This window comes from Diplodia corticola (assembly GCF_001883845.1).
Source record: "Diplodia corticola strain CBS 112549 chromosome Unknown scaffold79, whole genome shotgun sequence".
Taxonomy (NCBI): Eukaryota; Fungi; Ascomycota; class Dothideomycetes; order Botryosphaeriales; family Botryosphaeriaceae; genus Diplodia; species Diplodia corticola.
In genome coordinates, this window is record NW_017971558.1 from 21920 (window position 1) to 88353 (window position 66434).

General features: G+C 57.4%; 18 protein-coding genes across 18 annotated transcripts; 12 read left to right on the top strand and 6 right to left on the bottom strand.

The window, feature by feature from the left end:
* Positions 1-3219: 3219 nt before the first annotated feature.
* BKCO1_790006 (g1 s-specific cyclin cln1) lies at positions 3220-4496 on the bottom strand (the record flags this gene model as incomplete). The annotated part of the gene is made up of 2 exons (XM_020279140.1): positions 3220-4227; positions 4287-4496. 2 exons carry the CDS (start codon positions 4494-4496, stop codon positions 3220-3222), a joined length of 1218 nt encoding a protein of 405 aa, XP_020125749.1.
* Positions 4497-10316: 5820 nt separating this feature from the next.
* On the top strand, positions 10317-13168 carry BKCO1_790007 (small nucleolar ribonucleoprotein complex; the record flags this gene model as incomplete). Its single annotated transcript, XM_020279141.1, has 2 exons — positions 10317-11343; positions 11394-13168. The coding sequence occupies 2 exons, from the start codon at positions 10317-10319 to the stop codon at positions 13166-13168; spliced, it is 2802 nt and encodes a 933-aa protein (XP_020125750.1).
* A 2202-nt stretch (positions 13169-15370) lies between these two features.
* BKCO1_790008 (protein png1) lies at positions 15371-16724 on the top strand (the record flags this gene model as incomplete). Its single annotated transcript, XM_020279142.1, has 2 exons — positions 15371-16235; positions 16291-16724. The coding sequence occupies 2 exons, from the start codon at positions 15371-15373 to the stop codon at positions 16722-16724; spliced, it is 1299 nt and encodes a 432-aa protein (XP_020125756.1).
* A 2782-nt stretch (positions 16725-19506) lies between these two features.
* On the top strand, positions 19507-20611 carry BKCO1_790009 (uncharacterized protein; the record flags this gene model as incomplete). The annotated part of the gene is made up of 3 exons (XM_020279143.1): positions 19507-19644; positions 19703-20131; positions 20198-20611. 3 exons carry the CDS (start codon positions 19507-19509, stop codon positions 20609-20611), a joined length of 981 nt encoding a protein of 326 aa, XP_020125757.1.
* Positions 20612-25402: 4791 nt separating this feature from the next.
* Positions 25403-26294, bottom strand: BKCO1_7900010 (gtp-binding protein ypt5; the record flags this gene model as incomplete). The annotated part of the gene is made up of 5 exons (XM_020279106.1): positions 25403-25750; positions 25813-26004; positions 26060-26086; positions 26142-26161; positions 26222-26294. The coding sequence occupies 5 exons, from the start codon at positions 26292-26294 to the stop codon at positions 25403-25405; spliced, it is 660 nt and encodes a 219-aa protein (XP_020125772.1).
* A 439-nt stretch (positions 26295-26733) lies between these two features.
* On the top strand, positions 26734-29131 carry BKCO1_7900011 (phosphoinositide phosphatase; the record flags this gene model as incomplete). Its single annotated transcript, XM_020279107.1, has 3 exons — positions 26734-26938; positions 27176-28908; positions 28958-29131. 3 exons carry the CDS (start codon positions 26734-26736, stop codon positions 29129-29131), a joined length of 2112 nt encoding a protein of 703 aa, XP_020125758.1.
* Positions 29132-29532: 401 nt separating this feature from the next.
* Positions 29533-31657, top strand: BKCO1_7900012 (mitochondrion protein; the record flags this gene model as incomplete). Its single annotated transcript, XM_020279108.1, has 3 exons — positions 29533-29646; positions 29713-31521; positions 31613-31657. The coding sequence occupies 3 exons, from the start codon at positions 29533-29535 to the stop codon at positions 31655-31657; spliced, it is 1968 nt and encodes a 655-aa protein (XP_020125743.1).
* Positions 31658-33034: 1377 nt separating this feature from the next.
* BKCO1_7900013 (atpase aaa) lies at positions 33035-37382 on the bottom strand (the record flags this gene model as incomplete). The annotated part of the gene is made up of 7 exons (XM_020279109.1): positions 33035-33666; positions 33719-33871; positions 33937-34044; positions 34098-34280; positions 34331-36315; positions 36365-37067; positions 37121-37382. The coding sequence occupies 7 exons, from the start codon at positions 37380-37382 to the stop codon at positions 33035-33037; spliced, it is 4026 nt and encodes a 1341-aa protein (XP_020125744.1).
* A 187-nt stretch (positions 37383-37569) lies between these two features.
* Positions 37570-39393, top strand: BKCO1_7900014 (pfs domain-containing protein; the record flags this gene model as incomplete). The annotated part of the gene is made up of 2 exons (XM_020279110.1): positions 37570-37959; positions 38020-39393. The coding sequence occupies 2 exons, from the start codon at positions 37570-37572 to the stop codon at positions 39391-39393; spliced, it is 1764 nt and encodes a 587-aa protein (XP_020125745.1).
* A 1886-nt stretch (positions 39394-41279) lies between these two features.
* BKCO1_7900015 (pap2 domain protein) lies at positions 41280-43040 on the top strand (the record flags this gene model as incomplete). Its single annotated transcript, XM_020279111.1, has 5 exons — positions 41280-41347; positions 41396-41422; positions 41513-41844; positions 41895-42068; positions 42118-43040. 5 exons carry the CDS (start codon positions 41280-41282, stop codon positions 43038-43040), a joined length of 1524 nt encoding a protein of 507 aa, XP_020125746.1.
* Positions 43041-45689: 2649 nt separating this feature from the next.
* BKCO1_7900016 (at dna binding protein) lies at positions 45690-49184 on the top strand (the record flags this gene model as incomplete). Its single annotated transcript, XM_020279112.1, has 1 exon — positions 45690-49184. One exon carries the CDS (start codon positions 45690-45692, stop codon positions 49182-49184), a length of 3495 nt encoding a protein of 1164 aa, XP_020125747.1.
* A 584-nt stretch (positions 49185-49768) lies between these two features.
* Positions 49769-50820, top strand: BKCO1_7900017 (mannose-p-dolichol utilization defect 1 protein; the record flags this gene model as incomplete). Its single annotated transcript, XM_020279113.1, has 2 exons — positions 49769-50380; positions 50518-50820. 2 exons carry the CDS (start codon positions 49769-49771, stop codon positions 50818-50820), a joined length of 915 nt encoding a protein of 304 aa, XP_020125748.1.
* Positions 50821-52565: 1745 nt separating this feature from the next.
* Positions 52566-54495, bottom strand: BKCO1_7900018 (polyamine transporter; the record flags this gene model as incomplete). The annotated part of the gene is made up of 5 exons (XM_020279114.1): positions 52566-52602; positions 52698-53324; positions 53401-53594; positions 53651-54131; positions 54191-54495. 5 exons carry the CDS (start codon positions 54493-54495, stop codon positions 52566-52568), a joined length of 1644 nt encoding a protein of 547 aa, XP_020125780.1.
* Positions 54496-55426: 931 nt separating this feature from the next.
* On the bottom strand, positions 55427-57234 carry BKCO1_7900019 (threonine ammonia-biosynthetic; the record flags this gene model as incomplete). The annotated part of the gene is made up of 3 exons (XM_020279115.1): positions 55427-56730; positions 56785-57001; positions 57052-57234. 3 exons carry the CDS (start codon positions 57232-57234, stop codon positions 55427-55429), a joined length of 1704 nt encoding a protein of 567 aa, XP_020125771.1.
* A 320-nt stretch (positions 57235-57554) lies between these two features.
* On the top strand, positions 57555-58280 carry BKCO1_7900020 (rna polymerase ii mediator complex component med8; the record flags this gene model as incomplete). Its single annotated transcript, XM_020279117.1, has 1 exon — positions 57555-58280. The coding sequence occupies one exon, from the start codon at positions 57555-57557 to the stop codon at positions 58278-58280; it is 726 nt and encodes a 241-aa protein (XP_020125768.1).
* Positions 58281-59935: 1655 nt separating this feature from the next.
* On the top strand, positions 59936-60997 carry BKCO1_7900021 (autophagy protein; the record flags this gene model as incomplete). The annotated part of the gene is made up of 1 exon (XM_020279118.1): positions 59936-60997. One exon carries the CDS (start codon positions 59936-59938, stop codon positions 60995-60997), a length of 1062 nt encoding a protein of 353 aa, XP_020125773.1.
* A 210-nt stretch (positions 60998-61207) lies between these two features.
* On the bottom strand, positions 61208-62424 carry BKCO1_7900022 (ribonuclease t2; the record flags this gene model as incomplete). The annotated part of the gene is made up of 4 exons (XM_020279119.1): positions 61208-61727; positions 61806-61893; positions 61979-62248; positions 62307-62424. The coding sequence occupies 4 exons, from the start codon at positions 62422-62424 to the stop codon at positions 61208-61210; spliced, it is 996 nt and encodes a 331-aa protein (XP_020125769.1).
* A 1477-nt stretch (positions 62425-63901) lies between these two features.
* Positions 63902-66216, top strand: BKCO1_7900023 (uncharacterized protein; the record flags this gene model as incomplete). Its single annotated transcript, XM_020279120.1, has 3 exons — positions 63902-64109; positions 64162-64349; positions 64399-66216. 3 exons carry the CDS (start codon positions 63902-63904, stop codon positions 66214-66216), a joined length of 2214 nt encoding a protein of 737 aa, XP_020125774.1.
* Between the last annotated feature and the right edge of the window lie 218 nt (positions 66217-66434).

Genomic DNA, 66434 nt, shown 5'->3' on the forward strand with positions numbered 1-66434 from the left:
GTGGTACGGTACGGGGATATTTGAATGTCCCCGACGGGCCTAAGGCGTGTCTCTAGGCGTTCGGGCGTGGCGCTCACGGCGTACAATAGCGGGTGGCAGACGGCAGAGATGTGCGAAAGCGGGATGAGGTAGAAACCATTGCTTGGAGCAGCAGGGCCGATGACGTGGTCTGGCCGCCGCGGGCGGAAGCACGGAGTACGGGCGGAAGTACGGGCGGCAAAGGCAAGGGAAAGGGAAGATAAGCGCTCGTCGAGGCGCTTGGTGGTGCCACAGTGCCACCGTCAGAGCTGGGAAGTCACCAGCAGGGCTGAGGAAAGCACGACTCAAACCTAGCCTCGCAGTCTCGCACCCTCGCTCGCCCGAGCCAACCATGGCCCGCCGGCATGGCCGAGCCAACACCCGCTGTGCGCAACGACATACGGCAATAGTACACCCCTCGAACGATAGCCCGCCCAGCTTATTATTAGCCCGGCCAACCAGCGCGGCGCCGTCCCCTGCCGCGCGCAACCCTGCTGCTGCTGCTTCCCACCGTGCCGTCCAGAGCCGTCCAGCCCAGCCCGTCCCTGACCACCACCGACACCGACACCAACGCGCGCGCCTGACTCACACGCTGCCGAGACGCGAAAGCCAAAAGAAAGTGGCAGCCTGATGACTTCTGCCGTGGGCTCCATCTCGACCCCAGGCCCGAAAAAGCAGAACACGTAGTCCCGCCCGCAAATCCATCCCATTCTTACGGTCCCGCCTCCGTCGCGTGCCTCCGGACCAGGTATGCAAAAGTGTCCCAGTCGCGCGTCGATCCCACGCGACACGCATACCTACCTACACTACCGCGTCTCGCGCCCACCCGACCGGCGGGCACAGACACATGCATCCTTGCTAGAATAGCTGCCGTGGCCTGCAACCACTTCCCACCCTCCCTTTGGACAGCGAACCCCGGTCTCTGCCTGTCTTTTTACTCATCGCCAACCAAAGAAGGCCATTAATGAGCACAGGGGCGTCGCGGCAACAGCTGGTCGAACCCGCGGCTTAACACCGCACAAACCTCCTTATTCCTCTTCCCCCGCCCACCCATGCCATGCACAACTCAGCAGCAACCCGCCCGCCTGCGCCCAAAGTAAACCCTTCCCGCGCCTCCCCCTCTTTGGACGCGACGCTGCATAAGCGGACCGTCCAAACATCAAGGGGGAGAAGAAGAGACGGGACTTTTTTTTTCTTGTCCTCTCCGTGCACTGGACGGCTGTTGTGAGACCCTTTTTCTTTCGCGCCATGCCGCCGCATGTGCGTGCACGTCCATACAGTCAAACATGCTGCGGCGCGAGCGCAAGCGCAAGTACATATATGTACGTACATACATGCGTACATGCATGCATGCACGATCCCAAACCCCCCCCAACCCTTCCTTCCCTTCCTCCTTCCCACATCAGGGTCCTCCGAAACAATATGTACGTTTTGCCACTTTTCTGCCCCCACCCCTCCCCCAATCGCCATCATCCGGTTTGATCCTCTCGAAACTTGAAACTTCGCCTCCCCTCCTCCCTCCGCCCCCCCTTTTCGCCATTCTCCGAACACCTTTTTGGCGCATGTGAGCGTGTGTTTTTTTCGGCAGAAATGGTGGCGGAGATTTGCTGAACCATAAAAACGACTCGAGAGCTAGTGAGGCCACCACCACCCCCCGGCGGCTAATTATGTTCATCTACCTACCTACCACTACTGCTTCGTGCTTGTGATGCGCCATTGCTGAGGTCGCCCCGCCGCGCCACGCTACGCCGCACCACGCCGCGCCGGGGTGGTGACGCGAGATTAAACTTGTGTGAGATATACAACCAAACAAACGACATTTCCCATCCCCGCCTCTCGCTACCGAGTCGTCGTCTTCGTCGGAGTCGTCACACTGTCGGGTTGCTGCAAGCTGTGCTGCAAGGGACGGACGGAAAGAGTATAGGCAGGCAGCTGTAAATAGAAACGGAAAGGAGTTCGAAACAGGAAATAGATAAGGATAACGGCATAGGTATCCTGAGAAAAAAAAACAAATTAAGCCTCCAATCGATGCTGCAGTTGGAAATGATAATGGTATAATGACGTGCCCCCAAAAATAGGGGGGAATGATGATGGAGCGAAGATCATGCCGTCACTACATCTAACGGTCTCTCTCTCTCTCTCTCTTTCTTGGATGTCATGTTCTCATCATGCTCCCGGTAGAAAGCAAAAAAGAAAAAAGAAGTAATAATAGGAACGAGCCGCGCAAATACGTGGGGAGCGAAAAAGATTGATGAGCATTATATGTTTTCTACGGGTTTATGACGTTTTTTTCTTGATTTGTTGGTTGGGGGGGTTAAGTTGGTGTTTCTCTGTCGCCAGCCAAAGCCCAAACAAAAGATTTGCGGAAAGATAGAGTAGACAGATAGCAAGCATGAATGGAAAGAAGGAAAAAAAAGAAGGAAAAGGGATGATAATGCTCAGTCTCGGATGTTGCTCAAGCCCTGCCTGTTCAATCTGATGTATGAGCCAAACTTTTCCCCCCTTTTTTTTTTTGGTTTCCTTTCTTGGTTCTTGTCTGAGCTGTGCCGTGTGGTGGAAAAAACAAACAGTCTGACATCAAGTACCTTCTGCTTTTGTCGTATGCGTGTAGCAGTGACCGACCTTTCCCATCGCGTGAAAAAAGATATCAGCAAGCAAAAAAGGAAAATCCAGAAAAAGATGAGAAACAAGAAGGGTATCTCTACGACCACCGGGATGGAGAGGATCTTCTGCGTGCCTTCTCGAGCTCGCCCACAGAATCGCAATTTCAATCCTCCACGGGACAAAAAGGAACATCTCACAGACGGGCCCCAAGATTGAATCCAACCCTTTTGAATTTCTAATCCAAAAGGGATGGACTGAGTCTAGGAAACCGCCGACCATATCCATCCCCAAGACTATTCATCGACTGGTGCTTTTACCACTTCCGCCGCCCTTTGCCCCCTGAAGCTGTTCCATCTCGAAGTGTCCCAAGAACAAAAGAAATGCTGAAGATCAAGAGCAAAACTACTAGAATGACGAAAGACAAGATGACGCTTGCAATGCAATAGTTAAACGGAGCAAGGGTAAAAGGGCAACGCTATGACGCTCATACATAGGTCTTTGGTACAAGAAAGAGAAGAGATGCGACAGGTCGGGACAGAAATGCGTCTATGATGTCGCCATCTTTCCGTCATCGATCCTGGCAACGCTATCAGTCAGCTATTGAACTAACCGCGGCTGGAGATATTGCTGGTAGCCGTACTGGGGTTGGTTCTGTTGCTGCTGAGGAGCTTCTTGCGGCGCCGACGTCGGGGTAACGGGGTACAGTCTCGGAAGCACGTTCTTCGCGTAGTTGGGACCGAACTCGTTATCAGGGGTGATTGGCGGCGTCAGGCAACCGTGCTGCATGACAGCATCGTAGTGGCTCTTCTGAGGCGTCGACGGGGTGAGGTAGCCGTCCGCATCGGGCTTCTGGTTCTCAAGCGCAGGCGGCGTGGGAGGCGTGATGTTGCGGCGGGCGATCTGTGCTTGACGTTGAAGGAATTCCTCGACAGTAGTAGACACCGCAGACAGGTGCATCGACGCATACTTCCTTGACAGAACCTGCGAAGGCTGGTAAAGGTGGTTTGACAGGTTGAGGACGACAACAGGATCGTAGGTGCCCGCCCATTCGGATTGACGGGCCTGAGAACGGCCGAGCACGCACCTGGCCAGGGCCAGAGCGGAACGGGCGAGAACGGAGGGGCGAACCGACACGAACTCCTTGTGGAAGAGGGCGATCTCACTGATGTACCAAGCCATGTGCTCAACTTCGGCATCGTAGGTGACCTCGGACAGAGCAAGCTGCAGGAACGAGTCCACCGTGGGGTGACCAATGACCCAGTTGAGGGTCTGAAGAACGTGCCACTCCATCTGCGTGAACATTTCATCGTCATATAGCGAACAGCACATCGACTTCAGCTCCCGGACGGTGGGCACACGTTCCTTGCGGTCACCGTACTTGGCGGCGATGAGGAGGGCGGCGCAACCGACAAGTTGGTAGTGGCGCTTGTAGACGACGCGACGGGAGCAGTAGCGGTCGAGGAGGTTGACGGCCAGGAACAGGGTCTCGGGGAGAAGCTGGAAGGCGGCGTGGGCCTCGACGAGGAAATCGAGGAGGTAAGGCCTCATGAACCACTGGATCTCGGTCTGGATGTCGATGGAGTTGACGTCAGGCATCGTCTCGGCCTGAAAGGGTGAACTAAGTCAGCAGCGATTCAAACTGCGGTGAGGTGAAGATTCCTCACCTCCATGTGCTCCATGTGGTCCAGGATATCCTCTTGGTATTCCTCTGCCGTCATCCTCGAAAGCTCATCAGCCAGAGCGCGCTGCTGCATCCTAGCCACTGCCCGAGCACGTTCCCTTGCCTCGGCACGCATAGCATATAATCCATCATCCTCCTCGACGAAGTAGCTGTCGCAGTTGCCGTAGCGGTGGGACGATTGGTTGTAAGCCATGGTGAGCTGAGGTTGCGATGGTGTGGAAAGAGTGGACGTCTGTTCTCCTGGATAGACTGGGTGACCGTGCACGCAACTGGCGGTGACGGTAGGGAGGGTAAAGTCCGGGAAGAGACTGGGATTAGAGAGTGGCTGCCTTGGCGTAGGCGTGGTAGTGAATGAAATTAGTTGGTGTACGGCGAGGGAAGGTGTCCAGAGTTCCGGTCGGAGTCTGTGGAGAGACCTTAGAGCGCGGATATAGGAGGGGGTTCCTTCAAATGACGCCTGGAACGTGCGGGGCGATCGGTTAGCGATGCGACAGGTTATGTAAGGCCGAGATTGTCCATACCTTGTGGATTAGATTATTAGTTTAAGGAGTGTACTGTAGTGACTAGAAGAAATGAAGACGCGATGGTTAAAAGACCAGCAACGATCGAGTCCCTTGCAAGTGGCATTCAGTGTCGGAATGAGAAGGCGATCAGATCTTTGTCTCTCAAAGGGCCAAGCTCGCCACAGGGGTATTCTCAGGAGGCAGAACACGAATTAACGAGTCCGCCGAAGGGTGGGGGGGATCTGGCACGCTCGTCAAGGAGTCTGGGGAATGTGGAAAATTCCCGTCGAACAGCCCACGAGTCTAGAGCAAGGAGCACCAGTCAGCGACGCTGTTTTTTTTTCTTTTCTTTTCGCCAATAATTCACGGCAGCCGCTGGAAGACGAACCGTTCAATGCTTCGACCGGAGGAGCAGTCGATGCTTTGGGGGTCGGGAGCCTGCCTTGCTGGGCTGGGAGCCGCGGGCAAAGGACAGATCAAGAGAGGAGGGTTGGTTGAGGTTCTGTTGGATGAAACGGTCAGTCCCATGTCTCGCTCGTGCAAAATCAAATGTGGATGGGATGACGCGTGTGGCCGGCGCGGTCGGCGGTGCCGTCGTTCCTCTGCGGGCGATCCTAAGCGTGGGAAAGCTTAAGCTTCGCAGGGAGACGAAATTCGGCCGCACCTGGTTCTTGGACCGAGGGTTACGCAGGAATGACCGAGGCGAACGAGACCACTTCCAAGACAAGTCAAGCCAGGGAAACGCATAAGAAGCCGCCACGGCGCCCTCAAGAAATTCTTGAACACAGGGCCGTGAGATTCCTGGACGCGCCGGCAGGGGTCGTGTCGAGATGAAAACCTGCGCCAATGCTGAGACACGCCCGACGCCCAGCCTTGTGTGGATTCCGAGTGCCCATTCAGCATGACTTTCTTTGACACTTCGCCAACGCTCGATCTCTAACACCCGACCGGCCGCTCTCCGGGCCGGAAGCTCGCCAGCCTGCACGGATTTCCAACTCGCTCCACGTGCGGCTCTCCGCCTCCACGGCTTGTCTCTCAGTGTCTCAGGCGTGTCTGAACCGCGGCTCTGAAGCGGAATGGCGGCATCGCGAGTGGCTGCAGGCGCCGTGGTTGGGTTTCGGGTCCGGCAGTGGGCGGGCAAGGTCCTCGGTAGTGGGGGGATCCGGGCGGGCAGCAGACGAGGGGAGAGGGGCAGCGCAGCGGACAGCACTTACCAATGCACACACAGTACAGTATATGCACAGCCGACGGAGGTCCAGTGAAGAGGGCGGAGGCTGGCTTCAATCGTGACGATTGAGGGTGTCCGGCTCTGCAGTCCACGGGCGGTTAGGGGCTGCGTCGACGGTGCGAGGGTGACGGCTTGGGCGGGCGGGGCAGACGGTGGTGTGAGGTGGTGATGCAGTGAGGAGGAGAGAGGATGGGCTTTGGGTGCGGTCGGGGAGTAGGCAGAGCAGAGGCCGGCTGCGCAGAGGCCCGGTGGACGCCAGCCGGTGAGGTCTTATGGAAGGATGATGTGCAGGCAGGGAAGAGAATTGTGCACGTACGTACCCCGTTCACTAAGACTTTGGCCGCTGAAGAGCCGACGGATGAATGACGGCGGAGGGAAGGGGGAAGGAGAGGTGAGGTGGAGGTGGAGGAGGAGAGGCTGAGGGCGCTCGCGTCGCCTGGCGGAAGGCCAAGGTTAGAGATGGGTACGGCGAGCTTACTTGCACTCGTATGGGGCTCGCGGCCAGCGCTCGGTGCAGGCTAAACTGCTTCGACGCCGCTGTTCCTTGCTCTCCGCCAGCATCGCGCGACAGCCAATCCCCGCACGCTGCCAGCGCTGCACAAAACGCCATGCTTTTCGCCTGGCAGTGGGCCCGCGGTTGTCTGCTTCGGGCGGCGCGCACGCCAGCCCGCCCAGTGCAGCAACGCGTCCCAGCGTCCCAGCGTGCCACGGCCAGCGATTGCTGCGGCAGCCGGGCGTCTGCGTGCACAACGCAGGCGCACGCATAGGGGCGGCGAGCCCTCATCTCCGCCGCCGCTCACGGTCCAGCAGGCAGACAGCCCACGGCCGCCGGCGCCAGCGATGCTCAACGCGTTCCTCTCCGCCGCCCCCCGGCCCATATGACACGACACCACGGCCGCGGGCTGCGCTCAATCAGCGCCCGGCGTCGCGCTGCACGCTGCCACACGCCCGCGAACCCCAGATCTAACGGGGCGCGTCTGCCCAATCTCGCAGCCGGCACGGCCTGAGAGCAGCCCTGTCCGCGGCACGCCAGCGCTGCGAGCGGTAAGGCTCCTCAGCCCAGCAGCCTGCGCCGCCACGCCTTCCCTGCACCTCCCCTGCGCGCCTCTGCCCAGGTTTCCACCGTTCGCGGAGCAGCATAGCGCGCAGCACGCTGGCACCACCACCGCGCATCGCCTTGGCGCCCTCTCGTCCCTGCCGCTGTGGCAGCCCAATCGATTTCTGTTTGCCTTCGCTCGCCGCCGCTGCCCTCGCCCAAGGGCGTGTCACATGCGGCTCGACGAGTTTCAGCGCCGTCTCCGCAACGCTTGCGAGACCTCAATCCGGCCGCCCGTGATTCGCGCGGCAGGGTTGCTGCGTTGACGAAAACGTGTGCTTGCAGATCGATGCGGTGAAAGCATCACCAGGCCCGCCAGTGCACCGTCCGCTCTCCATTTGAACGGCTAGGCCGCGCCCTTGCTTGGCCCTCTCTTCACGCTGAACATTCAACCCGTCTGATGTCACATCCGCGCCGCCGTCTCCTGAGCACGACGTCCGTCGCGGCTGAGCCGTCCGCCAGGCGCGTTCCTTCATTTCCTGCCCGACTCCGCGCCGCCGCCGCACATCGTGGGGTTGCGGCAGATGTGCGTAGCCTAGGCATTAAGCTGTATAGTTAGTGCATGTGTCGTGTCTGCATAATGGCGCGGGCAGGCGGTGACGGCCGGTGGGCCTCCAGCAATGGCAAGGCGAGGATCCGCACGCTGGTGGATAAGAATCACCTGCTCCGCTCCGCCGCCGCCGCTTGCCTGCAGAGAATTTTCGCTCAACGCCTTGGGCTTCTTACCGCCTTTTACGGCAAACAAGCTTTATTCGTGAGCCATTAAAGAACATGTCCGGACGCAGATGGTTGGATTTATCATGACATTTCTTCGTGAGTGGTCGAAGAAGATGTCCTGGCATAAGTGTTTCAGTTTAACACTTGGCAGTTGAAGAAGACGCCCGAACGCAAATGTGGACTCAAACAGCCTCTCTCCGTGGGTAGCTAAATGAAATGTCCGGACGTAGACGCGCGTGTTGAAGCCGTACAATCGCATCCGGATTTGAGATTCCACTACCCACGTGAGATAGATGTATGTACATACGCTGCGGGCTGTTCTGGCGGTTTCTCTGGCAGCGGATGCCCCACTCGCGCCGTGAGAATTTGCACCCGACGGGAGGCTAGATACGGCATCACGGATTATCCCCTCCATTTCCTCGCGTAATCCTTACGAGTGAAGACCGAGAGCAGCCATCCAAGCTAAGCCCGACGCCCGATGGAAGCATGTCAGAAGGTTGGCTCGTGCCAAGCAAGCGCGTTCGGACAAGATGCATCATTTCCGTGGCATGAAACATCTGCATTGTAGATAGAGCAGCAGCCGAGCCTTCGAAATGATGCACATCTCGCTCCGCCTCGCCAAAGCCTCCGCATGAGAATGCGCGCCGTTGGCTGCCCACAGACGAGATGAGATCGGTGACGCATTCGATGCCGGCCCGCCGGCTAGGATAAGGGCATAAGAGAGTATGTGCTCAGGACAGAAGGTGGTCGCTCTGGGTCCGTGGCTGAAATGGCGCCGAACGCGCGACCACCAACGCGTGAGCAGCAGCCGTTCAACCCTAAGTCCGGTCATATGCAATGCAAAGCTCAGACTTTTCATCAAACCTGGCATCGCCGGGCCGCCACTGGGCTAAAGCCTCGGATAGACGGAGCCACACGGCTTTTTGCAGCGTCACTCTGACTCCGCTGTGCATCCTGCCTGCCTTGCCCTCGGCGCGTCAAACAGAAATTTCTGCCAATACTGGGCGCATGTCTCAACCGCCATGCTTATTATTGAAACGCAAGATAACACGCCATTTTACTGCGCCAATCGCTGCACTCTAGCTACACCACACCTCGTTTCTAGAAAAGCTAGTTCTCCGCAGATCATCCTCGACTACCAAGAGCGATGATCTCTCCACATCAACCACGACGATCCCGCCCGTCACGCAACCGTGGCCCAGCCACACCGCTGGGCGCCTCGGCGCCGGCACCCACTAGCCTCGCCTCCTATCAAAATCCAGTATAACCACTGTCTGCGACTGCTCTCAGCCGCACCAAGTAAGGATTCAAGGCGAGACGTCGTAACACATGAGACGCGTGGTGAAGCAAGCAATGCCGACTTCACGCAGAGGCGGAGACATTTCCTCCCCTTCCTGGTCTGCAGTACCCACAGTAGAGAGGGCAGGCAGGCGCACACTGACAGTATATGTCTGGACCTGCATAGGCGAAGGAATGACTATACTAGGGACGGGTACACAAGGCTTTAGATCGTCACTTCAGCAAGCCTCATCCGTGCTCTCCACGCTAGCAGCGCTTCCTTGCGGCAAAATGCAGACCAATAAGATACGAGGTCGGTTTCCTGGGTGACACAACAGTGAGGGTGACTTGTTAGAGCGTGTATCTGTAAGTGAACTGCACAAAATGTCCATGAACAAAGGCATCATCCGGACAAGAGCTTCGACCACCTCGGTCTTGTTGCAATACCACGCAAGCCGGACTCGTTCATAGCCGTTGCACCATGACGCAATAGATGGCTTGGGTGTCGGATGCATCGAGGACGTGACACAGCTGTATGCGAACGTCCACGGCGACACGGAAACACGGCTGGCCCGTCAGAGTTCCGGTTCATAGGATGCCACGGATGCCTTCACAGGTGTCCCAGCATATCCGTTTAAGCCCTTGCGACGGCTGCTCTCGACGAAGCTGCGTCCCGCCCATGTCGAAGTTATAAACCGGATGGAGGGTCATGGGCTGCGCCCGATGGCTGCATTCTCGTCTGCGTTGGGACAAGCGTCCGGTTGGGGAAAGGTTTGTCGCCGACGAAGTGCCGTCACACGTGGTATGGAGTCATTCTGCAAGGCATAGAGGCTTTCCGGAACAACGAACAAGAGGTACTGCCATCTGGCTGATATTGTGATGATGTCGTGCTGCATCGGCGCCGGACGAGGGTGAGGGGTGAAGACTTGACGTCGCATTAGAATCGCGGCTCGCTTACTAGCGCGGTCAATGACCGAGACCCTCGGAGGAAAAAACGCCGATGGTCAAGGAAATTTTTGGAACGTCGTTCCCGCGCTCGAACTTGCGAAGTCTGCGCGCCGCCGGAACATTCGTACGCCGTGTCCCTGGGTCCCTAACGAATCCAACGCTTCACCAAGAAGCTCGCCTGCGGTCGACACACGGTGCGCCTTTCCTGTCACCTTTCTCGCGCCGTTGCGCGCCTCAAACGCCATGGATATCCATCGTTCGCGCTTCGTTCCTTACCCGGCGGCCGCTATCAACACCCTTGCCTTCTCCCACTCCGACTCAAAAGACACCGGTAAAGGCGCTGGTAACGTTAGGCTTGCGATCGGCCGTGCCAACGGCAATATCGAAGTTTGGAACCCCGGCAAGGACGCAGAATGGATCCATGAGATCACACTTAGCGGCGGCAAGGATCGCAGCGTCGAGGGGCTGGCATGGACACAAGAGCCGGATGAGGAGAGCGAGGGCTTCACCTCGGTCGGTCGCTTGCGCCTGTTCAGCATTGGCTACTCAAGCACCGTAACGGAGTGGGACCTGGTTACCGGGCTGCCTTTGCGCAACTCAAGTGGCAACCACAGTGAGATCTGGTGCCTTGCAGCACAGCCGCGGTGGAAGGCCGGACAGAAGGCTGTGAGGGAGGGAGAGTTCCGCGGGCAGAACCTGGTGGTTGGATGCGCTGACGGCTCGCTTGCCGTCCTGTCGACCGACGAGAACGACCTCAGATTCTCGCGCTTCCTCTCGCGACCGACGGCGAAGAAGGCGCGCGTCCTTAGCGTCACCTACCAGAGCCGCGACATCGTGGTCGCAGGTTTCGCCGATAGTGCGATCAGAATCTTTGATTCGAGGAACGGCCAACTCCTGCGGAAAATCACGCTCGGTGCGCCGTCCGTTGCAGGGCCAAGGGAGATCCTGGTTTGGGCTGTCAAATGCTTGCCCAATGGCGATATTGTTTCTGGGGATTGTTCTGGTGAGGTCCGGTTCTACGACGGCAAGAACTATTCGCTTCTGCAGAGAATTTCCTCACATAAGGAAGATGTATTGGCCCTTGCAGTCAGTAGGGATGGGAAGACCGTGTTCAGCGGTGGCATGGACCAACGTACCACCGTATACACCCTGTCTGGCAACGGTCCGGAAAAGAGATGGTTGGAGAGCGGTCACCGGAAATTCCACGAGCACGATCTGAAGACCATGGCAACATACGAGAGCAAAGGCCTGAGCATTTTGGTTTCTGGAGGTACGATATGCAAGGCCCGCTGTTCATCATCATGCTAATCAAGCGAACAGGCCTCGACACTCATCCCGTCCTTGTCCCGATCCGCTCCTTCAGCACAGAGCACTCCCGCAAACTGTCTGCCTTGCCTCAAAGTCCCCCAGTTACGAGCGCACCCCGTGCGCGTCTCCTTGTCAGCTGGTGGGATCGCGAGGTACGAATCTGGCGTGTCAAGAAACGTGACACCAGCGGTGAGCTGCCCAAACTAGTAGCCCGCTTGGCACTGAAGGGAGATGAAAACATAACTTCTGCGTCGATCTCGGAGGACGGCAGTATTCTGGCCATCTCGACTGTCGCGGAAATTAAGGTTTTCCACCTGTCGTTGCGCAAGGGCGAGACGGACAGGAGCCTCCGCGTGAGGAAACTCGACAGCCCCCCGCTGCCCCAGGAGGGCGGTGCGCGGTTGGTGCAACTGAGCCCAAACGGCAGGTGGCTGGCAATCATCACGCACGAAAACGAAATCTTCTTGGCCCGCCTGACGAACGACGAGGATGAGCCCAGTAGGTGGAGAATCGTCCCTCGCGTCGTGGAGCTCCAGCGGTTACACAGAAAACTCGAGTACCAAAATTCGCTCAACGGTTATTGGGGCAGCTACGACAGAATCATCACCCGCGTTGCACTATCCAACGAGGTGCTTGTCGTCAGCGACCTTGCAGGGTACCTTGACAGCTGGGTAGTCGAAGGAAACGAAGACATAACGGCACCTGAAGTAGACTTGCCTGAAAAGGACAAGGCCTCCAAAGATGCGTCGTCTGACGATGATGACGACGACGAAGACGAGGGTGCCAGCCGTCCAGTCATCTTCTTCGGCCAACACTGGGTACGCAATCCCGCTGGCCACCTCCTACCGAAACTCGAGTCCGCAGCGCTAGTGCTCTCTTTCCGTCCAACGAAGGATTCTGAGTCTCAGCCGAACGGCAACCCCGCGGTTCATCCGACGAGGCACAACCCACACCCTCGCTCGCACACGCTGCCAGGCGGCCAACATCAGCTGCTCGCGGTCACCGCTTATCACCAGGTCTACGAATTTGACGTCCTTGACGGGAAGATGACGGACTGGTCCAGGCGCAATCCTACCTCGGATTTCCCTGCAGAGTTCAGGGGCCAACGAGACCGGGCAATGGGTTGCTTGTGGGACATCAATGACACGCGACAGCGGTTGTGGTTGTACGGCAGCAACTGGTTGTTCATGTTCGACCTTGCAACCGATTTTTCGGACGGATCATCGGGCTCCGACGGTGCCACAAACGGCGGCGCGGAGTCCCCGCTGAAGAAGCGCAAGCGAGGTCCGGAGGACGCGCTGCTGCTCAGGAAGCACAGCGGCGCAGGCAGCAGGAAGCCGGCGCGGGAAATTGAGGGAGCGGGGCGGAAGTACCGCAAGATCATCGGGGCCGACGCGGCCTCCTGGGTCGACTTGCAGCAAGGGCAAGAGGCCTCCGACGACGACGACGACGAGGCTGACTCCGCAGAGGCCGTTCAATACGAGGGCTCGAGTGCTCTCGCGACCTTGCGGCGCGGCGTGTCTGAGGGCGGTGACCAGACGAATGACGAGGCAGACGAGAGTCAGTCTGCCTTGCAGCAGCAGCGCAAGAGCCACTGGCACACGTTCAAGTACCGACCGATTCTGGGGCTGGTCCCCATCAGCCACGATGGCGGTGAGGGCGCTGCAGCCAAGAGCGGGAAGGCGAAGTCGGCCGCAGCAGCCGCTCCGCTGGAAGTGGTGCTGGTGGAGAGGCCAACGTGGGATCTGGACTTGCCGCCGAAATTTGTCGGCGTGCACGAGAGATAGCCGCAACTGCCGGTCAGAGGGGGGTAGTCCTGCCGACGGGTAGCAATCAGGTGTGTCAGTGCAACGTGGACAGGCGGGGTGGATGACCTCAATGTCTCGGGTATGTGAAGACGGGCGATGTATCAAGGTGCGGCCACTGCAGATCTTGTCACGAGGCGCAAGTGCCTCAGATGGGAGACGTAGGTGTTTTGGATAAGATAAGCATTTTTAGACTAGGCGTAATTAGGGGTAAACCGAAAAATGGGATTGTAAGAGGTTGGGTCACAGCATGTGACAGAAGTCTTGAGCCTTGAGCCCCGCTGAGGACGCTCCAATCGCTGCGCAGGCAGTCGAATCCAATAGCTAGGTGCAGTAATGTAGGAAGAGCGTGAATAATGCCGACAAACGCGTCCAGCTATTGGATTCAACTCCCCACCAGAGTATGGTGCAGTCGGCTCGATGCCGACCAATTCGAAGCCACGTTCTGGAAGCTGTGTTTCTTGTACGGATTGCAGTACACACTATTAGCGAGCCAACGCTAAAGCACCCAATATTGCGGCTGGCTGGAACGCGGCTAGGTAAGCGACCTTTACCTGCCCGCGGAACAAGGCGGCACCTGCCGCGCGGCGCGCGGGTGTTGAGCAACAGCAATTCCACAACACGAAGCTGGAGAGCTGGCTTTGGCCAAGTGGTGGAGGGGATCAGACCAGCTGCTTGGTCACGCAATGACGCTGTCGTTCGTTGGTCCGCAGAGCGGGAGCCGGCCGCGTCAGCGTTGCGGGGGGCGGAAGAGGCTCTGAGGGCATCCCTGTGCGCAGCGAAGAGAGCAAAAAAGAAGGAAAAATTAGAGGGATCTTCCGCTGGGATATGTGTCCGCGTGCACTCGGCCAAGTCCGTACCTGCTGCTTATTCAGAGCCGAATACGCAGAGCAGACCGACGTCGGCCGCGTCGTCGGTTTGAGCAGTCCCGGTGCGGGCGAGCAGATGAGGATGCGCGGGCTTGGCGGCGGCGGGAGCCTGGGGGCCAGGTGGCAGCGCAGGCTGGAGATCATGGTGGCTGACGTGCTTCGCCAGAGAGGCACTGCTGGGAGGAGCCATGGAAAGTGGAACGCTGCGCGCCAAGCCCCGTGCTGCGCAATCGTCCGTCGCAACAGGGCGAAAGTCGCCGGCGGGGCCCGCCAAGCCGAGCGGTCGCAATGCTTGGGCAGACTGGCTTTCGCTCGTCAGCCGCAAGCTTCACGAGCGTCGCGTCCGTACTGTGCAGAGGCAGCAGCACGCGTCAGAGGGAGCGTCAGTGGGCGTGCGAGTCGCGCTGTATTCATATTCGAGCGGGCCCGAGTCAGCGCGGCCGGGTTGGGGCGTGACGCGTCCGCGCCGGGCTGGTGGCTTGCGGATTGCGTGGTCCTGCCCTCCGCCCCAGAGGCCCCAGAGGCGAGGCCCCAACCCACGAATAGCCGCGGCGGCATTGGCGACGGGCGCTCCGCCGCGCCTCATGGCCGTCAGCAGCGTCCATGGAGCGCGACAGGGTCGACGTCGCCGGCTGCACGCTCTGCCGTCGCTCGCGAGGGACTGCGCGCGGCCGCAACCTGTCGCAGGCTGGCCGCGTTGCTGCCGCGGTTAGTCATCGCATCCGGGACGTCGCTTCCCACGCTCAGGCTTGGCACGCGCTGTGTAATTAAGGAGTCCGCACGACGCTGGGCTGGCAAAGAAGTGCACTCGGATCCAGAAGGGCTCTAACTAACATTCAATCATCCCCCGGCTGACGCGCGAGCAAAGTTCCCGTTGCGAACTAGTCCGCCGTCGACGGCGCTGATTGGCTGCGCAGCTCAAGCCCTACGGACGAGGACGCGCAAGCCGGACTGCGTACGCGCATCCCGCCCTTGAACACCTCATCGCTGCCGCACTGTTCCTTCCGCTCCTCCTCCACCAGGACCTATACTTTGCTCCCCCGTGCCCACCAACCTGCGCAGTCTGTTTCGACCTCTCCGTCGCCCTGTCTGCCTGGATCTGGATGAAGAGGGCCCTGCTTCCCAAGGCACTCACCACCAAACCCTCCCTCGCGCACTGACCCTGTGGCGGCATTTCTCGCCGAGGGCTGTGCAGCTGCTGCGGTCGCAACCTGCCGCAAGCCATTCATACCCGCCCACACCCCAACCTCACACCTACCGACACCAAACACCACCTCAGGACGGCCGCTCCCCTCCCTCCACCGCACACTTCGCAATGGTCGACTCGCACCACCCACGCCGGGGGGCCGCCTTGGACGAGCGGAAGGCAAAGGAGTTGACGGAGCGCTTCCGTCAGGTCCTCAGCACAAAGCGCATGAACGAACTGAGCGGCCGCTCGCGCTCAGCCTCGCCTGCACCCTTCAACGCAGCCCTCCCTCCGACCACGGCACCACCGCCCTCGTACAGCACATGCATCAAGAACATCCCTTTGCTGCCTCGCGAGCCTCGCGACGCCCGCTCGCTCCGTTTCAAGAACATGCTGAACTCGCTGTCCAACATGCCCGTTAAGTGGGAGAACCCCGGCCTTCTCGACGAGGCGCTGCGCTCGATACCGCTGGACCAGATCTACGGCGAAGCCGAGGAGGAGAGCCAGATCTTCCTGGCCGAGGCCCAGAGCCTCGGTGCGGGCAAGAAGCCCGCCTGGGGCTACCAGGACTGCGTCGTCCGCGCATTGCTCCGGTGGTTCAAGCGCTCCTTCTTTTCGTGGGTCAACAACCCGATCTGCAGGACCTGTGGCTCGCCCACCATCGCCGTCGGAATGGCCGCACCCCTCCCGGATGAGGCGGCACGAGGAGCTAACCAGGTGGAACTGTACCGCTGCTCGCTGGATCACTGCGGCTCCTACGAGAGATTTCCCCGCTACAACGACGCTTTCGTCCTTCTGCAGACCCGGAAAGGAAGATGTGGCGAGTGGGCAAACTGCTTCAGCATGCTTTGCAGGGCTGTGGGATCACGCGTGCGCTGGGTGTGGAACTCCGAGGACCACGTATGGACTGAAGTGTACTCCGTGCACCGGAAGAGATGGGTTCACGTGGATGCCTGCGAAGAGGCATGGGACAAGCCCCGGCTTTACACCGAAGGTATGTGGATATCGGCGCTTAGCTTTTGATGAGGCCGTCGCTAATTAATCTAAAGGCTGGGGTAAGAAGCTCGCTTATTGCATTGCCTTCTCTGCCGACGGAGCTATGGACGTTACCAGGAGATATGTCCGTTCCAGCCGCTACGCTCTGGAGCGTAAACGGGCATCCGAGTCCGAACTGCTTTACATCATGAACGAGCTCCGTGCCAACAGGAGAGACAAGAACTCGAAGCACGACAAGTTTCGTCTAGAGGGCGAGGACATGGCCGAGGACCGTGAGCTGCGGCGTTACGTCGCCCAGCAGATTGCCTACGAAATCTGCAAGATCAACCCCAAGGATATCCTCCGTGGAGGCCAGGCACCTCGGTCGCGTCCCGACCCTGACGCACAAAAGGCTGCCGAGGGTCGCTCCAGCGGCTCTACCGAATGGATTCGGGCAAGGGGTGAAGGCGGTGCACACAACCCTCAGAACCAGCCTCCCAGGAGATGAATACCCATCCGGAGCCGGGCTATTCAGCATCACCCATCCTAATCATCCGCGACATCTTCGTCATTCTCATTTCTCCGGTCTGCTCGGCGATCCATCTTACGTGGGTAGTGGAAATCTCAAGTCTGGATGCGATTGTACGGATTCAACACTCGCATCCACGTCTGGATATCTTCTGCAACCGCCTGTGAGGGCAAAAAGGTTGTTTGAACCTACCTCTACGTTGGGACATATGCTTCAACTGCCCGCGTAGAACGGATCGCCGGAGGCCAATTTGTTTCACCATGTCAGGCGGACCCTGACAGTTTTCTCAAACCTTCCACCTTTGGATTCAGATCCGCACACAGACGACAAGGTTCGTCGCTAGGGGTTTCATTTGTGTTTGGCGTTGTGAGCGAAAGTGCCGGTTTCATTCCCAGCAGCGCGGACGGTGTTCACGGCGAAAAAGGAAACGGTCGCATATACTCAGGCAAAGGGGTTCCAAATGTCAAAGGGGATTCTCGTGTTTTAATTGGGGCTTGTTTCTGCTGCATTTCCTTTTTTGCGCGCTTCTCGATTATTCCCAGTTTCTGTTGCCTGCGCTTCGGAGGTTTCTCATGTTTTGGAAAAATTTCACGGAACGACGGCATGTGGTCTTGACAGCGTGTCTGTTCTTGGTGTTTCTATTATTGCAGGAGGTGGAGGATTTTCGCCTGTGGGGATGCTTAGAGAGGGTTGGAATGGTTGCGCACATGCGCACGGCTGGGAGTTTCCCTTTCGATTGTTGTTCCCTGCGCCTTTCGGCGAGGGCTGGTCCATAGCAGCAGGAGGCCGAGCGGTAGAATGGGCAGAGGGCGAAGACGATGAAGAAATTCAAAGCCGATGAAGCAAGCACCTGAAACACATGCCATATGGTGATACGCCGGGAAGGTGAATCTGGGCTGCACGCAATTCCACTTGCCGCCTCATAGCAAATGCCGCAAGCGGCATCAGGCTCCGCCCCCTGCAGCGGGAGTGCGTAATCCGGCGCTGACCGCCTCCGGATGGAGCGTGGCGCGCTTCTAAATATAAGCAGACAGTTCAGGATGACGAGTCGCCAGGCCTTGGCCGGTCTTGGCTTCTTGCGCGCGACCCTATGGTGGTGCCTCCCTCGCCGACGCTGCACCGGCGTCGCTGATTGTGCGGAGGTCTGGACAAGCTGATGAACATCGCCGCGCCTCTCATGTTGATCCCGCTGACAATTCTTCGTTTTCGAAGACGCATGTGCTGAGCGACGTGCGGCCTGCGTCTTGACCGGCCGTCTCCTCGTCCGTTTCACTTGCACCGCGCGCACCGCGGGTTGCAAAAGAGTTGACGAGCCGCTGCCTGGAGATGGGCTTTTCTTCGCGGACATTTGAAGCACATGCGAGCCCTGAAGCCATATATCCACGTCCAGATATAGATCCACGCAGGTATCACTATCAGCTGCGAGAACACGGGTGAGCTCAATTCTATCGCAGTTGCAGCTGCTTGCTTTGCGCGCGACCCAAGCCGCTGCTGATCAGGTGCCTGCTGCCTATTAATCACCGCGTCGTCGCGTTACGCATCACCACTCTGCTGATCGCTGATTGTCGCTGATCGCGTGCTCGCTCGGGCTGGCGGCCGCGTCGTCATCATCAGCAATCGGACCCTCCATTTATCTCGCTCTCGCTCTCTCACCCTTATTGCTCCCTTTCGATGAATGCGACCCTAGCCTATCGCGCGCACACCGGAGCCTTTCGGCAGGTGCCCGACTTTGCTGACTTGGGCCCGTCCTAGGTCGACCCTCCGCTGCTTCGCTCGGCTGAACGGCACGCCTTACACGACTATATATCGGCCCAGCCGTGGAACCCGTGCGTAGGTCGGCGTTCTGCTCTCCCTTCGTATCTGGAAATCTTCTTTTTGTTTCCCGTGATGGTTCCGCGCCACTATACGCTACAGTTACGTACGCTATCTTGCCCTGCGCCAACGGCCGCGCGGTACCTAGGGATAGCAGGGCTCTCCACCCGGGTTAGCCGCAGGGTGGCCATCCCCGGAATGATCGACAAGGGAGCCACCGAAGCCGGAGCCAATAATTGAGGGTTGGGCGTTTTAGCGATTTACAACGGCGAGGAATTAAATTTTTTTCTAGACGGGCGATCCAGGACGATGGCTCTGCACGGCACCGTGGCACGCGTTGGTGTCAGCAGCGGGGTTGGGAGAGCCACGCGCCGCTGGGCAGTCGTCATATGGCGGAGAAAGGCAGGGACAGGTGCTGCTGGCGAGCTGAGGCGACGAGAAACCGGTGCAGCGGTGTTGCGCACGCTTGGGCGCGGCAAAAGAGCGTGCGCGGAGGGTGCTGCTCAGCCTTGTGGCTGGCGCTGCTACAGCTAGATTGAAAGCGGCAAGACGCCTGGGCGCTCCGGCAACCAGACGCCCCCGGCCAGCCTCTCCGCCATCCCATCCTGCATTTACGCGGGCCGGCACCCTGCACCGCCCCATTTGTTTGCTGTTGATGCTGCTGCTGCGCACCACACGCTACTCAGCTGCGCCCGCATCTGCCCTCCCTCACCGCACTGGGCGCCGTAAGCCGACTCAGTGTGCAATATAAGGCCCTCTGGCCCCCGCTACCGTGCAGCCCATTCCAACGTGTCCCGCCTTTTCGCTCCTCGCCTGTCGCTGCTCGACTCCCACCGGCCGGTGACGTTACCGCCCGTTCTCCCTCGCTTCGCCCCCCATCGTCCGCCGTTCGCTCGAGCAACCAGCTCCATCAACAAACACCGCACATCTCATTCAACTCACCGCAACCATGGGCAAAATCGGACGTATCGCGTGCGTTGCCACGCCTATGGCGCTGTCGCTGGCATCCTTCATCTGCCTGATTCTCGTTTTCCTGGGCAATTGGACCAAGAGTGACGGCAACCTGACCTCCATCTACTTCATGAAGGTGCGCATATCCGAAGCAGAGCTCCGAAATCCTTTGCATCAACTGACAGATTTTCAAGGCCGACATGTCCGAGTTCAGAAGCAACATATCCTCGTCCTCCTCTATAGATATACCCTTCACCGACGCAGACGACAAGTTTCTCGCTGCACTGACCACCACCGCCAACGACAACCTGAGCGACATCTACACCGTCGGCCTTTGGAACTACTGCAGCGGTGACAAGAACTCGACTGGCATCGACTACTGCAGCGGCCGTAAGGCTTCCTACTGGTTCAACCCCGTCGAGGTCTGGGGACTTAACAACACCGCTGCCGAGGACGCCATCCCCGACAAGCTGGAGAGTGGCCTCAAGATCTACAAGAAGATTGCCAGCTGGATGTTCGCTGCCTACACCATCGCTTTCTTCGCCACGCTCGCCACGCTCCTTCTCGGCGTCCTGGCCGTCTTCTCGCGCTGGGGCAGCTTCATCACCACCTTTGCCGCTTCGGTAAGTCTGCAACCGCCCCCCCTCCACCTTCACCACCTTCCCCGTGCTGACAGTAAACTCAAAAAGGTCGCAACCCTCTTCACCCTCGCCGCGTCCATCACCTCGAGCGCGCTCTACGGCACCCTCGTCGCCACGTTCAAGTCGGTCTTCGAGGAGTACAACATCGAGGCCTCGATGGGCGGCAAGATGATGGGCATCACCTGGCTGGCGACGGCCTTTTCCATCGCCGCGGGGCTCTTCTGGGTGCTGTCGACGTGCTGCTGCTCGGGCAAGAGCGACCGCAGCGGCCGCAAGAAGGTCACGGTCGAGAAGACGCCGTACACGTACGAGCGCGTGCACTCGCCCTTTGGCGGCGCCGGCGCCGGCGCCCAGCACCAGCAGCAGCCGCAGCAGTCGTACGGCAACGTGCCTCTGAGGGACATGCAGGGAAACAAGGCCCCGTCTGCGTACGAGCCGTTCAGGCACGATAGCCGTGTCTAAAGAGAAAAATGATGGGGAATGTTGGTGTGGAGGAGGAGGAGGGTTGATGCACGCTTTTTTTTTTTCCTTTTCTTCGTTTCCTTTTCGTCTTGTACAATCTTGCCGACTCGAGGATCGTTTTTGGGTTCCTTGATGATGACCACGACTATTGGCGTTTATTTGTGGGAGAAGGACTCTGTAATCATGGCTGTTTGAAAAAGGGAAACTCCGCGCGTATATGGGGAGGATGGCCCAAGCTAGATACCACCGGTGTGTTTGTGTCCTTCAGTAGTGTGTTGGGGACATGATGGTCGTAAATGGGAAAGATATCAGTGATACTTGGATCGTCACCTGTGCAACAATATGATGTGCAACGCGTGTTTTGAACCTCTAGGGCGATCAGCATTATTCCCGAGCCGGGGTTGTCCATCATCAAGACTCGTCTCGTATTCGGAGAGCGGGCTATAATCTGAGTCTGATATAAGGAGAAACGCCCGCGGCGTTCTCGACCAGCCTTGTCTCCCTGCTGCTCCACATAGTATTGCCTCCCTCCCCGCAGCCCCGATAATCGTTACCTGATCTCCGCCAGGGACCCGCAATTTACACAGCACCTCACCGGTCGAACGAGAGGTGCTCGTATTGTATTCTGGCGGCCGGCCCTCAACGGGGTGGCGGCACGGTGGACTGTACAAGAACTGGGTTTACAGAGTATTGCCTCCTACTCACGTGAGGAGTTGCACTCGATGTCTCGATGCATATATAGTATTCAAACTCGTATCTACGTCCGGACATTTGCTTCGACTGCCCACGGAAGAGAACTTGGAAAGTTTGCATTTGCGTCTAGGCATTTGCTTTCGCCTCCATCCGAAGTAGGCTCGAGAGACTTGTATGTACCATTCGTTTGGTGGCGGTCAGCTGCTGGTGCAGAGCGACAAGCAACCGGTAACCAGCTGCTTGATCAGGCATAGCGCGACTAGTTGCTAGTTCGCCTATCTCACCCCCGCTGTCCTTGCTTCCTTGCAAAGCATGGAAAGTGAGACAGCCTCTAAGCTTGCCTAAACCGTGCGCTTCAGTTGCCATGCGAAAGCCGTGTATTGGAGCTCTTTCGAATAAGACGGACAAGCGGGCCAAAGTAGCAGGTCTGCCACACAAAAAGATGTAAGATGTGAGATGATTAGGTATGGGAGCAAGCTTATCGATGGATTTGTTACGAGAGCATGGGGCAGGGCCAAAGTTGGCAAGGAATAGCAAGTGATGACGTTGTGCATGGTCCTCGGAAGTAGCATGATGCAGCATCAGCGGCTGTTCCTGTGCACTTGCCGAGCCGTTTGGTTCATATTTCCAGGTCCTCTCTGTCTTTTTCTTCGGTGATCGCCAAGTGCTCTGATGTAGTAGTTGTAGTCGTTTTTCCATAAAACGTGGGTGGACCGCACACCACCGTTCAAATCCTGACGGTGACGGCAACCAAACGATGCGCAAAATGGCATGTATGAATAGCAAGGTTGTCGCACAGATTGCTCTCCTGCCGCTGTTGCTGTCGGTCGCGATAAGGTACGCCTGGTGGCGTAAGTGGAAGTTGATCTTCTATTGGTCCTCATGCTGCCGTCCCTCACCCGCTCTTGCCGCTATTGCAACACCCATGGCATATAATGCTTCCTTCCCGTCAAGTCCCTGTTCCACCAGGCACGGACGATCTCTCGATGAATTTCGCGCCGCGTAGAACCATTGCGTCATCCATCGGTTTCTCTTACCTTTGTTTGAAAGATGGCTGTTTTTCGTTTTCTTTTCATCGCTTTCTTCAGCATACTCTTCTCTCAAAGCCGCAGTAGAAAAACCAGTACACTCGCACTCCATCTGCGCACTGCACGAGAATGCTAACATATGGTATGCAGTCCAGGGCGTCGCCGTTCCTAGCATCATCAATGCTACTTACGAGGACTTGCAAACTGGCATGGAAGCTGGTTCCTTCACTAGCGTTGATTTGGTAACGGTACTGCGTCAAAGGTCATCTGAATTGTATCAGGCGCTTTCCTGATAGTTGTACAAGCCTAAATCGCCCGCATCAATGAGGTCAACGATGTTCTGCATGCCGTCACGGAGCTCAACCCCGACGCACTCCAAATTGCTCACCAGCTAGACTCTGAAAGGCTCAACGGCACCACCCGCGGGTGAGTCGATCATAATGCTACTCATCTGCTTTTGACCTCTCCGTTAGCCCTCTGCTCAGTCCTTTGCATGGGATCCCTATCCTCATCGAGAATAACATCGCCACGAGAGACAAGATGAACAACACGGGTACGTGCTTTCTCCCGACAGTTTGGGGAAGCTTGCGTCCATCGACGCGCCTCAGCTGGCTCATATGCTCTCCTCGGCGCCAAAGTCCCCCACGACGCCACAGTGGCTGGAAAGTTGCGGAAAGCCGGCGCAGTCATCCTGGGAAAAACAAATCTCAACCAGTGGGCCAACTACCGATCGAACAACTCGACCAATGGCTGGTCCCGCGTACGGCGGCCAGGTCACCGCCGCGTACTACCCGAACCAAGACCCCAGCGGGAAGCTCGAGCGGAAGCGGTGTTGCATCTGATCTTGGTCTGGCACTGGCCTCGTTGGGGACAGAGGTGCGTATTTATCCCCCTCACTGCGGGCTCAGACAGGTCCACGCCTTCTGTGATTTGCTGTGCCCTTTTCGTTAACGACACACTTACCCTTCGAGACAACGGGGGTCGACCAGCTACTACTGTGTACAGATCTTGCTGACTTTGGCGTGTAAACGGGGAAACAACGTCCAGACCGACGGCGTTGCGGGGGGATTGGTGGTTGGATGGGGAGGGGGGCGTTGGAGAGGGGGGATGGTGGTGGCGGTGGTGACGGTGCAGGTGGTGGTGTTGCCGACGAGTGTCAGTACTGGGGTGCCGGCACTGGTGGGGGCGCCGGTGGCGACGGTGCCGATGGGGTTTTATGATGGCGCGGATGAGACGGTGGTGGGCGGAGGGCGTGTCGTGAGTGTTTTTCTTCTTTTTGTTCTTTTTTTTTTCTTCTCCTTCTTCGGCCTAGTTTCTTTTACGGTGCGATGCCGTTGCAACGGTGTGGGAGCTGACGAAGGGATCTGAGATTATAGGTTCGGGTTGTCGTTTCTCGGCAGGATGTGGGATAAGGCCAAGTTGATCGGATCGGCGTACGCGTTCGAGCAGGTGTCGATGGTAAGGGACAAGGGGCGGTGGTACATAAACCCAACGACCGAGATTGCGGATGTGATTGGAATGTGATGAGTGGGCGGGAAAAGAGCATAAGGTGCGGTGGTACAGCGGGTTACAAAGGGAAAGAGCCTACTCTACTCAGCTGGTAGGTACCCCAATTACAGCAAACTCAATTACAGTCTGCAGAAGACATGTAAGCCTCCGTTCTTTTTTCCTGTCTCTTTTATGCAAAGGCTCCGAGGCTGGTGCTGCGAGGATTTTGGGGTGAAAGTTGTGAACCGCCGAATCGAGACCAGGATGAGTGCTGATGTTTCTGCGCAGATGAGGATAATTGGATTCTTTATCTGGATGTAGATATACAGTTTAAATACTGATATATACGTCCGGAAATCTACTCCCACTGCCTATGTAGGTGGGCTCGATCTGCAGAGGGTTGTGTATGAGCCTGTTAAAGATGGGGGGTTGTGTTGTAGTGTTGCAGACACTTCTCGGTAAAGTATGCATGTCCTCCCCATAGCCACTTCCGGCTCTCCCACCCTTGCTGTGGCGTGCTTGTACGGTTTCGGGCCGGTTCATGGGGCCCAGGTTACGAGAGAGAGAGAACTTTCATATGGCATCTCCACCGTCTCGAAACCGCATTTGATGACGCTACCTACCCAGCTGACCGCATCGCAAAAATGCCGAAGCAGCCGCTCAACCGCGGGAGCGCGGCACGCAAGTAACACCACCGGATCCACACATCCGCGCGCGTTGAAACCAGAAATCTGCCTGCACCCGTTGAGACACAGACGCGCACCGACGTGGTATGGCCCGGAAAACGGAAGGGAGGGGGCTGTAAGCCGTAAGAATCTGTGTTAGGAAACGTTGACAACTTCATTCCCAATCCTGGTGGTGGTGGTGTCGTGAGTTGTGGAACCCAGGGTTGTCACGGGGGGGTCGCAGCCCTGCAGCGCACATTGCGTGCCGCGAACACGCGTCTGAAACCACGCTGCTCTCAACGCCTCGAAAAAAAAAAGGAAAAAAAAAACAAACAAGAAAAAGGTCCCGTCATATCATCCAAGACCGTTGTCTCAGGCGTGATGGTTCACCAGTGGAACATACGCCTCTGCTGATCGGCACGGCCGGGCGTTTTCACGTTCTGGGGCTAAAGGCCCATGAAACGAGCCACACCGGAAAAGAGGCCGTCATCCAGAGCGGCAGGAAGAGACCGCGTCTGTAACAGGTCACACGAGAAATCACTCGTTGCGCAGACACAACGGTCCCAATGGACAAGAGCTCCAGCATCCCCAGAAGCATGTAAGCAACTGGGCAGGGACAAGAGTTTGGCCTAGCAGCTTACATCCATTGAACCTGGTCTAACTGTAATAACAACATGCTCTGAGTGTTACTCCGCGTGACATAACGACCGTCAAGAAAATTCGAAAATCATTAGTGTATTGACTGTGATAGGAAACAACAACGTACGCAAACGCAAACCTCCACGCCCGAACCCCAACTACCCAGACCGGCTGACGACAAGCTTCAATCCACCAGCCAGCGCGCCTCCGGCTCGAGTCATGATCTGTCCATAGCAAAGGGGGGAATAGCAAAATTGAGGGACGAATACGGGAGAAGGCTAGCAGTTGCAGCCCGCCGCGCCCTGGCCGCTGGTTGCCTCGGGCCGCAGATCGACGCCAGGACGCGGGCCGGACCTGATGCTGCGGGGGCCGGCCTGGTCGAGCGGCAGCTTCTTCGCGATGGCGGTGAACAGCTCCCGCACGTTTTCGGCCGTCTTGGCCGACGTCTCGAAGAACAGCAGCCCGGCCTCCCTGGCGTACTGCTCCGCGTCGGCAGCGGGTATTGCGCGCTTGTCGGGGCTCTCCGTGACCAGATCGAGTTTGTTGCCGGCAAGAGCGATCACAATGTTCTCGTTGGCCTGGCGCTGTAGTTCCTTCACCCACGCCTTGGCTTTGTCTAGCGACGACTGCGGCAGGGAGCGTGTTAGTACTGGCCGCGGTGGCGGAAGGGGAGCTGCGGGACACTTACGGCCTGGGTGATGTCGTAGACGACGACGGCGCAGTTGGCGTTGCGGTAGTACATGGGGGCCAGGGACTTGTAGCGCTCCTGGCCTGCGGTATCCCATATCTCAAACTTGACGGTCGTGGTTTCGTCGAGACCGATGGTCTGGGTCAGGAAAGCGGCACCGATGGTGGACTCGCGGTAGTCGTCGAACTGGTCCTGCGGCGGGGGTCAGCTCCAGCCGTGCGGGCACGCAGGGCTCGAGGGGGCGCACCTTGACGAAGCGCAGCACGAGCGAACTCTGCGCAGCGTATCAGTATTGCGGGCGTGACCGCCAGTCGAGGGGCGGGGCAAACCTTTCCGACGGCGGACTCTCCTGCGAACGGTCAGCACTCGGTCGGCGGCTGCAGCGTCTGCGGCACTTCGGCACACTTACCCAGCAGCACCAGCTTGAACTGTGCGAACCTCGAGCCGCCGGGACGGCCGCCTGGCTGGACTCTCGCGGACATGGCGGTGGCGCGGCGGAGCGGTGGGGGATGGCGGGGGAGCGGCGGGTGCGGGTCGGGTGCGAGCGGCGCGGCGTCGATGCGGCGGATGGGTTGAGGTCGTGGAGGTGGGTGGATGGGTGGTGTAGATCTGAGGTGTCGACGTTGGGTGCTGGTGGTGGAGCTTGTCCGGGCAGCCAACGCTGGATGGCTTGGCAAGGGTGTGGCTTGCGCGCGCTCCGTTCGGCATCGTCATGCCCTGCCCTGCGCCCCCGTGCCTGCCACGCCGCGCAAGCGCAACTGCCACATGTGCATCAAACACCAGCAATTCTAATCTCTCCTCTCCTGCCCCCCGCGCCCCTCCGCACCATCACCAGTCCTCCCTGCTATAGTCGCCCACCTATCGTCCGCCTCTCGCCCCGCCGTCCCCGCATAGGAGCGACCAGAGCTCCACCGGCCGACCATGGCTGCCATCCTTCCGTTCCGGGACATTAATGTCCACGCCTCGTCTTCGTACTACGCCTTTTCCTCGCCCTCGTCGCCCTCGGCCCCCACCCTCGTTGTCGACCGGCCCTCCGGAGACTTGCGCCTTAACGATGGCAAGCTCCTCGGCGGCCAGCGCGTTTCCAGCATTGCTGGCGTGCTGGGCATGATTAAGCTGCGCCTAGGTACGTCGAGGACCACAAGGCGTTGCAGCAGCAGGGCGGCTACACATAAGGGCTCTGGGCTGTCTGGCAGCCTCCTGCTCGTGGGTGGAGCGCTGTGGCTTCTGACCGGACACGCCCTATCCGTGTGCGAGCTGCCCTGTGTCTGCAATGCCTTGCGGGAGGAAGCGCGTCGTAGCTTGCACCATACTCCCAAACACCATATTTGAAGCCCTTCACTCGCTGACACACCGTGTACAGACAAATACATTATCGTCATCACGAAGGCGCAACCTGTCGGGAGGCTCAAGGGCCACATGGTGTACAAGGTTGCGGCTACCGAATTCCTGCCTCTGCGCGAGCGCCCTCTGCATGATCCGGACGAGGATACCTACCTTTTCTACCTGAAGACATTGCTCAAGCAGGGGCCGATGTACTTCTCCTACTCCATCGACATCACCAACAGCTTCCAGCGCCAGGCCCAGAGCGACTTCACCCAGCCGCTGTGGAAGCGCGCTGACGATCGCTTTTTCTGGAATCGCTTCATCCAGTCGGATCTGATTGACTTTCGCAACGGTGCTTCCGGCTCATCCGGCTTCCGCATTGCGAGCGGCCTGCAGAGGGATGTCGACCCCTATATCTTGCCCGTCATGTTCGGCATGATGGAGATTAAGAACACGTCGATTAAGGGCAACCCCCTGACGTTCGTCCTTATTACCCGGCGATCGAGACACCGGGCCGGAACCCGCTATTTCTCTCGTGGAGTCGACGAGAATGGCAACGTGTCCAACTTCAACGAGACGGAGCAAGTGGTCATACTCAATGACAACGCGTCGAACGGTCCTGGAGGATTCGCCGCAGGCTCAAACTTGCAGTCGAGCGGGGGACCAGAGACGCAGGTACTGTCATACGTGCAGACAAGAGGAAGCGTGCCGCTGTATTGGGCCGAGATTAACGAGCTCAAATATACCCCTAAGTTGCAGATCCGCGGGGTGCAAAGCGCTGTGTCAGCCGCCAAGCGCCACTTCAACGAGCAGATTCGTCTGTATGGTGACAACTACCTCGTCAATCTCGTCAACCAAAAGGGTCGCGAAAGGGCTGTCAAGGAGGCCTACGAGAAGATGGTTCAACTCCTGGTTTCTTCGCCTACCGAGGGTACCGAGTCGGACCAGGTCACTGAAGAGAAATTCACCGTGATCGAGCCCGAGGGCGAGAAGCAGCGGTACGATCGCATCCACTACACGTACTTCGACTTCCATAGTGAAACGAAGGGACTTCGGTGGCACCGTGCTGCACTGCTGCTTCAGCAGCTCGAGGGACCGATCAGAGAGAACGGCTACTTCAGAGGCGTCAACATGCCTGGTGACCCGAATGGCAAGATGGAGATCCGTAGTCGGCAGACATGTGTTGTGCGGACGAACTGTATGGACTGTTTGGATCGCACCAATGTCGTTCAGAGCATGCTGGGACGCTTCATCCTCAGCCGCATGCTCATCGACTTGGGTATTCTCCGTGAGGGCGAGAATGCGCAAGACGATGTCGCGTTTGAGGATCTCTTCCGCAACATCTGGGCCGACAATGCCGACGTCGTCTCCAAGTCATACTCAGGCACTGGAGCTCTGAAGACGGACTTCACCCGAACCGGACAGCGAACGAAGGCTGGTATGGTGCAGGATCTCAGCAACTCCATCACTCGTTACGTGAAGAACAACTTCCTCGATGGTCCGCGGCAAGATGCTTTTGACCTGTTCCTGGGCACATATCTTCCTTCTACTTCCAACATTGGGAACAGTCTGCTGTTCGTTGACCGTAGACCACTTGCCATCCAGTCGATCCCTTACATCCTTGCTGGATGTGTCTTCTTCATTTTCATTTCTGCTTTTACGAGAAGGTCCCCTGACGCTTACGTCTGGCCTCTGCGCATCCTTGTACTTCTTTTCTTCGCTGTGACCATCCTTTGCTTCCGCTTCATCCAGAGCCACGGCACACTCTACGTAAGTTCAACGCCAGCCACCAATGAGTATTCATACTGACAACACACAGGTCAACTGGCCGAAGCTGAACACGCCTCCGTGGGCTGTCGAGGGCTATCAGGATGCGATGTCGGATGTGCAGAAGGATCCACTTTTGGGACCATTGGTGGCGAGGCACGAGAGGGGCAAGAGCGATGCGAGACTTCTTTATCTAGAAGAGGGTAACAAGAAGAGGATAGAATAGTGGGCTTTACTGGATCTGCAGGCACCACTGGCGTTTGAAGGTATCGCGACCTTGGGGACATGGGTTGAGAGGATCGGTTCCTAGAGAGCTGAGAGCTTTGCTTGGGATACCATATATTACAAAAGGCATTTCTTCAGCTGTATTCTACTCTATTTTCATTAGGCAGGCAAACCAATTTCCGGGATGGACCAGCGCATTGTCTTTGTTCTTTGTCGCGTGTGTTGGCGAGAGGGCATGGGTGCCTCAGGCAAGATGACGTTCTGCGCGGTGTGCGGGCTTGGCCGTCTCGCCGGCGGCGGAAGCTCGCCGCCTCGGGAAAATCGAGTTCCATCATCCGCAGCTCCAAACCAACACGCTCGCGCTCTCCATCCCCTCGCTCCTCTCCGCCTCAGCAGCCCGCCATGCTGCGCATCTCTGTCGCAAGAACGAGGCACCTCGCCGCCGGCGCCGTCGCCCCGAGGGTCGGTTCCCAATGGCTTCACGCGCACCGGCCCGCTCAGATGGCCTTCGGCCAGGTACGCACGCGCATGCACGCTTCCATTAGCCCGCCATTGATGGCTGACCATCCAATGCAATGACAGCGCTACTTTGCCGATGTCAGGAAGACCGATGAGACCGTTCTGCCCGGCTCGCAAAGCGCAAGGGCTGCCGATGACATCCCTCCTCCGCCGACCACCTCTCCCGTAAACCCTACACCTTCCGGTACCGTTCCTCCGTCCGAGGTCCCTCTGACGCCTCCTACACCTGGCCAGGTCCACGCGCAGTCGCCGCCTTCGGGATCGGCCCCCGGTGCTGGCACTGGCGTGCCCCTTGGCACCGGCAGCGCTTCCGTCGGTCCTACCGCCGGCTCTCCCGCTCCGCCGCCCAAGAAGAAGAAGAAGGGTAGCTTCCGTCGCTTCCTGCTCACCTTGCTCACCCTGACCACCGTTGGATACGCTGGCGGTATCTACTACTCGCTCATCTCCGACAACTTCCACGACTTCTTCACCGAGTACGTGCCCTTCGGCGAGGATGCGGTTGGCTACTTCGAGGAGCGTGAGTTCCGCAAGCGCTTCCCTGGCGGCGCTGTTCCGTCCAGGCTGCACCAGCAGATCCGTGGCGAGAACAAGGTCACCATTCCCAGCAAGAGCGGTCTCTCCTGGAAGGTTTCCGACGAGAAGGAGGATTCCAAGAGCGGCGCCGACTTGTCCAAGTCTGGCAGGCATACTAGTGCAGTTGAGGATAACAAGGCTGCCGTTTCCAAGGAAAAGAAGCCTGCTCCCAAGTCCGCGGCTCCGGCGAAGTCTGCTCCCGCTGCCACTGTTGCCCCGATCGACAAGCTCAGCCTTGACGGAGCTACGGAGCCCGTTGTCCAGGATGTTGTCAAGATCATCAACGATATCATCACTGTGGTCAACGCCGATAACGCGGGCTCGAAGTACGACTCTACCATTTCCAAGGCCAAGGGCGAGCTCACCAAGGTCATCAACGACATCCAGACCATGAAGGCTATTGCCGAGAAGCAGAGCGAGGAGAAGATCAGAAATCTGCATACCGAGTTTGATGCTGGTGCGAAGGAGCTCGTCAGCCGGATTGAGGCCGAGATTCAGGGCCAGGAAGCCCGCTGGAAGGACGAGTTCGAAGCTGAGCGTGAGAAGCTTGCTCAGACCTACCAGAGCAAGCTGAGAGCTGAGTTGGAGGCTTCCCAAAAGGTCTACGACCAGAAGCTGAAGAACGAGCTCCTCGAGCAGGCCATCGCGCTCAACCGTCAATTTGCCAACTCGGTCCACGACCGCGTGGAGCAGGAGCGCCAGGGTCGTCTTGCCAAGCTCAACGAGCTCTCCGACGCCGTTGCCGAGCTTGAGAAGCTGACAGCCGAGTGGAACTCTGTCATCGACTCCAACCTCCGCACTCAGCACATGCTCGTCGCCGTCGAGGCCGCCCGCAACGCCGTCGAAAAGGCCGACCAGCCGCGCCCCTTTGTCGAGGAGCTCGCCGCCCTCAAGGAGGTCGCCGCCGAGGACCCCGTGGTCAACGCGGCCATCGCCTCCATCACCCCCGCGGCCTACCAGAAGGGCGTCCCCACGCCCTCGCAGCTCATCGACCGCTTCCGCCGCGTCGCCTCCGAAGTCCGCAAGGCGGCGCTGCTGCCCGAGGACGCCGGCGTCGCTTCCCACGCCGCCAGCCTGGTGCTGAGCAAGGTCATGTTCAAGAAGGGCGGCGACGGCCAGGGCCTGCCCGTCGGCAACGACGTCGAGTCCGTGCTCACCCGCACCGAGATGCTGCTCGAGGAGGGCAACATCGACGGCGCGGCTCGTGAGATGAACGGTCTCAGCGGCTGGGCTAAGGTCCTGGCGAGGGACTGGCTGGGCGATGCTAGGAGGGTGCTGGAGGTCAGGCAAGCGCTTGATGTGAGTTTTATCATCCCCTCCCCCCCACCATTGCCTCCTTCCTTGTATATGATGACCGTCGAGTTCATAACGGCTAACGTGATTATCTCAGGTCCTTTCCACGGAGGCGAGACTACAGAGCCTGCTTGTAGAGTAAAACAACAGACAAAAAGTATTAGAGCGTCGAGTAGTAGCAGCAGCTGTATGAGTCCAGCGAAGGGGGGGGAGGGCATGGGGTTAGGGTTGGGGTTGGGAGCTAAAGGAATGAAGAACATCTCTTTTTTGCAAAAACCTGGGATCTAGAGGGCCGAAAGCGAGCCCCGATCCGTGTGTTCTGTAACAGTTCCTTTTTCTCTTCTTTCTGCTTCTTTCGGTGAATGGTGAGTAATTTCAATTGAGGAAAGTGGCATGGGCTGGCTGGCTGCGTGGGAAGAGGAGAGCGTATAGAGCGTCGTGTGTGTTTTTTATTATTATTATTTTCTTTATTCGCGGATAGATGAATGGTAAGAGTCACCAAGGTCTCCCGTCGTTTGTTAAAGTGAGTACGGACCTCGTGCCCCTGATATGGATGTGCGTTTCACAATCGTACACATGCATCAGGATGGATGGGAGCGTAGCGTATAGAGATGCATCTGTATAAGTACTCGTCGCTTCTCAAACGCTTGCAGCTGATGCCCTCCCTGTACACTGGCCCTGGTCAGACTCAGGGGGGGCCACCCTGTCGGTAATTGACGTCGAGCATCCTATGTCAATAACGCAGCCAGTTAACTTCCTTCATGCTGCCTGCCTCCGAGCCGGAGCCTGGGCGACCGCATGGTTCCGATTGCGGGAACCCCATCCTGGCCTGGCCTGGCCTCCGGCTGAGCCTGGGACGCGATGGGTTCGGTTGAATCGAGTGGCGCGTCGGCCAAGACGGAGTGGCCTTTGGGCCTGATTCTGGATCTTTGTGTTGTGGCCTCGGCAAGCCTATTGCTCGACCGGCTCTTGTTGTGCTGGTCGCGGATGTACATACGTGGGTATGAAGCTTGTTGCGGGAAGGGCATGACTTCTCGCAAAAGAGGCACTGGGGGAGAAGACTCGGGCCTCGATGACTTTTGGAGAAAGGCCGTTTGAATCTACGTGCACGTCAGGACACTTGCTTCAACTGCTCACACAAGCGACAAAGGACCGTTGTATAGTCAATTTCTTTCGTTACCTAAAGTGACGCCAAAGTGAACCTGGAAGACTACATGAAGATGCCGTGAAACGCAGTAGCAACAAATCAATCTTCGAAAAGCCCGAAAAAGCGAATACCCCGGATTTTTTGACTCCCAGAGGGGAGGTTTCAAGACTCTTCCGCCTATGCCCGTTTGCTGTTGTAGCAAGTGATTGGATCACTCAGGCATGTCGGAGGAGCTCAATGATGTCTGCGCAGTGCGATTACTTGGTTTTGGCTGTGATGATGGGGTTGGCGGGCGTGTAGACCGTCTCTTTAATTTCACTAATTGGTGTTCGGACGGGTTTGACTGTGTGAAAGGCTGTTGGTGCTCTGGAGCTAACCACTCGGTGTTTTGCTGAACGGATTCTTTGCGTAATATAGGCCTCTAACACCTAATGAGGGCGGGGCAGGCTGCGGAGGGTATGGAAAATCGCTGGGCAGGTAAGGTGCATCTGGGCGTTCGGGGCGTTGTCGCCTATCTGTGTCATACTGCATCGACCGAGGAGGGCTAACGAAATCGTCCGCGCGTATGCTCTGCGCGTGCATCCGCTGTGAATGTGATGTACCTGAATGCACTTCCATCAGATACTCGTCAAAGACGGCCGAGGCCTCCGCGACCGTTGCCAAGTGTCTATCCCTCAATGGCATGTTATCGAAGCGAGCCAAGGACATCGCAGCAATAAAGGCGTTGTGAATTTGTCGGCCATTCCACCGCTGGCTAGCGCCTTGCTTCCGAAAGATTTCGTGCGCAGTTCTCAGGACTTCTTCTTCATCTTCAATATTGCCTTCGAGAGGCTTTCGTGCTCTTCGTATCTGGAGTTCCCAGATTTTCATTGTTTGTTCAAGATCCAGAGGAGGGTAGTAGAGCGACATCTGAATCCGCGATTTGAAAGCTTCATCAATGGATCCCACTCTATTCGTCGTCATGAATAGGACTCCTTTGTAGTACTCGAGTAGCCTCAGGAAAACTGCGAAAATGGGTCAGACATAATATTACTCAGCATTATACCATCTACATACCGGAAACAAGTGCGTCTCTTTGGAGGTTGTTGGTACGTGATGCCAAGAACACGTCTGCTTCGTCGAGAAGAAGGACGCAATCCCAAGCTTGGGCCAAATCGAAATACCTTAACATGTTGGCCTCTGCTTGGACAGGGTCCAGCCCCAAGTCACCTATGATAATTCAGCATCAGCTACGAAACTCATTCAATCCCTCCGCTCTAGATGTTGGGGACTACCTGGAGTTATAGACAGAAGTGGTTTTCTGAAATGAGATGCGACGCATTCAGCTGTGGAGGTCTTCCCCACACCTGGGCTGCCGTGAAGAAGAATTACAAGCCCTCGACCTGGATATCTCGTAAGAAGCCGACCCCATTGTCAAGTTTCTGAAGTACTGCACCTTTGTGTCTCACAAGATCTGAATCGTCACCCTTTGTGAAGGATGAATGAACAAGAGCTTGAATCATGGCTTTATGACGTGGTGGCAATACTAATTCTTCCCACGGCGAAGAGCTGGGTTGAATCTGCATCAGTTGGCTCCGTGAGCCTGATGTGTTTTCATCGGGACCCAATTGCAGGTAAGCTGCTCGATAATTAGTAACTTCAGTGGACAGCGGATCAAAGGTCAAATACCCCATCTTCGAGAGCTGAACACGAATGCCGGCGCTCTTCCTGGAAGCAAAAATACATCCTCACCACCAATTTCACAGCGCGCCCATGCCTGATTCTTTCTTTGGTTGTCCATCGTCTCAATCACGTCTTCCTTTTGTAGGATATCCCAATGAACGTCTTCTGCGATAGGTTCCGGCCGCCATGTATAATGCCCCTCGAACTCTCGCGGATTCACTTGAACCTCAGGTAGAGCGCCGAGTTCCGGAAGCCATTGAGGATTGAGCCTAAATGCCCTATGAAGGTCAACCATCACCTCGCTCTCTATACTCTCTGGCAAAACAGGATGCGACTCGGCAGATACGAGCTGATTTCCCAGGGAGTCCCGGTCAGCAGTCCAGCCGTGATAGAGCTTATAGGAACGGTTAAGGCCTTCCAGGTACAAGTTTCCTTGGCAGAGAATGTCATCTTTGTTGATGAGCTCCTCTACTTCCGCGACTTCCAAAGGGATTACTTGAAGATCACTCATGTCACGTAAGCCGTGGAAATGAGGAACCTCAAGTCTGCGGTATGCTGGCTGGAAGCCAAGCCCGTCAAAAACAAGAAAGAAGCAGTCCAGCGTCAACGGACTGAAAGAATCCATCTTGGAATGTTTGTACTCGACTGAATCCTCGTTCGGCTCATATCTCCGAGGAAGTCTGTTGCCACCGGTGACCTGAACGACCTTCCAGACTGTTTGCGGGTAGTCCTTGATCCGGCTGTATAGAAGTTGGCCAGGCTGGTAGAGGAACCAAAGCTCATGGAAGTAGACTGATCGTTTCTTGGTAACCTGCTGCTGGGTTGGCTTCACGTAGTCGTCCAGAAATGCGAGTAGAAGACGGGACAGCCTGAGTTCGTCTGACGAGGAGGTTCCGCTAGCATCGGCCTGATCGCCAGTCTCACTGACCGTCTCTTCAAGCTCCGACACATGTTGTCTGAGTGTTTCTTCCTCGTAAAGGAGGAATTTAAAAGGCCTGCGCATCACGAGAGGGGCGTCTGGTGGCTGACTGAGCTGTCCGCTAGAGACGCTCGCGAGTAGCTGCTTGAGGTGTGGTGAGTGAATGCGGATCCTTTCAGGCAGTTGTTTCGTCTCCGTGCCATCCGAAGAGAACATAGCTCCAACTTTCGAGACTCCTTTGCCACGCTTTTCTCTCTGTGACTGCATCGCCCCCTTTCTCAGTCGTGATGGCATTGAGTGATCACGAACGTCGCATATGACAGGATCCTCCATTAGTAATTCAATGGCGTAGTGCACTGGAGGAGTCGGTTCACCCTTGTTCTGCGTGTATTCGTCCCAAGACAGGGGCTTGAGCTCTGCTATCGTCCGTGGTTCTGTCGAGATACCTGGTAGGCCTCTAGGAGCGCTTTGACATTGTTGTAGCCGAGTGCGGTTCTTTCGACTTGATGGTATATCCTTCCTACTAGCTGGCTCTGGGTAAAAGTCTTGCTTGACTGTATGGAGCAAGTTCATACCCAGATCTTCGAGGAGTGACTTTGTATCAGAAGCCGGAGACTTGGGAATTGTGTATTCCTGGTTCATCTGACTTTTGGAAGAGTTCTGCGCTGGCGTTTCAAGGCTCTCCATTCTCGGTTCAGTTGACCATAGGGCAATCTCAACCATATGTTGTCCAAGGTGTTGGATATAGTCACGATGACTCCCTGACTCCTTCATGCCACAAAAGGGGCAATCGTCTTTGCTTTCTTCCACAAGCACAATCTCTTGCCAGAGGTTCGCAATATCGATGCAACTTTGGCCTTCCAAAATTCCATGTGTAACGTGGAGATGATCTGCCAGTTGAGCCTCTGTGTCACACTTGATCTCGCACCCCAACTTGCAACTCCATTGCCGAATAGCGCAGTGACCGATTGCGTGGCGCTGAAAGACAGCAAAGCTTGCGAATGTTGGTGGTCTGGCATGGCAATCCGGGTTGATGCAAACGTAAGGCCGGAGATCTTGAAGAATGTGTTGCCTGCCTGTTTGTTAGCCTTTTTCTAGGCTTTGACGGATACCTGTCATACCTCCATTGTGACTCGGTCGCTACGTTGATATACCGATGGCACACTGTACAACTCACTTCATTGCCAATCCCATAGGTTGTGTCCGGATACTCCGGAAAACTTTGGGGCAGATACTCGCCCGCCGTGACATCCTCATCTTCTTGCTTCTCGGACAGCATGTGCTCTTCCTCGGGTTGTGGTACCACCCAACGGCGACGGTAGGCTTTACTCAGGACATGTGCAACCTGAGTTGGAAGGTCTGGGAAGTTACAGCAGATTTGATCTTGGAGCTCAGCCGCGCCAGTATGAATGTTGACTGACTGCTGACTTGCCAAGCTACTAGTAGGACTTGGAGATCTGATCCACTGAAGGGAGGGGACGAGATCATACAACTGATCAACCGTGACTTCGACGCCCATTAGATCTTCTGAGAAATCCTCATCCGCTAAAGATAGTGGTATTTTCGATTTCGGTGGAGAAGACATAGACCGCAACGCAGGATCGTAGTCTTCTCTCAGCGCCTCCGCTTCAATCACCAGATCCTGACAGTCAGGCCAGCTCTGCAGGGCTCTTGCAAGATTCCACGAGAGCCGTTCCAAAACCAGGATTCTGTCTCTTTCCATACTGTAGAGCCATCGCTTTTGAGATCGGCGTAGAGGCGGCTGGGACGGACCATCTGGAACAGGACTCGGTGCGTTCTCACTCGCTATTCTTGCGTGGGAAACTTGGGAACGATCAGAAAACGTATGCTTGAATGGTGGGAAGTGATATCCGTACAGATGTTCAAGATGAATTGACCGAGGCTAATGAGCAGCGAGGCAACGGCATGCTGCAGTTCAGGTTCGTCTTTGAGCAGGGTGTCGAGAGAACCTTCAACAATTCCGTGATCTGCCGCCCAGAGAACGTAGCGCTGGACATTTCGATAGTGCGTATGCCGCAAGTCTGCGTCCTGGATACTCGGCTCAAACGACTCCAGAGCATACCGAATCGCCGTGGAGAGGCCAGAGACTGCTGGCTCCGTGTTTAAGTCGATATCCATGGCTGATGAACGATAGTCGCGATCTCCATCCCGACTCTGGCGCGGGAGAGAAGGAGTTCTGGTGGAAGTGTGAGGCTACGGCGCTTATGCAGGTTGGAAATCTCAGCCTGACCCCGCTTTGATGTCTTGATAAGCGAGTAGTGTCAACTCGACGAGGCTGACACTTGCAATGTCATAGTCTGCCATCATGTCTGGATTCGAGGTCGCCGGAATTGTTCTGGGAACCATCCCGCTCGCGTTGAAGTCATACAGCGAGCTGGGTGCCTTTTTCACCGACTTCCGTCAGTATCGCACCCAGGGCGTCAAGCTCCGCCTCAAGTGTTCCAATGAAGCGGATCTTTTCCATGCCTCAATACGGACTCTGTTCTCCTACTCCATCGACGAAAACGTGGTGAAAACCATGCTTGATGACCTCGAGCACCCTTCCTGGGCGGACGAAGACATCCAGAACAGACTCGGGATGATCCTGGACGGCGACTTGAACCTGTGCGAAGCTGTTAGGAGGAATGTGAAGATAATCCAAGAGACTTTGGATGCAGTGTTGACGACACTGCGGTCGGTCGGCCTGGAGGAACCGGTAGGCGCCACCCGGAGACCAACCGTGCGGTTGCCGCAAACTGACTTTTCTCGTTCGCAGGCGACGCCTTCCGTTACGTCATCCCCGGCACCTTCCATATCGTCGCATTATCACCGCTTCTCCGAAACTTGCACCCTCCAGCTCTCAAAGACAAAATGGGCTTTCTCGAAGAAAAGCAAGGTCGAGCTCCTCCTGGAGGATTCCGCGGAAGCGAACCGCTACCTCACACAGTTTGTCTATCAAGCAAGGAGGCAGCGCAAACAGATGCGACCTGTACGCATCATTTCTGGAAAGACAATCGGGGACACCAAGGCTGTCAGAGATGGCTACACCAAAATCTACCAAGCACTGTCCGTGGCGTGGGCCGACTGTGCATGTCCAGCCCACGATGTTGAACTGGCATTGCAGTGCACACTCAACGAAGGTTCAGCCGGGAGCTTGAGACAGACGCCTCGAGACTGCGGCGTCATCTTCCACGGCGGTCCTCTGTCGGGATGCTGGTACGCCTACCCCGGGGGGCTCAAACGACAGCAAGTGAACGCGGGGAATGGCAGCGCAAACCTCTCTAATGCGAAGTCAATCATCACTCAAGATGGCTCAACCAAGCCAATCTCCAATGGCAAAGCGTGTACCACGCATTTCAAGGAAAGCCAGTGCATCGGCCAGGTCTGCCAAAGCCTGCAATCGCTTGGATGGTCGGTCCACGAAGTTTATGAATGCCACCGCCACCCTTCGAGCAATCCATCTCACGGCTCAAACTGCTTCGGAGTCCACGTCTCCGGCTGTACAAGCCACTTCGAGGACATATCCTGCTCTCTATCTCAACTCCTGTCTCAGAGGCGTACGGGCAATCATCTGACAGAGCTTATCACGTATCCATATGAACGCGTGAGGATAGCCTATATTTTGGCGCTCTCCCTTCTCCGCCTCTACGACTCCCCGTGGTTGAAAGAGAAGGAGAGATGGACAAGCGACCAAATCCGCTTCGTCGCCACCCAATCGTCAGACGCCGAGCAAACGGTCATTCCGCATGTAACCGCATCCCACGAACAAGATCACTCAAGCCCGGCATCACCTCCAGCAGCGAAACAAATCTTCAAATGCGTCAAAAATTACCAAATTTATGCGCTTGGAATACTAATGCTTGAACTTGCACTCGGCAGCCCACTTGTCCTTAGCCCACCGATGGGAAACTCGAACGACCCAGAAATCACGGAATTTCTGGAGGCACACAAGTTGAACAGTAATGCCGTAGCTGGCAGGATGCTTGGACTCCGCTATGGGAAGGTGGTGTCTCGCTGTCTTATGTGCGACTTTTCCGTCAATGACTTTGACTTGAACAGTGTTTGCTTACAGGCAGCTTTCTACAATCTCGTTGTATGCGAACTGGAAGGGTTGCTGAACGACATGTCGCGGGTCAGCAGTATCGCTTGAACTTCATCAATGTACCTCGGCCTTTCGAAAAAAAAAAAAGAATTGGACGACAATGTTCAAGAATCACCTATTGATGTGGGGTACTTGAAGTCTACGTGTAGATAAACATGAATGAAGTTGAAATCAACATTTCTGTCTCAAGATTCGTTCCAACTGCCTACGTAGGAATCAAGACATTGACCTCTCACCAACACCGCCTCACAGTGGGCTACTTTGCCCATGCGAAGCGAAGAATTTGGTCGTCTACACCGCTCAATGCGAAAGTAGGACCTCTTATCACCCTCTAGGCAGAGCATTCAGCAAGGCATCTTGCGTTACATCCACGACATGCTTGCTACCCAACACACAATATGTCCCGGAGGCATCTGGTGATACTGTTATCAATGCGGGGCGGTGTAGATAACTCCCTTTGGGGGCCACGCACCGTTTAGGGTAAAGCCGAGGGGCCAACAAGGCCCGGAATAGCTCACCAGAGCGTTATTTTTTTTTCTCTCTTCTTCCTTTGCTCATGCTCAGGCTGAGCACAGGGTACGTACCGATTGAGACTTCCTTCTTTGGAAAGGGTTGAGGCAAATATGTTGGTGTAGCTGGTAGCAGTCACGCGAGTGGCTTGGCTCAAGCAACCCCGCAAACAAGCCCCCCCGCGATTAGCATCACATGCGGTAGGCTGTGTGGACCGATCGGCACGGGCGCAGGGTCCCAAGGCCAGGGTATCACGGATGGGGCTGAACGGCAAAGAAGGTGGTGGTGTGGTACACCAGGAGGGGAGGCGATGGGCAACGGTGAGATGTACAGCCTCCTGCGTAGTGGCACAGCTCGCCGGGGAGGGAGCGCTGCGTGTGGATCTGAGGTAAGCCGAGCGGTGGTGTTTGGGCGCGTGCCGACAGATATGTGGGGCCCAGGTGATCCTTGGAAGATGCGATATGCCGGCTATGGGCGGCCTGATTGACAGAGCAACACAAAACAAACAGTTTTTCAGGCAGCACTTGTTGGTGGGCTGTTGTCGCAGACGTTGCGCGAGAGTCGGCAGCGCCCAGGCTCGTCGGAGAATGGCGGCTGCTGGATCTGGGGTCGACTGACTCGGACCATTTCATGCACAGAACCTGGCCAATAGGATGTGCGGGCGCAAACAGCGTGATATACGGATAGCATTTATTGCTGCTCTGCTCTGCGTTTGAGCTGGTTTTCGCAAGCAGCGGAGCCGGCGAGGGCGGTTTCGGATGCTGAGCAGTGCCGGTTGCGAAGTGCTCGAGGCGTACGGGCCGCGGCCTCCGCGCGTCCCAGGCAGTCGATGGAATGCTGTGCAAGAAGTAGGTAGCCGGGCCTGGCGGGCGTGGATAGGGCGAATAGGGGGGCAATTACCGCGCGCGAGCGATCTGCTAGCCCTACGGGGGGGATGACGACATATGATTCGCTGCGTGGTGTGGCCATGTCGGCGCCCAGGGCCACCTGGATCAGAAAAGACACAGCGAGCGTGTCGTGGTTGCGCTGGGCCGGGGCGCAGCAGGCGGCGGGGCGAAGGCGCTCTGGCGGCGCGCGGATTGGAGGGCTGGGATTAGGGCCCAAAAATAGGCAGTCTAGCACAGCTCTCGCACCCTCTTCGCCCAGCGTTTGACGCCGTTTCAGCGCCGGCAGGGCGAGCCCAAGCAGAAAACGATGCAGGCTCTCGCGCGCTCTTCCGCCCGCCGGCGGCCCAGTGCAGAGGCGATCCGTCGTGTCAAAGCCACTCCGCGACACCTCAGCACCGCACGCCCAGCCTGCGCCAAGCAGCCCAATCACCGCCCCGGCGCATCCCTGGGATATGAGAGCTGCACCACCCGGCTCTTGAAGCTTTCTCGCTCCCTCTCCTCGCCCGGCCCCCGACCCAGGACTCCCAAGGCCCAACCATGGACTCCTGGAACCAGCAGAAGCTGCCCTTCAGCAAGAAGCGCCTGTCCAAGACCGTCATTGTCTCGTGAGCCGCCTTGCCCGCCGACCCGCCCAGCCGCCGCTGACCTTGCAGATACGTCTTCGACTATGTCATTATCGTGTACGTCACGTCCTGCCCGCCTCGACCGCGCCGCACTGCTGCAGCACGCCCTCTCCTTCCCCATCCGCGCTCCCGCTGACCCCCCGCCAGCATTCTCATCATCGCCTTCTACGCCCTTGATCACGTCGAGCCCCACCACCAAGAGTTCTCCCTCCGCAACTACACGCTGCAGTACAAGTATGCCGTCAAGGAGCGCATTCCTGTCTTCGATTTGTGCATCATCGCCGTCTTGGCTCCCGCCTTGATCATCGCCTTCTACACCCTGGTCATCGATGGCCTGTTCTCGAGCAACAGGGGTGCGGCTGCAGGTCCAGGCAGGCGGAAGCTCTTGGGCAAATACCGCATGAAGGATAGACTGTGGGAGCTGAATTGCGGCGTTCTGGGCCTGATGCTTTCCGTCGGCGCCGCCTTCACCATCACCGGTAGGCTCCGGCATGGAGAGGCCATGTTCACGGCAGCTAATTGGAGACAGGCTCACTGAAGAATGCCGTTGGCAAGCCGAGACCCGATTTGATCGACCGCTGCCAGCCCAATACGTTCGAAGACCCCCAGCCCTTCGGCCTGTCGAACCACAGCATTTGCACTCAGGACAACAATGCCATCCTGAAAGATGGCTTCCGCAGTTTCCCGTCTGGGCACAGCAGCAGTATGTTGGCCTGCCCCGCTGTTCTCGAACCCATCTAATCCAGCCGCAGCTGCCTTTGGTGGACTGTACTACCTGTCCATATACCTTGCTGGAAAGCTTCACGTGCTTGACTCGAAAGGAGAAGTCTGGAAGAGCTTTATAGTCATGGTCCCCACGCTTGGCGCCGCCTTGGTTGCAGCCTCTCGGATCATGGACGCCCGCCACCACCCGTTCGACGTCCTCTCGGGCAGTCTTCTCGGCATTCTCACCGCCTGGGGATCCTACCGCCAGTACTTCCCTCCGGTGAGCGAGACGTGGCGCAAGGGCCGCGCGTTCCCGATCCGCAGTTGGGGCAAGGAGCCCGAAATTCCGGCTGATGCATATCCGATCAACCACGAAGGAAGGGAGCCGCTGCGGGATGCAGCTTCACTGAAGACGATAGACGAAGAGCAGCCAATGAGGGGCGCTGATACAGGTGCGACCGACATCGACGCGAGCGATCCTGCCGCCAACGTTTTCCGGCAACAGATCTCGAACTCCCAACGCCATCGCCAGCAGCTCGCAGCCCAAGCCTACGGAGACGCGCGACCGACCCCATCTTCAGTATACACAGCCGACCTGAACCGCACTCCAACGGCGACAACCTACAGCTCCCAGCTCCCCTCCTCGAACCCGTACGCACAAACCTACGGCGCCCGGCGCCGACGTGGTGATAACTACGAGGAATCGTCCTCGGAAGAAGAGACCGATGAGTTCGAGCTTCAGCGCACATACACCTTGTCCAACCCCCACCAAGGTCAGACAGCCGCGCCGGTTGCATACAACCCGGTCAACGACACGTTCGGAGACACTTCGTACCGCGCGCAGACGACCAGCCCCTTCGTCGCTCCTCACGAGGAGGCGGATCTAGGAGCGGGGGCTGCAAGGACCTTGCCACCGCAGGTGCCGCCGCACGCCGCACCTTACGGTTCCGGTAGGGGCGCCGACTACTAGGAGAGCTTCAAAAGGCCCGGAAGCCCGGAAGTCCGGAAGTCCGGAGACCCGGAAGCCCAGAAGACTGCTGGACCACCAATATCGGTTTGGTCTTGAACGGGTATTAGGAAATCTTGCAGAGATTTCTCTTTGAAGTTTTCTTCCTTTTCTTGATTGAATTGTATGGATTTCGGGTACAGAGTGCGGTCCATTTTCGGGGAAAAAAAAGCGCGTTTGGCTTCTGCTATATCCCCCCCACCTTTGTTATTAACGCGGAGCTTCTCACGTAAACGTCATGCACGAACACAAACATTTCCAGGTGTTTGAGGTGTCATCGTCTTTCTGACCGCTTCTTCCCATCTTCTCTCGTTTTATTTGATTTTTCTCCTCCTCTCGTTATCTCTCTCCGTGTAGGGTACCTTCGGGATTTGTTTCCGTCCGGCTGGACATACATCTTCAAGGTTTGAGTTGTATATGTAGACGGGCTCCACACCGGCTGGTGGGATTTATTTCCCTTGCATTTTAGTCCTTGGTTTTTGGCTCTTTTTTTATGATGATGAATGAGAGATATTTTTTTCGGATTTGGTTTTGAGGGCTAGCCCCTGTAGAGTGACGTATCCCGATTGACAGACGAAACACTTTTGATGTTGAAGCCGGATGAGCATCATACATACCTAGACAACTCTTGGCTGGAGGCTGACGGTCTTTTGCCATATATGCTCGCGGTCGGCATAAGCTTAAATAAGGCTATGCTCTTGATTGGATATCGCGACGACGCGCGAGGAAATGTCCGAGTATTTGCCTATAGAACGGTGTACATACATGGCGCCATCAGGTCGAACGTGGGATCGTTCAAGACACGCGCACCTATCCGTTACTAGGCACAAGTGCCCGTTGCTAGCCTTTTGCTAATCAACATCGGGTAAGACGGATTGTGGATCAAAATCAGAGGGACTTGACTAACAAGAACGGCGACATGGCGGCGGCGGCGCTCGCAACGCCTATCACGATGATGAAAACAGATCTGGAGCGGTTCGCTTGCTGGCTGCATCGTTGAAGGCACGGGCACGTTGTTTGACAGGAGGGAGAGGACAAGGCGTAGTGTGTCAGAACATATTGTGGGATATATGGAACATGGATGAAAAAGGGACGTCATTGCGACGAGGATGAGAGATCGCGACCGGTTTCGCTCGAGCCCTCTGCACGCCGGCCGGAGGCGATTGGTAGAGATCCGCGGAGGTGGTCTTTGGGCGGCGAGTTTATGCAGATCGTTGAACTTGGGGCGTAAGAGATCATGTCATGGTCGGAAGCTGCGGGAAGAGGTTGCCGAAGATGCACTGGAGTCTGCGTCGAGGAGGTTGGAGGGCTGGATACGGATTACATGAAGTGGATTGGCCGTCGGACGTTTTGGCTCGAGACAAGACTCCACCATGTCCGGACGTGAGGCGCGCGGCGACGTGGAGACTCAACCCTCGTGTGTGAGATGTGTTTTGCAAAGCACGGTGCGCTCGGTTCGCATGGGTAGAAAAAGCAAGTCTGTGTGCTTTGAGGTTAAGTTGGCAAGGATAGTCGTCTTTGTGATACTTCGTACAGTACCAAGGTTGGCTGGCGAAATATTGGGATAAGAGAATTCGGATAGAAGATCCAAGCATCGCGTTGATGGCATATTAAGCGAATCGACCTTCTCTTTCACGATAGTAGCTCACTTGACTAAACCTCTATGGAGCAAGCGCTATGCATAGCAAACAAGGCACGTCTTCGTTTCACTGATCGGATTCAGATAGAGCAGATGCAGGGTATTCCGAAGGTATGCAACTCTTCGCAACGATGGAAGCTCGAGGGTCGTGGGCTTCGTCGATCGGCGATGGCTACTGGTATCGGAGAGCATGGGCAGGAAGCTTCGGGAACAGCTCCGTGTCTCAGCAACGAGTTCGAGCGGGTAATTAGGACCGAGGGATTATAGCCGCAAGAAGAAGCGCTCGCGGGACAAAAGGGAAAGGTAAGACAAAGCTTACGCTCCACACGAATCGTATGTTTCCGCGTTGGTGGGAGGCTGACGCGATAAGTAACCATCCGTCGGTGGTAGTAGCTCCATTTCGTCCCAGGTGCGGGGGAAGCGCCCACCAACCTCTCCAATTTCCCGCGCGCCGGCCGTTTTTAAGTGAAAGCTTGCCAGCGCGCGCGGCCCTTGGACGCTCCTCTGCCGTCCTGCTGTGTTTCTTTCCCTCCTGTCCGTTCGCAGTCGCAAACCCCTCCAGAAACGCACCCGGCAACGAGGAACGAACAGGGGGTCGAGGCTGAGAGACAAGACACACGCAACACTTGACGTAATCCGCCGGAGCCAGCGCGGAGAAAAAGCAAGACGACTGGCGGCAAGAAAGGGGACCGGCAGGGAAGGGGAAGCAAAGCTGCTGAGCTGAGCTGTTGTTGGCAGGAGCTTGGGCCGCACCCGCCCGCACGTCGCGACATCGACTCCCCCTCCTCGCTCGTCGCGCCACCACTCCTCTTTTCTTTTCCACTCCATTGTTTTTTTTTCTTCTTCTTCTTCCTATTTTTTGCCCCCCATCTATCTCGCCTCTCCATCATCAATTGGACATCGTCGCGACCTCCGTCCACCACCACATTTGCCCACGCGATCCCGTCGCGCGCCTTTTTTCTCCCGCCGCAACAATGCCTCCCAAGAAGCGCGCCGCCGCCCAAGCTCCCGCAAACACGACGCGAACGCGCGCAACCCGCGGCGCCGCAGCCAATGACGCGCAGGAGCAATCCGCGCCCGCGCCCGCACCAGCGCCGCCCACCACCACGAACAAGCGCGGCGCGAAGAAGCAGAAGAAAGACGACGAAGATGCCGCCGCCGCCGCCGCCGCCGAGGTGAGCGCGACCAACGACGACCAGCCGCCACCTCCGCCACCCACCAACAAGCGCGGCGCGAAGAAGCAGCAGAAAAAGAAGAACGACGACGTCGTCGCCGAGGAAGAGGCCGCGGCGCCCGCCACCGCTGCACCGACGACGACTCCGACGACGGAGAAGAAAGCCAAGGGCCGCGGTCGCGGCCGCCCGCCCAAACAGCAGCAGGCCGGTGCCGGTGCCGGTGCCGACGAGGAGGATGCGGCGTCGAGCGCGCAGCTGAAGGACGAGCTGAAGGACGCTGCCGAGGAGGCGGTTGCCGCTCAGCAGCGAGAGGAGCCGTCGACTGCACCGCCGCCGCCGGCGAAGAAGAGGGGGAGGCCTGGGAAGAAGGGTGCTGCTGCTGCTGCCGCCGCCGTCACGGAGCCCGAGCCCGAACCCGAGCACGAGCACGAGCCGGAAGCGATGGTGCTGGAGGAAGAAGAAGCGGCGCCTAAGAAGCGGGGGAGGGGCAAGGCTGCTGCTGCTGCGAAGAAGGAGAAGAAGGATGTGGAGGAGCCGGTTGTTGCTGAGGATGCTGGCGGTGCGGACGAGGCGCCGAAGAAGAAGGGGAGGGGTAAGGCGGCGGCGAAGAAGGATGAGGATAACAAGGAGGTTGAGGAGCCTGCGCCCGCACCGGCCAAGAGGGGGAGGAAAGCGGCGGCACCGGTTGAAGAGGCTGTTGCTGATACTGCTGCTGCCGAGCCGCCTGTCAAAAAGGGAAGAGGGAAGAAGGTGGCGGCGGCGAAAGAAGAGGAAGCGCAGCCTGAGGTGAAGGCGCCAGAGCCTCCGAAGAAGCGCGGAAGGCCGGCGGCTAAGCCTGCCCAGGAAGAGTCGGCCCCGGAGGAGCCGGTTCAGGAGAAGCCGGTCGAAGAGCCGCCCAAGCAACCGAAAAAGCGTGGCAGGCCTGCTGCAAAGGCGTCCGAGGACAAGACTGAAGAGAAACCTCGAGAGGAGGACGCCCCGGAGCCTCCGAAGAAGCGTGGAAAGGCCGCGGCCAAGGAGAAGCAGGCCGAAGAGCTTCCGGAGCCGGTCGAAGAGGTCGCGGAGCCGCCGAAGAAGCGGGGACGGCCTGCCGCCAAAGACAAGGTAGCTGACGAGGTGTCGGAACCGCCTAAGAAGCGCGGCCGACCTGCCAAGAGTGCAGAACCGACGCCAGATACACCGGCCGATGCGGCACCGAAGAAGCGGGGAAGGTCTGCCAAGGTCCCCGAAGAGGCCGCAGCTGAGGAGGCAAGTGAGCCGCCAAAAAAGAAGGGTAGACCCGCAAAAGAGAAGAGCGTGGAAGAGCCTACCGAGGCGCCTACCGAAGCGCCCAAGAAGCGCGGACGTGGCCCGGCTAAAGTGAATGCGGAGGAAGAGCCGTCTGAAGTTGCTGAGGCGCCGAAGGCCCGCGGCAAAGCTGGAAAGAAGAACGAGCCAGCTCAAGAAGAGCCGGCTCAGGACGCTCCAGCTGCCAAGAAGGGTAAGGCAAAAGATACGCCGAAAGTGACTGACGCTGCGCCAAAGCCTCGCGGACGCCCGTCAAAGAGTTCCACTCCTGCAGAACCCAAAGCCGAAGAGCCCAAGAAGGGAACCAAGCGTGGTCAGTCGGCGAAGGATCCTGTCGAACAAACCGAAGAGCCCACCCCGAAACGTCGCGGCCGTCCTCCGAAGGCTGAGGCAACACCAGAAGAAGCGGAGGCCAAGCCTGCCAAAAAGGCAACGAAGCCAAAGAAGAGTGAGGCCAAAGCTGATGTGCCCGAGGAGTCTAGTGCTAAAACCAAGAAGCCAGCAAAGACGGCTGGGCCTAAAAAGGCAGCTGGGACTGAGAAACCTGCTGGAACGGCTGGAATCGAGAGGGATGCGACCAATGGACTCGCTTACTGGATCATGAAGGCCGAACCGGAGTCTCGCATTGAGAACGGCAAGGACGTCAAATTCTCTATTGACGATCTCGCTGCTGCTAGCGAGCCTGAACCTTGGGACGGTGTTCGCAACCACGTCGCTAAAAATCATATGCTCGCTATGAAGAAAGGCGATCTAGCCTTCTTCTATCACTCTAACTGCAAGACGCCTGGCATTGTTGGCATCATGGAGATTGCCGAGGAAGCTACACCTGACGAGAGCGCGTTCGACTCGACACACCCGTACTACGATCCGAGATCGAAGAAGGAGAAGCCTGCGTGGTATTGCGTGAAGGTTGCTTTCCACCGCAAGTTCGCATCTCCCGAGAAAGTCACGCTCGATAAACTGCGGGCGCTTTCCAAGGATGGTCAGCCATTGGAGAATATGCAACTGTTCAAACAGAGCCGCCTCAGCGTGGCCAACGTTCGCCCCGCCGAGTGGAGCTACATCCTCGGTGTGGCCGGCGAAGTTTCGGATGAGGACCATGCTGTTCCGCAGAAGGCAACCGAGCCCGTTCTTGACACGACCGATGGTGTTAAGGCGCCTGCTCCAGAGGCTGCTACTGCCCAGGATGACGCAGCTAGCGAGGCCAGCGAACCGAATGAGCCCAAGTCTGACGACGACGAGCTCGGGCTCACCATTGGCACACCCAAGGGCGCTGCCGCCCTGCTTGGAGCAGCCAACGACAACATCTCTGAAGGCGAGGCTACTGTCACTACCCGTGAGAACACTACCACCAAGAAGCCAGATGGCGATGTTCTAGAGTCCAGCATTATCGAGACCACCACAACCGTCGTGGAGCCTGCGGCAGGTGCACCTCTCAACGGCGGTCCAGTTGCTCCTGCAGCTGCCGAATCCACAACTCCCGTGCAGTCCCCTCCGCAGAACTTCCATCGCCTGCCATCCCGCGGGAGCTCGCGTGGCGGCTCTCTCCAGCCCAACTCATCCAAGAGTCAGCGTCACGGCTCGCGCGCGCCTTCGGTCCGCAGTCCATCGGCACAGCCCGCGGTCGACACGATCGCCGAAGTGGCTGGCGACGCGTCCAGCGGCGCCGTCCTCGAGACCACGGTCGCGGTCGAGGAAAACGGCGGTACGATCACCGAGAAGATTGTCGACACGATCACGGCCCCGGTGGTCCCGGAGGCAGCCCCGGTTGCTGCCGAGACGGCCGGCCCTGCCCCGGCTGTGCAGCCGCTCGTTCTGGAACCCCCGGTCGTCCCGCCTGCGGAGGCGGCGTTGGCGGAGGCGGTGGCGCCCGTCGTCGAGGTCCCTCTGGACCCGGCTGCCCAGCCCGTGGTGCCCGTTGCGAACATGAGCGTGCCGATGGTGCCGTTGGAGGGGGCTCCCATGGCGCCGATGTTCGGTGGGGAGGGTGATGGTGAGCATCGCTAGGTTTGAAGCGCAGACAGACGGCTGCGTGGATGATGTTGTCGTTACGATGAAGACGGAAGGTGGAGGCCAGGTGATTGAACTGGCTAGTCTAGCGGTAGTGGGCTGAGATTCTTCGAATCAGGATGGGTTATAGGATAAAGAAATGCGTAAAAAGGCTTATGACTGCAGGGCGTTATAGGTATTTTCACGGGTATAGGGTCGAATGGATAACATGTTTGATTATGGACACGATGTTCAGCATGCTGCTCGTCCCTTGATACATAGATTAACGAGTCCCTGGGAACACTACAGCTCTACGAGCCATCATCTCCCGGGCTTACCGGCAATGTCGCTTGCGGAGTCGGCGGACCCTGAAAGGGTAACGCCGAGGCTACCCGGCGATCCGGGGTCCGTTGCATCATAGCGCTGGGAGCTGTGACCCTCAAAATATTCCGAACAGCTTTCCACAACTCGTGTCCCCCCCCTCCAGCCAAGCAACTTCCTTCCTTTTCTCTCTCACCGCCACCACCTCCTCTCCCCTCCCCTCATCACCCTCATTCCTCCATCGGCCATCCTCCACGAGACCCTCACCCACCACACCCACCATGGACGCTGCCCTCGACACCGTGCGCACCGCGCTCCAACCCATCACCCACAACCTCCCCGCCCCCATCCACGACCTCGGCCTCTCGCTGCTCGGCCCCAAATGCTACCAAAAGCTCATCAAAGACATCGACCCAATCGCCCACCCCGACTGCCTCAAGCTCGCCATCAGCAAAGGGCTCGGCATCGGCATCGTCGGCGCGTCGGCGGTGGTCAAGGTGCCGCAGCTGATCAAGCTGCTGCGGTCGCAGAGCGCCGAGGGCGTGTCCTTCCTGTCGTACCTGCTCGAGACGGCGGCGTACCTCATCGGCCTCGCGTACAACGCCCGCGCCGGCTTCCCGTTCTCGACGTACGGCGAGACGGCCCTGATCGCGGTGCAGAACGTGGCCATCGCGGCGCTGGTGCTGCATTTCAAGGGGAGGGATGCCGGCGCGGCGGCGTGGGTGGCGGGCCTCGCGGCGGCGGGGTACGCGCTGTTTGATAAGGGCATCGTGGATGCGAAGATGCTGGCGACGCTGCAGGCGGCCGGGGGCGTGCTGAGCATCGCGAGTAAGGCGCCGCAGATTGTCGAGGTGTATAGGCAGGGCGGGACGGGGCAGTTGAGCGCTTTTGCGGTGAGTTCTTTTTGTTCTTTCTTTTTGTTCTGCTTTGCGCGTCTTTTGTTTTGTGTGGTTGTTGCTCCTCCTCACTTCGTTTCCCGCTTGCGTGGTGGTGGGAGTATCATACGGAAGGCTGATGCTTTTCTATACAGGTCTTCAACTACCTCCTCGGGTCGCTCTCGCGCATCTTCACCACCATGCAGGAGGTCGGCGACCAGCTCATCCTCTTCGGCTTCGTCGCGGGCTTCCTGCTCAACGCTGTCCTGGCCATCCAGATGATCTACTACTGGAACGCGCCGGCCAGCCGCAGCGGCAAGAGCAAGAGCAAGAGCAAGAGCAAGAAGAAGGCGACGGAGAAGGCTGTGCAGGCAAAGGACAAGGACAGCGGAAAGCCGCTGGCTACCACGACGTCCGCGAGCAAGGCGAAGAGCCCGAGCACTCGCCGCAGGGGTTAGAGTGCGGACGGTTCACCGTCTGTGGAGAGGAGTTTGGGGTAGCGGGCATATTGAGATTGAAGCGTTTTGAATCAGTGTAGATCGAAGACATCTGTTTGCTTGGTTTTCTCGTGAGTGATGTCACTGAGATTCTGTGGCACTTCGCGCGGGGCTCTCCGGTCCACCATCGTTGGGGTGTCGGCAGTGATCACTGGCGAACGTGATGTCGGTTCTATGCGCAACATGGTCTCGTGACGTCGACTGCGAGCTGCTGTCGCCTGGGTCGTGCTCTTCGGTTAAATTCTATAAGCAGGTTACTTTGCGCCGCCTTTGCTCCATTGACTTGGCTCATCTTGCCTTTCCAGCCACCAGATCCAGGCAATCTTGACTCCTTGGCCCGGAGTACGGTCTTGACGGTTATACTTGGATCTATTCCCATTGTCTTGCCGAATTTTTCAGAGCAGTCATGGCACTATCTGATGATGCTCCGACACCTCATCATGTGTCAAGACATCAATTCGTCATCACCGATGAGTGATGATAATCACCGAGAGGAACGTTGAGATCAGAAGAGAAAGAAAGACAAGCAATACCAAAACGCCCCACACGCCGAGTAGTCTATCTTCTGCCTTTCGGGCAAGAGTAGGGTTCCCACTTCCGCCTACACTAACACGCGATCCCGAGATCACTACCTGAGGTGTTTGATATAGAAAGCGTAAAAGTCTACTACTACTTTATATTCGATCCACTGGCCCCTTTGTGGCGGTGGCGCGTGCACACAAGATGTACTTGGGCCGTTTGGGGGGGAGTTTCACGCGCCTCTCTGCTTCGGTACTGTTCACATGCTCGTAGCAGCTGAGACGCACAAGCTGGTTGGCTGGTCTCGTGTCGGTGGTCCATCTGCTAGTACGAGGAGCTGGTGTTTAAAAGAAGCAGCCCGCTTGCTTGCGATTTGAGTATGGTCATAGATAGTAACGCGTAACCATGCGCGCCTTGCGTGCATTGCACTTCCTTTTTTTCTGCCCCTCTGTGGAGAAGGGGCCGTTTTTCTTAGCCCCGCAACGTTGATGCGCCTGCTGACGTTGTTCGGCATTATCGACTTACTGATCTTCAGCATTGTGTTGATATATAGATCTACTTCATTCAAGTGATTTATTGTAGGCCGTCAAGTTTCAGGTCAATGTATTGGAAATCTCGTTTGTGGTTTCGTCCAAGACAACAAGGCCAAAGTATCCTTGGACAACTGAGCGCATAGCCCTAATCTCTTCCTCTGTCAGCCCTTGCTCATCCTCAGGGATTATCCAATGACAGTTGCTCATGAACTTATACTTCATAGCAGCTTTTGCAGCATGGGAAGCCGCACCTGATCAGAGTAGAAACTTCATTCACTGATGGAAGACAGCAGATCTTATCATTTCCTGGAACCTTTGGCCAACCGGTTCACTGTCATACTTTCTGAACACATGGGCCGTTCTAAAAGAGCTCAATCCCATGATCAGTAACTGTCAAACATCGTTATCAGTCTTTGCGTTTATTCATCATGAAGTTATCTTATCTTTCCTCATCACTGTCATGATCTCTTTGCCCGCCATTTTTATCACCCCATGCTGGCATGATGCCAGCCATATAAATAGCTGTATTTAGAACAACAGAAGGACAACAAGACGCACGCAGCATCGATTGCAAGATCCGTCTTTATTCAACACCTTCTGTACCACGCCCTTCCGGACATCTCCCCCATACAAACCATCCCCACCTCCACGAAATCAATGCGGCTTATCCTCATCCTGCGCGAAATGCTCCCTACAAAACACACCGTCAGCAAAGAACCCTCTCCTCTCACCTCTCACAACATCCGCCGAGGGGAAAAAGAAAGAAAAACCTGGACAGCAACACACCTCGCCCACGGACTCCTCAACCGAATCGCCTCGCCCCAGTAAAAAAACACAAACGGGATCGCACACAGCGGGACGCTCAGAAACGCCAGCAAGCTGCTCGCCCACTCCCACCCCAGCCGCTCGTACATCTGCCGCCCGAACAGCGGGAACCCCGCGCCGACGAGATTCCTTACGAGGATCACGCCCGCCAGCGCCGACGCGCTGTACGTCTGGTAGCTGTCGACGACGTAGTTCAAGATCGCGAGGATGATGACGTATATGCCGGCGCCGAAGAGGGCGCTCGCCGCGACGGGCGCGAGCCAGTGGACGGTCGGGAAGCTCGTCCACGCGAACCAGAAGAGCGAGGCGGGCAGCAGGAAGGTGCCGAAGCGGGCGAGGTGCATGCGGGCCTCGGGGCAGCCGGCGCCGGTGCCGGAGGCGGCGACGCGGCGGAGGTAGTGGCGCTCTTGGAGGGGGAGGTGCAGCGAGGCGGCGAGGAGGGACCCGATGGCCAGGCCGGCGAAGGAGCAGCCCCATTGGCCGGTGGTGAAGGCGTGGCCGGTGCCGAAGACGAGGGGGATGGCTTCGTTGAGGAGGTAGACGATGCCGTAGATCCAGCCGTTGTAGAGGGCGGCGAAGATGGTGATGCTGTGGCGGGGGTGGTGGTGGTGGTTAGATTAGGCGGTCGTGGCGAGGTTTCGGTGGTGGGGATGGGGGGACTTACGGTTCGGTGAAGAGGAAGCGGAAGGGGCGGGTGAGGGTGATGGCGAAGAGGGTGTGTAGCCCCTTTTTTTCGTCGGCGTTGGCGTCGAGGAGGTTGTCGGCGGCTGCGGTGAGGCCTTCAGCGCGGAGTCGCTTGCGGAGGCGCTTTGCCTTCTTGTCGAGGATGATGGAGTGGCGCGTTTCTGGGACGGTGAGCTGTGGGGTGCGTTAGCGGTGAGCAGGCTTGGTTCGGACGATTCAGACACTCATACCACGAGGAGAAGCCAGTAACCGCCGAAGATGGCCATGTACACCCAGAACAGCCATCTCCAGCCCATGTTTTGAGCGATGTAGCCACTGATGACCAGAGCGAGCGGTGGGCCGAAGGTGCTGCTCAATCCATAGATGGCCATGGCGCTACCACAGTCGTTCCTCGCCCAAAGATCACTGACGGTTCCGCCAGTGTTTGTGAGGGGGGCGCTGCCAAAGAAACCCTGCAGCAGACGGCAGACGATGACCGTCCCGATGTTTGGCGCCAGGGCGAGCGGAATCTGGAAAATGACGAGAAGCAGCCAGGACCAGACGTAGACCGGGTTGCGGCCAAAGTATTCGGACAGCGGTGCCAGCATGAGGGGCCCGACGGCAAAGCCTAGGATGTACATCGACAGGCCCACTGTCCCAACTTCGGCGGAAACGTCGAATTCAGCTATGAGCTGTTCTTGGCCGGAGCTATATCCGCCTGCACAGAGGCAGCTGTGGTGAATCTGTCAGAGACTTTTTCTGACTGCAGCTGGTGAGGGTTTAGGACATACGTGAATACGTTCAGCATGCTGACGAAGCAGGTGATGTACCACCTTTTCCATTTTGGCCAGTTGCGTGGATTTTCCTTGTCGTCGATGGAATAGGTCAAGTAGATGGGGTCGGTGCTGTTGGGAAGCTCTCTCGCACGGTTGAGAGCCTGCTCCTCGGAGAGCAAAATCCGGTCGTCGGATGGTGTTGCTCGAATGCCACCCGATGGAGAATCGCTATCGTTCAACTTCGAAGTACGTGTTGGCTCCAACTCCTTTTCAAGGTCCGCGGGGTCGAAGCGGTCTGCATCTTGGCCTTGATTTTCCATCGCGGGAGAGACTTTGGCTCTGTGGACGAAAGATGGATGCTGCGAGACCGGACGTGGGTAGAAGAGACACGAGGTTTAAAAGGCGGCGATCGGTCCTGCAAACATCTTTGTGGCAATCAGTTCGACAAGGCAGGTGGCAGGTAGCCCCGGAACTTGACATATGCGGTGTGGAGACGACCCCAAGCTCCGTGCCGTCGTCCCCATATGAGACGTCATTCGTTGCCGGAGTTGGCGGTGATCCTCTCCCCGCTAGCGGGTGCACCGGCACTGCTTATCACCTAGCAAAAGGGACTATTGGATACTGAGCCGATTGCAGATCAGCACAAATAGGTTGAAGTTTTTCTTGCGTAGGATCATGCTAGTGATTAGGAGTCTGCGTTATAGCTAGACTATGGACCACAGAGAATGGACGCGAGCTGATCTGCAGAATGGCAGAGGTCGGATCGGGGTTTGGAGGCGGAGAAAGGAGGCTCGATGATCGACAAGCGGGACGGGGTCCGGAAGCTGCACCCAGTCGCCGCAAAAGAAGCCTTGCCAAGCCCCACCAGGAACCATGCTTGTTTCTTTTGAGGGCTCCACATATCCCACTCCGTCTTATCAACGACCGATGCTCATTTGTCAGTCCCAGACAGCCGTTCTTCCGTCACTCATGACTGAAAATGACGCGGCTTTCCCTCTCGGCAACTTTGCATCTGCGAAACCCCCACGACTTGCGTAAGTTGCGCTCACGTCTGTCACACAGGGCTCAAGAATCTGAATAATATGCACTAGATGGTCAGCAAAAGACGACGTAATGTAAATGGCTTTTGTGTCAAGTCTCATTGGCCGCTGAACGGATATTCTTCGCCTCTATCATTCAAAATCCACCTTTAACTCCAGAAGACTACATGCGCACATGACAAAATACACGACGTTACCTATCATCAAAACATTACTCCCTCAGGAACATCTTGTAGACCGGGTTCTCGGTCTCCTCCTTGAAGGGGTAATCGATCTTCTCCAGGAACTCCTTCAGCTCGTTCTCCTTGGCTTCAGGGCACTGGATGCCTGCCAATATCTTGGCGACATCACCGCCGTGGTTGCGGTAGTGGAACAGCGAGATGTTCATATCAGGCTGCATCGTGGTCAAGAACTTGTACAGCGCACCTGGCCTCTCCGGGAACTCGAACGCGAATATCCTCTCGGTGGAGACGGCCGAAGGACAGCCGCCAACAAGATACCTGACGTGAGATTTGGCAACTTCGTCGCCCGAGAGATCGATGGCGTGCATGCCGTCCTTCTCTAGGCGGGCGAGGAGATCGGCCAGATCGCGGCTCCGGCTGGCGGCATTTAGCGCGACGCCGATGAGAATGTTGGCCTTGGATGCGTCGTTGTAGCGGTAGGCAAACTCTGTGCATGCCATGGGGTGGACGGCCTTGATCAGGTTCGCGAAAGCACCTGGCTTCTCGGGGATGGTGATGGAGAGCAACGCTTCCTTCTTCTCACCAAGCGCGGCGCGCTCGGCGACGAATCGAAGACGGTCGAAGTTCATGTTGGCGCCAGAAGCAACAGCGATGAGGCCGCGGTTCGGGTTGGGCGAAGGGTTGGCCGCGACATACTTCTTCAGACCCGCCAGTGCCAGCGCGCCTGCGGGCTCGACGATGGAGCGCGTGTCTTCGAAAATGTCCTTGATGGCGGCGCAAGTCTCGTCGGTCGTGACTTGGATGACCTCGTCCACGACCTCCGAGGCCACCCGGAATGTCTCCTCGCCAACGTTCTTCACGGCGGCTCCATCGGCAAAGAGACCAACCTCCTTGAGGGCGACGCGGCGACCCTCCCTCAGCGACTGGACCATGGCGTTGGCATCGTACGTCTCAACACCAATGACCTTGACGTGGGGCGCTATACGCTTGATGTAGACACCGACGCCAGCAATCAGACCACCGCCACCCACGCAGCAGAAGACTGCCTCCAAGTCCTGCAGGTTCGTCTGGCGCAGGACCTCCATGCCGATGGTACCCTGGCCGGCAATGACGTACGGATCGTCGAACGGCGCAATATTGACCAGCCCGTGCTGCTTCTCCAACCGGTGTGCCTCTTCTTTGGCCGAGTCGAAGTCGGGTCCGTGGAGCACGACGTGCCCGCCTAGTCTCGAGACGTTCTTATGCTTGATGTCTGGGGTGCCGGATGGCATGACGATGGTGGCGGGGATCTTGAGTTTCCGGGCAGAGTATGCAACGCCTTGGGCATGGTTTCCTGGCAGCAATCAGCACTTTATGTCCAGCATGCTGCGCAATGTTCCCGACATACCCGCAGAGCAAGCAACGACACCCTTGAAGCTTTGTTCCTGGTCCAGGTGCGCCATCTTGTTGTAGGCGCCGCGCAGCTTGAAGCTGAAGACAGGCTGCAGGTCCTCGCGCTTCAGCATGACATTGCATTCCAGGCGATTGCTCAGGTTGACGGCATGGGTCAGAGGCGTCTCCTTCACGACCTCGTAGACGCGCGAGGTCAGGATCAGTCGCAGGTACTGCTCGACGGTCAGAAGCAGCGGCGCGAGAGTCAGGACGGCGGTGTTACATCTGGGAAGCCGTTGGGCAGCAGGAAGTGCTCGGGCACGCCCTGCGTCTTCACCACCGGGCTCTGAGGCGGCGGGGACGGGTTGGCGGTATATTCGGTCAGCGCGAAGCTGTTGACCTTGGGCGTCTGCGGGCGGGACATGGTGCCATTGGTCGTGGCCTTGGGCGATGTTGGGTTCGCCATGGCTCAACGTGGCAAAAGGCTGGTGGAAAGGAAAGGAGAGGTATGTGCGAGAAATGTGGTCGTTCGATAATATGGCTGCATTCTTTGGCAGATGCGTCAGGGCAAACCCGCGTCCCGCATTTTCCCATCATCCGACCTCGCGACTGACTCGCGCAAGCTTCGTCCATTTCCGCCCGCCGACACCAAGCACCAAGCACCAAGCACCAAACACCAAACACACCACCACCGCACATCTACACGTCGCATTCGAGCTCCACTCCAACCAAATCAACCGCGACAGCCCAGCCCAGAGCTGCACCACCACCACCACCACCACCACCATGTCCGCCCACGCCCACCCACCCACCTCGCGCGCCCCACCCGACGAAATCCGCAGCCTCGACCTCCTCGCGCAGCGCATCCAGCACCTCAACGGCGCGCTCGAGGTGCTCAAGGCGACGCAGCTGGCGCACATCTGGGACACGCACGCCCCCGCGCCGTGGGCCACCGTCGCGCACCAGTCCAACATCATCAACGGCCGGCTGAGCGCGCTGCTCGAGGCCTTCGCCGCCAACCGCACCCTGCTCGGCCAGGCGCACCCGTTCCCGCTGCCCACATTTCCCGGCCGCTCGCACGAGAACATGGCGACGCAGCTGACGCGCAAGAAGATGGTGCCGTGGGTCGAGGATTGGATCGCTGATGGCGTGAGGTTGGCTGTGGGCGACGAGGAGGAGGGAGGTGCGAGTGGTGGGAGGGGCGGGGGCGATGGGGCGACGAGGTTGGTTGGGGATGGCGGGTTGACGGGGGAGCAGATTGAGGAGTTGTGGGATTGGGCGGGGCCGGCGGGCGGCGAGATTGGCAGGGAGGTCCTGACGGCCGAGGACGAGGACGATGAGGGCGAGGATGAGGACGACGACGACGAGGATGAGGAGGGCGGCGCCATGGAAGGCGTCGAGGGCGGCGAGGGCGCTGGGGCCGACAAGAAGACGGAGACTATCCCGCCGATTCGCCCTATGATGCCCTTGGACGATATCTTCAAGTTCGTCAGCACTGGCGTGGCGGCGTGAGCGTCTTTGGCCTTGCCTTGCCCCGTGGTAGACGTGATTCTGCAAGGGCAGACATCACATACGCGCTCACGCGTTCCGCAGACTCGCGGCTTCCCCAGATTGTGTTAGGAGGTCATGCTGGGCTGGGGGTGGCAAGAGCAGTGGACTGAAGGTGCCGCCCAACTCCGTCTGGAAAAGTCCTTCCTCAAGAGTTGGTTTGTAACTCTTCCTTGTTCGGCTCTAATGGTCTATATTGTCGCTTCAGCATATCGGTTCAATTGGCACGCTGATTCACTGAGCTGGCGCCCGAAGGATGCGAAGTCAGCGTTTGGAGGGTCCCGGATGGTTCGAACAGGACGACGGCACATAGAGCGGCCCAGTCAGCTGCGGGTTTGCCTAGAACCATGTTCTTCTGCAAAGACCTAGCTGTCTTGAGTCCGACGACTATCACGAGGATGACTACAAGGACGACTCTAAGGACCGAAGGAACCATGTTCGATGGGAATATTTCTCCATGTAGTGACGCGATCGTTGTAGAAGGCTGCATTTCTGCTATGATGTATCTTTGCTTCAACTTCCGCTGGGTTTTTGATAAACGAGAATATGTAATTGACGGCATGGCGGAAGTAGACACTTGGTAGAAAAGTCCACATACTTGACAAAAGCCATCATTGTCCTTAGGCAGAAAGCCTCGCTGAGGGGCTTGTGGAACCGGTAAAGTGGCATCTATCTATTATTTTCAGTAAGGTGTTGAGCTCCTTGACAGAAAATTTCGAGGGCCTCGAAGTTTCCAGCTCAGAAGCCGTGAACTGCGAAGGCCCAGTAGCGAAAAGAGCGAGTTGTTCCATGTGTGATCCAACATGTTTCTGGAACTGCTTCTTAGTCACAAAAAGCGGCTCCCCAGGACGGGCATCTGGATCGAGTGCTCTCAATCTTTTGTCCCATTCATCGCAAAGGCCAGTCCCCAGCGGGTAGTCGCGGTCTTTGGAGCCATCACGCATCTGCTAATTCCGGCAGTTGTTCTATGGAGACGTTGTTCGGATGAGAAGACTTCATGTGCTCTTCGAAGCCATTGTGTGACATATTTATGTTACAGCGACTGCATCGCCATATTCTTTGATGGGTATCAAACTCATGCTGGATGCATGAGCAAGCCACTGGTCTTCAGCAAGTCCAATCTTTGGAAATTTCTCCCGGACATGTGAAATGTCGAAGTAGGAGTCGAATGGAGTTTGGTCGATTGCAGTAGCTCGGGCATAGCGATCTCTGCCTGTAGCGTTCTAGGGCATGTTTGAAAGGATGGTGAGACAGTAGCCTAATAATCGCACGCTATTGAGTTACCCGGTAGTTGGCCAGATATGAAGCGTGGTATCTCCCGGCCCAGACGGCGGCGGCGTAAATTGTTGGTGCATATACATCTAGATGATGAACAGCACATCTTGATGATACGAGTCGTCAAACGATGGCCTTGGGCTGGTGGATGACGAGGGTTTAGATGGTTGAGGAAAGCGGGGCAAGTGCGCACCTCCGACGGCCGAGCGAGCGGCCAAGACTTTCTTCTTCACAACCCGAGCTATCCTTCACCACCCATCGCCCATCCACCTCATCCACCCCCACACAACCAATTGACCTCCACCCACACGCACACGCAAACAACCTCGGAGCAACACATCACAATGGGCTGGTTCTGGGGCTCATCCGACGGCAGCGCCTCCGCCGACCCGGCGAAGCAGCTCGACCCCAGCCTCAAGCAATTCCTCGAAAAAGAGTCCGCCTCCACGCCCGCCGCGCAACAACACCAACAACAACACCAGCAACTCGCCCAACCCCCTTCTCCTCCCGCCGCCGCCGCCACCACCACCACCACCACCCCTCAACAACACGACAACTCCCCCGCCTCCGCCCCCGCCGAGTCCCTCTACCCAGACGGGCGCTACGCCCACCTCTGGAAGACATACGAGCCGCTCTCAAGCATCGAGTCGCGCACGCGGTCGGACCAAGAAAAGCTGTCCGACATCGTCGCCGCGTACAACGACCGCCGCGCCAACATCGGGCGGGCCGCGCTCGAGAACTGCGCCTTCGAGCAGGCGGCGCTGTCCGACTGCTTCCGGTCGGGGTCGTGGGCGGCGCGCGTGTCCATGTGCCGCGCCGACACGCAGGCGCTCGACCGCTGCTACACGATGCAGAGCCGCTTCCTCAAGGCGCTGGGGTACCTCGCGGTGCAGGGCGAGGGCCGCGAGCGCGAGGAGGCGGTGCAGATGCATGCGGATCGGTTGTATCAGCGGATGGTGGCGCAGGAGCGGGCGGTGAGGGAGGCGAGGGAGCGCGGGGAGGAGCCGCCGGTTTTTGGGAGCATTTTGAGCAGGGAGAATGTGGCGGCGGCGATGAAGGGGGAGGTGGCGCCGGTGGTGGTGGTGGGGGTCGAGGGGGTGGCGCGGGCGAAGGTGGATGAGGCGAAGGCGAGGGAGAGGGAGGAGAGGGAGTTGGCCGAGAGTTTGGACGAGATGCGCGGGCTGAGTCCGAAGATGCGGAAGGAGTTTGAGGCGCGTTTGCAGGAGCTGCATGGCGAGGAGCGCGACGTGGAGTTGAGGGTGATACAGGGCGAGTATGCGGAGAGCAAGATCATTGCGAAGCAGGTCGAGGCGCTGTTCGAGGAGGAGCGGGTCAGGAGGTTGCAGAGGCAGGAGCATGGAAAGGCGACGATTGGAGATACGATCAAGAAGTGGTGGGGTTGGTGAAACGGAAAATTGTCGAGGTTTCTGGTCGACTGTATGATTTGTGGAAGGTGGATGGAAAAGCATAAACGGAGTTCTCGGTACTACCCAAGGTGTTCAGGAAGCAGCAAGCTAGCAAAAAAAAAGGCCTTCTCTCGACTCTTCATTCCCTCATCCAAAACACTACTACACGCTTTAAAAGGCCAATCACCTCCCCCAATCATCCAACACGTCTCAACCCACCACCCTCTCCGATCCCAGCGCCCTCTCATAATACCACACCGCACCGTCCGCCTTCGCGCAATTCGTCCCACCCCCCGTCGCATCGACCGGCAGATAAACGCCCTCCTGCGGCCGCCCCACAACATGACCGTAATACCACACCTCGCTCAACACGGTCCTCCCGCCGTCCGCCGACCCTCCCCCCGCCGCCGTCTCGTTGAACCGCGGGCCCGAGCACCCCACGTACGGCGCCGCCCCGTAGCGGGCCCGCAACGCGTCGCGGATGCCGGACAGCGCGTACGGCGTGCCGTTGGACGGCGCGATGGCGGCGTCGGCGAGCCAGGCGTACGTCGGCAGGCGGCGGTCGAAGAGGATGGCCGTCTCGAAGTAGTCGACGACGGAGGCGTGCGGCGCGTTGTGGGCGCCGGGCGGCCCGTAGCAGGGGGTGTCGAAGGTCGAGAAGCAGGTTGCGTGTTTGGAGAACTCGTGCGCCCAGAGGTGCCAGTTTGGTTGGTTTTGGGCGATCCAGTAGCTGTGGGCGGAGGAGGGGGAGGAGTCAGCTTCGTGCGTTGGGTGGGATTTTGGGGGAGGGTGGAAGGAGGCTACGCACGTGTTCATGTATTCCAGCAAGTCGTGTTTGCCGAATGGGATGAGGAAGCTGCTGATGTCGGAGCCGTTGTACGGCGGGACGACGGTGCCTGCATTGTCCATGTATCAACACACCATTTTCTCCTTTCACCTTCTCGGTTTTTGTTCCCCCGTGGAGATGAGCAGGCAGCTTACCATTCGCCAGCCCATTCGTCGTCTTCGGACTCGGGTCCGGGTCGTACTGCCTGCTGAGGTCGCAGTATTGCGTGTATGACCCGTTGCAAAAATCCGGCCACAGCCCGTGGATCGTCCACGATTCTTGTGGCAGCAGCTGGGCTTGACTTTCGTACCCGGTGTACGTGTCCCAGAACTGTGTGGCGAGTACCAGCCCGCCGAAGGTTTCGGTGCAGCAGGTATCGGTCAGGCCTGGCTGCGCAGCGACGGAGCAGGATTGGATGGGGTCGGCTGCATTTGGTTCGTGTTAGGATCGGGTCGGGGTGGGTAGGTTTTGTTTTTGGCGTACTCAGCTGGCATGTGTGGTTCAGGGTGCTTGTGTTGCTGTACAGAGCGGCGGCGGCCGTGCTGCTGAGCGTCACTAGCAGCAATGCTGCATTAGAGGCGGACAAGGACGATGGCATCATTGTGGAAGAATGAAGTGTCTCGATCACTATCTACCCTCCATCTTTCCTGTCGCAAGGATTTTCGGCTGCTCATATACATTGAACTGGCTCTCGCCTGAAGTCATTTCAATGACTTGCAGCTCAGTCGGGAGCCGCCGGTGACGGGTGAGCGGGATGATTAGCTTTATCTCCTCTCGCCGGAGGTATTCGCTTGGAGGGGTATCTCCGTCTCGGCGCGGCGGTGGTTGGTAGAGACAAAACATGATAGCTATAACGGAAGGCACGGGGGCACGGCGGAAACAATGATTTGGCGGCTTGGGGCTGGGCACGGGGTTGGCGCGGAGAGCTGGTTGGCTATGTCGTTGAGATGGCGTCCCTCGCTTGCGGTTGTTCGGTTGCTTTGGCGATGCAGAGATAAGTGCGTTTGAGCCAAAACAGAAGTACTGTGAGAGGTAGCTGGCTAATGCTGTCAACACTCTTTTCTGTTCCAGGGTGATCGACTAATAAGGGAAGAGTAGATAAAAAGAAAAAAAAAGAAGGAATCGAGATACTACGGCCAGGCGGGATCGAACCACCGACCTTCAGTGTTCACATGGAGGCACAAGGCCACTGTAAGACTGACGCCATAACCACTAGGCCATGGCCGCAACTGGAAATGAATTTGCGGATTTGATAAATTATATACAAAAACATTATCACGTGCAGCGTCCATACCCCACACAGTCCTCCGCATCTCGGCAATTCTCTCTTCCGGACGGACCCTGCGACGCCACCTACTACTTCAAAGGTACACCCGTAGCCTTACTGTCCTAATTGACTAAATATCTCCACGAACCCAACTCATGCCTAAACATCCGTTTACTTCCATTTTTGAAACATTGGCACGCTTAGCTATGTCGTTCAGTACTTACGCGACTGTGACATCACGGAGTGACTCCAGTCGATTGCTGATATTGAACCTTGATTCAGGATGGTAAGATTGGAACATGAGGTCTTGGAAATTTCCGGGGACTTCAGATGCTAGGAGTGCGGACGATTGCAAGTTTACTCGGCCAGAAACCAGGCATGATGCCATCCACGACGATCCAGCTTAGTATGCATGAAGCATGGGAGTACGATAGGCAAACATGGAGTATTCGGCCTCCGTGCTACCTAGCTTATGCCAAAGTTGTTTGCAACATTGGTAGCCTGGAAGCCTTACACCTCATCACTCTTTGTTTCATGGGCTACGGTCATCTCCACTCACCCGTTCGTTCACTCGATCTATACAGTCGGGTGAAGCTACGGTTTCTCTGGCTTCCTTGACACCTACTCCCAGTCCCACCCAGGAAGGCGGTCACGAGACAGGGCCAGAGTCGTCACTGCCGAAACTGCCCTACTTCTTTCTATTTTTTTCTCTTCTTGCCCACCTCCCCCTCCTCTACTTTTCGTCCGTCACTCTGCGCGCAAGAAAACCATCCACCGCCGCCTGGCAGCTTGGCTGCCAACCTTCGAAACCATGACCTCGCCTACCATCAACAAGGAGGATTTTGTGTCGCCGATCCACAACTTGAAGCGCGTGCAGTCACTTCAGTCGCGCGAGCCAAGCATCGTCGTTGACCGGCCTTTGCAGCGTAAAGATGGCTACCTCGGCCGCTGGACCCTCCCGCGCGTGCTTTCTGTCGCCTTCGGCATCCTTCAACTTATCAATGCGGTACATACCCTCCGTAAGCTCCATGTTCCATACACCTCGACACCCGCACGTGCTGACTACGACAGAACTCGTCTTCACAATTGCGGCAATGCATGGAAAACCAGAAGACGACGCCAAATACTATAGCACCAAAACGAAACTCCGCGAAATTTCGCTCTGGGTCACTGTGACTCCTATCCTCTTCACCACCATCATGGGACGCTTTTTCTCCAAATTCGCTCTTTACCGGGCCCAGACCGGAATCACTATCGGGGTAAGTCTGTCGCTGCTCAACCTCCATGTTGCCCCCTGACTTTGTCCAGACTTTGGAACGCTTCGTTGGATGCCAATCCATCTACACTGCTATTCGAACCCAAGTCACCATGCGTCCCTTCACCATCACCAGCCTAGGAATGATCCTTCTTTGGCTGCTTCCTCCCTTCGCCAGCCAGGCTGTCCTGCATCTTGGCGAATTCTCGGATACATACAACACGACGGAGGGAACAGTCAAGTATCTGCCCTTGATCCAGGCCGCGCAGGACACGGTAAAGGCCTCGGAAGACGTCTCGATGCCGCTCTCAAGACTGCTGCTTTCAAGCGCAGTCTTTTTCCAGATTTCACTCTTGATGCAATCCAAAGTCAGCTCCCCACGGGACTTCAAAGACTACGTAAAGATACCCTCGGTCCATTCGTTGATGCCGGGCAACGGAAGCTGGAATCCCGCCGAATGGAGGCAGCTCGATGCCAGTCGGCCTACTACGTACTCTTCGTTGATGGGGATTCCCATTGCGGGCTTGAGTCAGGATCTGAATACGGAAACGACATTTCAGCTTCCGTCTCGGCACTGGGCCGTCAACTGTTCACACATTGACTCGTCGATGCTGGATCAGAACGACTTCAACCATGACTATGCTTGGACTCACCAGGCATTCGTCATGGACCTGGCGGTCCCGAACAACATGACAGCGTCGCAGTCATCCTGGCCCATGCGGCTCGTTTCAATGAAGGGAAATCCACAGTGGGATGCCTTCGCAGACCAAGTGTCGGATGCCCAGAGCGAACCTGCCCCTTTGCCAAAGGTCCCCGTCAACCTGGCATACTGCTCCATCGGCGCTCAGAACGTCGTGTCCAACGTCAGCTGCTCTCAAACATCCTGCGAGGTCAACTCGATGCTCCTCTTGAACGAGGTACAAAGCGCAGACACATCCGTACCATATCTCTCCTCGATCAACGTCGAAGACCAGAGCTGGGGCTGCAACTCAAGGAGCTGCAACGGCCCGCTGAACCAATGGAAAGACGTCTGGAACCCAGGCCTCTGGGACTCAGACTCGCAAGACGGTCTCTCAGAGGGCGATCCCAACCACGACCTCGCGACGGGCGGAACGCCCGTGCAGGGCCTCCGCATGGTCCTCCAAACCCTCTCCCGCGCGTCAGTCAGCCAAGAAGAGCGCTTCACGTACCTCGAATCCAAGAACATCCCCGCCGCCTACGCGCGCTACACGGACGGCATCGGCGCCACCAACGCGGAGCTCTGGCTCAACGGCACCAACGACGGGTACGTGTCGAGCCAGTACTACCCGTGGCCCGACTACTCATCCGTCCCGATCGCCGACTTCTCCGCCCGCCTCGAGACCCTCATCAACACGTGGTGGCAGTCGTTCTACATGCCGCCCTACCTGCAAGCCGACCTGCTGCACGACCGGCCGGCCCCGCCCGCCTTCGACGCCGCGAACCGGCTCGTCTTCAAGCAAGGCGACACCTCCTCCACGCCCTTCAACGACACGGCCGCCCGCGTCACCCGGCCCGGCCGCCGCGTGTACCGGTGCAGGTGGCCGCACATGTTCGTCGCCATGATCACGTCCGTCGTCATGGTCGTCGCCGGCGGCGTGACGGTCGTGCTCGAGTTCGTCGTCGTCGCGCCGGACGTCTTCGGCTTCGCGTCGACGTACACCCGCGACAACGTGCACCTGCCTGGGCACGCCGAGGGCTCGTACAAGAGCGGCGTCCAGAGGGCCAGCGCGATGCGGGATGTCAGGGTCAGGATTGGCGATGTGAGCGCGCGCGAGGTGGTCGGGCACATCTCGCTGACGACGGATCTGGGTCCGACGACGGTTTTGCGCAAGGATAGGCAGTACGACTAGGCTGGCTGATGCTGTGTTCCGCTTGGGGGGTTGGTGGAGGTGTTGGTTGGATTGGGGACGGTGGCTTGTTTGGTTTTTTTTCTTTTTTCTCCTTTGTGGCAGTTTATTGTAAGTTTGAGAAAGGGCGTTTCCGATAGAAGAAGAGAAAAACAGATGCATAGATAGACTTTTTGATGAGAAAATTGAAGCAACGATGTGAAGCAAATTGATATCTGTCG